The 71,518-nt window shown below is 47.7% G+C and overlaps 1 protein-coding gene across 1 annotated transcript; it reads right to left on the reverse strand.

Annotated features, from left to right (window-relative positions):
* Positions 1–35,607: 35,607 nt before the first annotated feature.
* EN1 (engrailed homeobox 1) lies at positions 35,608–39,823 on the reverse strand. Its single transcript, XM_059852320.1, has 2 exons — positions 39,127–39,823; positions 35,608–36,480 (listed from the first exon to the last, which is right to left on the reverse strand). Exons 1-2 carry the CDS (start codon positions 39,800–39,802, stop codon positions 36,164–36,166), a joined length of 993 nt encoding a protein of 330 aa, XP_059708303.1. The 5' UTR covers positions 39,803–39,823; the 3' UTR covers positions 35,608–36,163.
* Between the last annotated feature and the right edge of the window lie 31,695 nt (positions 39,824–71,518).

Here is a 71,518-nt window from a genome sequence, read left to right on the forward strand (position 1 = left end):
TATTTCACTGGCTGTTCTTCTGTTTATTTGCATCCACAGATCTCACCACGATGGTGAATGGGGCATGAGAGGAGTCATAGCTGTGCACTAAGGGTTAGTTTAGTCTGAAACCTGGTCTTGCATGTGGGACAAAGGTGAAGCTGTGCTTGTGAAATGGTCTAGAACTTTTTGATTTTCAGTCTCCATGTCTTGAACTGATGTTGTCCAAACCTTAATTCATATTGTTCTTATCAAAATAAAAGCTGCTAAATATTAGATAACAGAGATACATGCTATTCTTAGTATTTAAAACATAATAGAGTAAAAAATGTTTGCCCTCCAGAAATTATTAGCTGTACTTGATATCCTCTTGCATATTTTTCCCCATGTTTCTCTTCATTCCCATGTGTCCCAATGAAAGTTTTCAGCCTGTGGGACTCAAGTCCCACACACCTTTTGCCTCTCCAGATCAGGTGGCCAGTCCCAGATGGACTCCCACGGGACACCCAGAGGACTGGCACATTCTTTCCTCCCAGGTCAGCAAATATTCCTGGAGACCTCCTGCATCTGCAACTCCTGCTTCTGCCAGGGACCAGGGCAGGCTGGACATGACCAGGGAGTTGATGCTTCAGCAGGTTCTCCTGCCCTGCCATGCCCTACCAGACAGAAACCACAGACAGCAGCAGCCCAAGGAGCAGCCCTTGGCCAGACATCACTCACAAAACTCTGACTGCAGCACGGCCACTTCAGCCAGCCCTCTCAATGTGATATGCCATAAAAGTGTCTGAGGGCTTTGTAAGGTGAGGTCTGTCTGCTGCTGATTAGTTGGAATATTTTTTATCCCAGCATGATTTCCTGGTAGCATCATGTTTGAGATGGCTCCTGCTTCTGCAAAGGTGAAGATGATATTCCTAGCTGATTCTAACCAAAATAATTCAACAGCAGATGTGAAGTATTCATCAAACTTTTGCTTTCCCTCTGGCCATTGAGCTTTATGGTGGCTTAACAGCAACCTCAGAGATCCCACCACAGGTTTCATCTTCCTTTTTGCAAAGCACATCTTGGGGCAAGTGAATAAGCTTAGGGAGAGACTGCAAACTGCCTCCATTGTGGCCCATAAATACAGATTAGGACTATTTCTTTGATCTGCTTTGTCTTCTAGCAACAACATGTAGGCTCCAAAATAGTAAAAAAATTAGCACCATCACATTTATTCACTTGGCCCTGCAGTGTTGATTTTGTGCAAATCTTTCAGTTGCCCACAGGTCCTGAGTCTGGCAAAAGGCTCCATTCTGGGAATAGGCTTTCTCTGTTTTCCCTTCACTCATCATCATCTGCAATTATGGTTTTGTTGTCTGCCAATTTTGAGGACTCAAAGTCTTTTTTTTCCAGTTGACATGGGTGTTTTCTTACACCTTTCTCTGCTAATTCTATGTAATGATATGACCTATTCTGGTATCCACTTAGATCTCAAGAAATTGTCTTAGACAATTAAATTAGTGACCTTAATTAGGCCATCTAGTTTGGAAGGCATCAGTGACATTGGAACAGGATGTTTCTGTCTGATTACATTAGTTAGACCAATTTAGAAAGCAAAAGCAATGTGAAATCAAACTCTCTGCTGGTGGGAGGGAACCAAGGAGTGGGGGAGCAGCTCCATTTGCCTGATAGCATTTCCATTGCTGGTCATGCTGGCACACCCTGCTGCATGTGTCGTGCACCAGCAGTGGTTCTGCTCTGTAGAGAAACAGCTGTGATGGCTCTGGAGATGCTCAGTTGATAAAGCACTTGGGGGAGTCTGTCAGCACATGGAAAGGCTCTGGTAATATCTCTTCCTTCAACTGGTTTGCTGCAAATGAACCAGTTGCTTTGTTCTTGCTTTCCACTGGCATTGCAAGATCAGATATACTGTACCTGGGCTGGCACCTTCCCCAGTGTATTATTTTGGATTTCTCAATAGCATTGTAATGTTTTTGATGTTTCTGATAGTGTTATAATTTTGCTGTAATTTATACACACAGGCTTCTCCCTCCATCTTATCACACACACACACATGCTCTTTTTCTGCATTTGTATTGTGTTTCTATGGCTTTTCATGGCAAGGAAACCCAACACTCTCTGCAGCAATGCCATGGACTCCAGATGATCTCTTTAAATATACTTCAACCACAGGCTCCTCTTTAAACCCTGATTTAGCCAAGCTTTTTCCTAATTTGAATAAACATTACATACTTTGTTCTAAAACAGCTCAGCTTCCTTATTTGTGAACTGTTCCCAATGCCATCAAATTTGTCCAAATATGTAGCTACAAATTACTCCATCCTCTCTGCTCACTATAAACTTTCTTAGCCAAGAGATCTCCCCTGAACAGATTTTCGGTGATTTCAGTCTGTATGGCACAGCACACATCTCCATGATGAGCTGCTCACAGCACAGCCATGCCCTGGGCTCACACCCCACCCAGCCCCGTGTGGCAAGGGATGGAGGGCTGGCCTCAGGGAAAGGTTCACCAGGAGGACTCAGGGACCCTCTGCTGTGGCATCAATGCATCCAGCACAGGTGAATTTCCTCACACAGCCTAAGGATGTGCAAAGAAAGAACAGAGCTTGGCAGACTTTGGGCTTCCCAGCTGCTGCTTCCCTACCTGCCCATCTCCTTGCTCACACCAGCCACGGCTGGACAAACCCAGGGGCAGCACAGCTGGTGGTCACTTTCCAGCCACTCACAGTGGTCACTTCCTGGTCACTCACAGTGTCAGGCACAGCAGCACATGTCTGGAGCCTGGTGCCCAAACCACCCAGAGGATCTGGGGAGGAGAAGTCGAGGTATTCTGCACTCTTGTACCACTTTTCTATGCCAAATGCAACAAGCTGGTACATTCTTGATGACAGAACATCTGCTGGGATCGTGTTTGTGTAAATAAGGCTAAAAACATATTTTCAGGTCACACTGTTGACAGGGAGGTAAAAAAATAAATTCAGGGACTTTTTTTTACTGTAAATACACCTAGAAGATAAAAGCCAGGCATCAGCTGCTTAAAGAGGGCAGAAGGACCACACTACATATTATTGTACTAGGAAGCTCACAATTGCTTTTAAATTCTCAAACAACCTGGCACCGTTTATTTTGAGAACTTAAAGCTCCACTACCCAGAGATCACTCTTCTCCCTTCTCTAAGAGGATTTCTGTTAAAAAAAAAAAAAAAAAAAGCCTTGCCAAAAGCAGCTGTCTGCTAATGTAACACACAGCACCACTGTAAGAATGGATCCATGAGCCCTGGCAAAACCTCAGTCCTTGTCAGGACCCATGAATGAAACTGTCCCAGGGAATCTGCAGAGCAAGGCTGCATACTTAGGAAGCTCAAAAGGGAGTCAAAACAAAACAGAGTGCAGCAGGAAAAGCAGCACAGACACGTCAAAGGGCTGCCCACATGGCTCAACCAGAGGCCGACCTAAAGCCACTGCCACACAATTCCTTGTGCAGCTCACAAAGGAGCCAGATGCTCCTGTCAAAATTATACCTTCCACAAATCTACATGGGAAACCTGCCACCATCCTGCCAAAAAGGAGGAGAATTGATACCATTTTCTTGACTAAAATAGTATCTTTTCAGTGAATTAGCTGGAGAAAGAGCAAGAGCTGTTTGCTTTGGACAAGTATATTTCCAAGCATGTCATCCCCACAAAAGATCTTTCTTTCACTTCACTTTCATGCGACCCTGAAAGCAAATATCTGATGGATATGATCTGGCTAGCTCCACATCTTCAAACAAGAACAGGGAGCTGGTGGCAAGTGGGATTCTCCCGTTGCTCTGAGCTAATAGATATTGGGAAGAAAAATGCAGTTCTTGTCTTGGCTGGCTTTGAGATGTACTTAACATTTCATTCACAACATGCTGCTTGTATCCACAAAGCTCGACAAGGCAGTGAATATCATTGGCCTGCTTCAGAGACAAGAGGAAAACGCCTTGCCCGAGGTCTCAGCGCCTGCCACAGCAACAGGGGCACGGAGGGTGAGCCTGAATCTCAGCCACTGGGCCTCATCACCCCAGTCCTTCCCATGGTGCTTTGAACATTGATCAAAATTTAAGTTAGTAGAGGGCGTGCCTGAATCAGCTCATGGTCTCACAGCTTGTTCTGGTTCTCAGATTAATTGTTCTAATTAGCTACTCCACAGGCAAATATATATTGACTCTTTCTTCATCTCAGACTTGGGGCCAAGCATGATTCAGAAAAACAGTCAGCTGTGGCTTCCTCCCAGAATTAACTACACATCTAAATTGTAAACATTGCAGCTCCACTCCCAGTCCAGAGCACAGGTAAGAAAACTCACCTAGTGTTACCAAGTGGTTTTCTTCTCCTTTTTTTTTTTTTTCATTTCAGAAGAGGGACATCTTAATGAAGTTTCCAAAGTCCCATGCAGCACAGCATGCCAAACTGCATTTCTGCAGCAACGTTGAGCCTGTTCAAATCTGGCTACTAGAACAGGAGGAGGCATTGCCAACGTTTCAGCCTCATCTTCTTGGAGACAGGAAAGCCAAATAAGCTCAAAACAAGTCTGGGAAACTTGGTGGGACAAAAGATTTGGAATCAAAACTCGATGATGTATACTCTAATTCATAACACAAGTGGGATTTTTGCCACAACCTCATCACAACTCTTCTTTATATTTTTAATAAATTTCCAAGTTGAAAATATTTAGTGTGGGGAACACACAGTACCTTTCACACTGAGTATGCTTGGTGTATGTATTTCCTATGGATAGGCCTGCATGGGCAGTGCACCTGCCCCATCTCTGTTAATAAAGTGAAGATAATTGAACAGGTAACTAATGACTGAGTCATGTTCCCAGCTTTGCTACGTGCCCTAACAATTCCAGCCACTCAGCTGTGCTCCTAACCTCTCCTGCTGCCACAGAGTTGCACTTCCAGCCGCTTTTGCCCTTGCCAGAGCCTCTGATAATTCTCCATATGGGAAAGAGACATTAGCTGCCAGGCCTGGAAATAACTACACAAAACATTAATCATCTTTCTTGACAAAATTATAAGTGCTTGATGAAGAAACAGATATTTTGATGATAAACACAGATGACGCAAAGAGTTACAAAAAATGCAAAAGAGCAAAACAAACCGCGCACGTCAATTCACCATTGCTGTAAACGTACAGCCCATGTTGGTCTGGTTTCTGGGGCTCCTTTGTGTTCTCTTGTGGTGGCAACAGAGATTCTGATATTCTAGGAGTCAAAAAATCAAAATAATAAATAAAAAATTTTGAACTTTAGTAGAAACATATTTTAGTAGTCGTATGACCTCAAATGGCCATTATCTTGTAAATTATGAGCACCTAAAAAAAAGAGTACACCTACATTTAGAATTAAATTAAGGGGGGAATCTCTTAAATATTTTCATGCAGTATTTCTGAACTAGGAATCTTTTAACAGTTTCAAAGGCTGTCACTGGAGCTCTTGTGGACTGAAACTGCCCAGTTTCAGTTGATTATTCAATTTTTTGAAGTTTTTATTTTTAAAAGAGTGATGGAGAAATTGGAAAGATAATGTGCAGCAAAAACACTGTATCAGGGTTTATACAAACAAAAAGTTTTCCATCAAGCTTCATATGTGTTGGGAAGGATCTCTGTTAATTAAAAACAAATCCAGAAAATTACAGCTGAACTGAAGAGAGTCATGCAAACGCTTTTCAGTTCAAAATTTGTTGATAATTAAAACACAACTGCAATTCAGTTAATCTTGTAAGGGAAGGACAGACAAACAATAAAAGTGGTGAATGGTGACTAGATAGGTAGATAAACACCTAAAAATGAGAACATTATTCCCAGCAGTGGTAAATAGGAGCAGATTAGAATTCAAATATTTCAGCAGACGCTAAGCCTGTTCCTGCCAAAAACATTTTGCTAATATTAACTCTGTACTGCCCAGCTATATTCTCTCAAATTCCTCACAGTTTCTTTGCTGGAATAAACCATTTGTACACAATCAACATAAAGGTTTCTGGACAAAGGTGCACCACTCCATTAGTTTAAATTTAGCCACAGTTCCCATCTATGCTACTTCTGTCTGATTTAGTGGTTGCAAATGATTTCTGTGGAGAAATCACTCACAAGTGGGCCTTCACTGATAATGCAGAGAGAGGATGTTGTAGACGGCTCTTTTTATTTGTATTTGCCTGCTTTGTCCTACTTTTCACCTGCTGTAACTGTGCACGTGTGTCTGTGCACATGGATGTTTGCACGTGTGGCCCTGCTTGTGTGTCACTCAACATTCCAAGGCTGGTTGGGAACAGAGCCACTGGCAGGGACAGCTCTGGTGCCACTGTCCCTTCCCCAAGTGGGGCACTGCTCTCTTCCTCTGCTCCCAGGGTCGTGATGTACCTACATCCCACATAGCAAGGCAAGTTTATGCACACTGGCAGACGCCTTTGCACGTTGTGTATTAACTTAGCATTTTATTGATCATTTGGGAGCAGAATGAATGCTAACCATTAAGTTTTATATGAATGTTTCTATTGCATGAAGCATTCTAGCACATGTGCCGAGTTAAGGGAGGTTGCCTATGTAAATGAAAGATAATTCCACATTAAAAAGATGTTTTCTGGAGCATCTTTATTCAGTTAGGTTTCAGCTGATCTGAAGGACTCCTATCAGCACTAACACAGAGGGGTAAGGCTTAGGAATGTAAGTGTAGATAATAAGTTTGCTAGGCCAGGATGTATTTCTCTGCCATGGATTTCAAAAGAACTTACTGGACATACTGGTTCTGGCATTTGAAATTCCAGGCTTCGCTGGGGGGTAGGGAGAGAAGGAGGAAAAAGAGGATTTGATATGAACAAAACACTTTTTTGTGAAAAGCAGGTTTCTTTTTGTTTCCCTGTGCCATACAGTCAGCATTTTTTGAGTCTTCACTGATGCTCTCACACAAGAAAAGTGACTCTTGAAAAATGCACCATTACAACTTAATATATCCAGTATGTCATTTGTACTTAACAGAAAGATATTTAGGACCATTTGCCTCAGCCATGAGACTTTCAGCTGCACAGTGGGAGGTAGTGCTTCAATGAAACCTTTGTTTTAAATCTTCTGATACAGTCACTAAGGCAGTTGGCTGGCTTTAAAACTACATCAGTCTTCTTTTTTAATCTGGGGTTTGCAAGCAATAGTTAGTTTGGGGCATCCACCAAAGCATATCATTTCACAGGCAGAACTACCACCCTTTTTTTCCTCCCTTGGCTAGTATGCACCGAGATTGGTGTCTAAAAAAGAAGGAAAATGCACAAGGAAGTTGCCCGGAGAGCAGGGATATTCCCGGGGACGCCGTCGCAGTCGGTGTGTACGGCGCAGGGCAGTTCAGTCACGTTTACTTTGTTTCCTCCTCTTCCTAAAATTAGATTACATTTCCCTGAGCGAGCACAATGATGCCAAAGCTGGACAACCCAGAGCCTGAATCACTTCAAAGCAAGCCCCTGTTTTCAGCCAACGTCACCCGTCTGCCGCAGCCCCGCGGAAAGCACATTGCTCTGCATCGCAAGTTGGGTGGCAGCGGGTCCATAATATAAAACTGTTGCCTTGTGTTCCTCTAAGCTCTGCCCTCCTCTGAAAAAAAAAAAAAAAAAAAAAAGCTCTCATAATTCAGGCAACAGCTGGAAAGCTTAGCTTAATGGTCTGTGCTTAAATGTGGAAGGTCACAGGGTGCTGATCTAAGGAGCGGAGAAGTCTTGCTCAGCCGACTGTTGACACTTAGTAAACGGAGGAGGAGGGGACTGTGTGTGCATCTGAGAAAGCCATACCCCGGCCGGCGAAGAATAGGAAGCAACTTCTATTCAAGATTTGCAGGGGTCCTGGACCCAGTAGGGAAAAGCAACAAGGCCCTTCACTGCCTCTAAGTTACCTTGTATTATAACAGGATTAAAGTACATTTAGCTTCTCTATTAGCATACTTTAGCCCCATTTAGGCTTACTTGATGTTTCCGATGGCCTTTGATCAGCCTTGCATGGTGCTGGTCAGCTTCAGGACACAGCAGTCAAAAAGCGAGACTGTGAAATTATCCTGATGTTGAATCTCACAGGAGATATTTCTGGCTGTTTTCATTCACTCACCCCCAATATTCGAGTTTCTTTCTCTCTCTCTCTCTTTCCCCCCCACCCCCCCCCCCCCCCGCTCAAGAAAATAATTTACTCATTGTTAAAAAAACAGGGGGGGAGTTGAAAGAAGAAAGAGAGATATTAAAAGAAAAAGGTAGCTTAGTGACCAGTAATAATTAGCTCCTTGTTTGAAATCACTGCTGGCTTGTGTGCCGGTGCTGAAGCATCTATGAAAAATACTATAATTTCTACAGTGTCTGGCTTTTTATTGCTTACATTTGCATATAAATTAAATCCATATTGTAGCTTTAAGGCAAGCTAGGCTTAGAATGCCGTACAGCTCAGGGTCCTATTGTTTTACATCTACTTTCTATACTGTGGTTAAATGAAAAGGGAGGAGAAAGTAAAGGAGGCAGAAAGTCAGCTTTGTAGCATTTCTAATTGCTTCTCTGCCAATTATGGACAAATTAATATTTAAACTTTGTAGCGCTTTGAGAGAAATTGTTTACGGAATCCACCTCTTGGTGTTCAGTTCCCCCTATGCCTACAGCAATATCTATATTGGAATCTTTCGTCAAAGAAAATGAAAAATAATTAAAGATAAATACTGTTCTGTTTTAAAATATTTTATGGAAACAAATGCTGTTAATTGAACTGTAAATATTTCAAATATAGGCGTGATCCTTATTCTCAACAGCAGCCTGAAAAGCCATTACCAGACAGCATTTTTTCCACCTGATACTGTTTATGTGCATGAAAAGATCTTGTATCATTTACTTCACTTGACCTTATTTTTGTCTCCCTCCTCTGCTTCACGCTGCCATCTCTTCTTGCCTGACTTAGGTTGGCCGCCCTGAGACCCCATTTCAGCTTGGCTCAGAAATCCACAGGCTGCTAACACTAGCACATCAGGGCAGAGCCTGGGAAGACAAGAGACATTTGCAAAGATGAGTAACAAGAAGCAAATGGCGCCTCAAAGTCTCCCTTTAAAAATTCTTTAATGAGATACAGCGCATTTTTTTTCATTCTTTTCTTGGGCTAATGCCTAGTATGTACCAACCACTGGGCCACATTTTTAGGAAACATCTAAATCAAAAGTCAGAAGATTACACAGGGACATAAGAAAATCTTAAGATGGCAGGAGGCCAGGAAGCCCAGCTAGGCCTATCCTTTCCTCCAGTTAACAGTTGTTCTCCATAATATACTGTTTTTCTCCCCCTCTCTCTCTCCATATGCTTCTTGCTCTATTTGAAATCTGGTCAGATTGGTTGCTTCTAGAGCAGCATCTGGTAGCTTATAATATATACCCTCTGGAAAAAAAAAATGTATTACATTTGTACAGTGCAAGACCTCGCTGGAGCCGTGTCCCTCGTCCTCATATTTGACATTAGCTCTAATAACTGCAGCACTGCTCCCTGCGGTGCCCCCCAGAGCCCTTGGCAGCTCCGCCAGGTCCCCTCTTAATCTTTTCTCCTTGCGAGGGATGCAGACCTAGTTTCACTAAGCATTTTGGAGTCTCCAGTCTCAAAGTCATTATGGGACTTTGTTGTACTATTTCCATTCCAGCAATATCCCTTCTGTAATTAGGTAATCAAGACTGTGCATCTTTCCCATGTGGCCTTTTGAGATCGATTTTATTTATCAGTTTATTTATCTCCTGTTAGACATTTTTAAAATTCTGGTTGCAGTACCATCAGCTGGGCACATTGCTAGTCTTCACAGCTGTCTGCTTGCCATCGTAATTTCCTTTTTCCTCTTGCCCATCACTCATTTGCTTCTTCTGTCTGAATTTTTCTGCTGTTCATATTAATAAAGGATGTTACAAGTGCTTGAATGCATGGTGAATTTCATTAATAGTCTCCTATAGACATCAACAACAGCATGGCAGGGACTGACATGTGGGTTAAGGAGTTGGTGGGACTGGTTTAATGTCATTGCTTTTGGACAGGGATAGTCCCTGGTTATGTGGTTAGATGATGCCTCATCCAGAGAAGTCCTGCCCCTGTTTTTGGATGTCAGCAAAACCAGGCTGGAGATGCAACATGCTGCTGTACAGCTGATTTCACAAGGACAGGGGCTGCCAAGATTGTATTTACACCATAAAGATCCCTCCCAAGGCAGTTGACTATAGCCTGGACTGTGGTGCAGCAGTAAAAATCTCACTTCTTTTTTTCCACTACAGTAAAATTATTGCCTTTGATTTATAAACACCTATCTATAGATCCAGGTCTTTCCTATCAACTATAAAACAACACTCTTAAACCCTTTCCTTCATTACTCCTTGGAGCAATACAACTGGTAGCTGAGTAAAAGTTCTATTTCTTTCCACACCTATTGTAATCTTATGCCTACCCTTGCCTTTTGCTTTTCTGCAGTCTCTGCCCATTGCAGGGTGACCCTTTCTACTCCAGACATTAGAGCCAAGCTCAAGCTCTGGTTTGATAACAAACTTCCTCTCTGTGCCTGTCCTTCCTGCTGCTCAAGCCTTTCACTGTGAAAACCACCAAGCTCTGGCCCACACGTGGCTGCACAGCTCCTGGGGACACCTGGGGAGATGACACTGCTGCACCAGGTCACTCTGGGCCACCCTCAGCCCTCATGGCACCCACCAGGCCATGGCACATAGCCTTGGGATAAAGGGAGATTGAAAATCTACAGGAGTACTTCTCCTGCAGGGCCTGATGCATTTTACTGATGAGGCACAAAAACTTGGGGGTCAGTAACAAAATACTGCTGGATATTGATGCCCTTTTTTAATGTTACCATTTGAAGCCTTTCTCTCCCTGTTTCCAAAGTGAGACAGTAAATAAGAGGAGTTTTGGCAACACCAACAAATGCTCCAAACATAACCAGCACAGATAGTTCTGAGCCTTTAAAAAAGTTTGATTTCTGGTTTGTTTCTATCATTGCTCCTTTGGTGTTTCATGCTCCTTCTCATGGTGGACTGAACCAGTGCACAGGTGCCCCATATACTGCAATACCCTTGAAAGAGGATCCACTCAAAAAATGCCCACTCTTATGAAATTTTCAGTCTTCACTTGTTGACCCATGGGATTTAAACAACTGCATTTTATAAGGACAAAATAAATTGAGTCCAGACTTCACAGCATTTTAAATCCCCCTATAGTGGCTTCAATGTTTGTTAGTTCTTCAGCTTTTAGCTTTCTGTGTGTTACAAACCCCATCTTCTGGCAGTTTATCAGGTGCCTCCAGTATTGGTTTCAAAATAGATATTAAATACTGCTCTCTCACCTTGTAGCTGCAGTCATTTCCAAATGTAGAGAACAGCTTTCCTGCTTTCCAGCCATCAAAGATTATACACTGAGAATAAATTACTCAGCTGGGTGCGTTGTTTGCAGGCAAACCCAGGCAGTGACAGTATCAGCAGTTCCTGTGTTTAAAAGCATGTAAAACACTTTCTCTTTTTCTGTACTTTACACTGGGACTCAGATACATTCCTGCACAAACAAGGATGCTGGTAAAGATGTCCTGAGGAATCACAGCTGTCAGCCCATTTCCACACCCTTCATGCTGTGGATGAAATTCCTGGCATGGGAGCAGTAGCCTTGTAGGGGTGGGGTGCTCCAGAGGACATGGGGGACATCTCACTGCCACCCCAGGCTGAGGAATTGTCCCCATTTCATTCTCCTGAGCTCTTTTTGAATGGAATTTCGCCGATCACAACATCTTGGATTCTTTTTTCTTCTTTTCCTTCCCCCAAGAAAACTATCATGCTTGCTAAGTATTAAATAATGTTTCCAGCATCAGACAGATTTCTGAGATTTCCCTTTATTTTTTATTTATTTTTATTTTCCCTTTTGTAATTTCTTGTCACAAGACCCACACTGCTCGCTGTCAACAGTGTATAGCACTGCTGTCCTTCAATGTCATCATATTTCCTCTGAATTGCCAAAGTCCACAAGATTATTCACAAACCCAGCACCAAACTAGAAACCAGGCCAGAGATCCTTTTATCTTTCCTTTCCACAACCCAGGCCTCCGAGGATGTTTCCATACAAATGCTCCCAAACTGTGAATTTTGACCTAAAGTTGAAAACAATTTTGTCAAGGTTGAAATTTGGCTTGGGCAGAAGCAGCACAGTTCATAAATACTACATCTGTTTGTTGAGACAAAAACTGTATCTGGATTAACATGACTAGCCACAAAATATCTCAGATATTTTTAATCATCATAATTTTAGGCTCCAAGTCTGCAAGAGTTTTTCCACTGGTAATAGACAGGTACACCCAAAGGAATTCACACCTTCTTCATCCTCAGAGGATGAAGCACCTTTTTTGAAACACTGATTTCTATCCTTTGGCAACACAAGGAGCTCAAAAGACAAGTTTAGGTATATCCATGACTTTTAGCTACAGCAAATATCTTGCTATGGACAACTTACAAATCATCCATAATTCAAATACATTTCCAGAAACAATTTGTCTAACCATTTTGACAGAATGAATTTGAAGGGGAAAAAAATCTGCTTGCAGGCAAACTGCAAGCATAAAAGATGACTACATTTCCTTAATTAAAAAATCAGTGTAAATAGTACTCTTGTTGATATTAAGTATGGTTGTGAAGCAGAAGTAGCTTAAATCAAAACTTACATATAATAAATACAGGAACAGGCTTCTCTCTGTGCATATGATGCCTTCATTATCTCTAAATATAAAACTGATTATTCATCTTTGAGAAGAAAGCATTGGAGAACAGTTGTTTTTATTTTAATGCATTCTAAAAATCAAGAAACAAGGTTTTTCTTCTACTGCTTTGTTTTACTTTCTAACTACTTCATGAGTCCTTTGGATATTCTTGATTCTGCCAATACCTGAGACAACCTCCCAGGGTCAGAGTGGGGCAGAGGTTGCATCCTCATTTACTCTAGTTCTGTCCTGTAATAGCTGTGATTCTCCATTGCTTTAACATCTGCAGCAGATCAGGAGGAGAACAGAGCTGACTGTCATGATGTGCTGCACATTCCTGATAGGTCAGGCATAGCAATAAAGAAACTCCCTCTCTCCAAAGTTTCCTATTTGTAAGTGTTCCCTGCATTTCTTGAGGACACAAACTCTCTTTCCACGTCTCTCATGTCAGCACTCACCAGAGGTAGCACACCTTCTAGAAGAAGGGTCAGAACATTTTCAGGGAGAGAAATGAAAGTATGGATGGATGGTCTGCCCTTTTTTAGTCCTTTCCTTTGCAGCTCAGCCTAAGCAGAAACCTGGTATTGCATTGTTGTTGTGTAAATGCTTTGACTTATCTTAAATTTAGAGCAAAGGCATCCATTAAAGGTGTCTGGCTTCAACATTCAGTATCAGTTTGTTCTCATTCACATGAATACTGGAGATGTGAGGAGAGAAATCCCTTGAAATAAAGAGTGTCCCAAGTGGTGTCTCAAAAATAGACACTGCCATTTTTATTAGCAAAGCACAGAAGAACAGGCAGTAAAAAAAAAAAAGTTTAGAAAAATCACTCAGCTCATCAAATACTATTGAGAAATCTACTAAGAGTGGTCTAAGCTTAAAATACAGATCTGAGTTTAAGATATTTTGAAATCTTGCATGGCAGAACAAATTCTCTTTCTCACACTAGTGGTTGTCTCTGTCTGTCTGTCAGCTCAGACTTCAATCACGTATTCACAATAAACTGTGGGTCAAGTCCTCAAATGTCTGTGTCTTATAGTCTTATTCTTGGCTGACAAGTGCTACATCTAAATCAGTGTATGGCATTAAGTTATAGCCTGAAAGCTGGAGTGGTAAGACCAGTTCAGATGATAAATGCTTCTTGCTCTCCCCCAACCTTCCACCTCGCTCTGGCCACTGTTACTCAAAGACACAACTTCCAGCACCACTTATCTAATTGTAATTCTACAAGTGAAAGCACAGCTCAATAGTAATGCTGTGAGGGACTGACTTGGGCAAGGTCCTATCATCTGGCCTGAGTCAAAAGATTACACTCCAGTAATAGAAATTTATTCAGAGCAGAGATATCCTGGCATAATAAGACCATCTTGCTTCATGTAATTATAATTCATGCATCCAGAGACAGCTGTCCATCAGCTATATTGTATTAGCTAGCTTTGATTTCTATAATGAGTTTTATTAGTATATTTATGAGGAGGAACAGTGGCATATAAAGAAGTTATGAATAAGTTATTATGTGTGCACAACCAACATTTGGGATCTTCTAAGTCTTGCAGAGAAGCTAAAGTCTGAATGGATACAGACACTGAAATACTCCCAAAACATTATCCATGAAGACCTATTTCACAATATATAGCATCAACACTACCCACTGTTTTGTTTCACAGCCATAAAATCATTCCATTTATGCAAACAAGAAATCTAAAGGGGTCTGGAAAAAAAAAAAGTTGTAAACAAGAATGTCAAGTTTTAATTTATCTTTAATATTAAAATTATGTGATATAAAAGGAATTTTTTTTGAATATGTGAAGTGATACTGTTAGCCCTGGTTTCTCATATGCAGAAGCATTCAGGCTGTACTAGATGAGATACATTGAATTCAGACAGCTTCAAGAGATGACTGTTGATTCCTCTAGCAAAAATCGTGGAAAAGGATGGAAATGTGGGACAAAAAAAAAAAAAAAAAAAAAAAAAAACAGTGAAAGCCACTGTTTATGGAGATGAACAGAAAGTATCAACAGAAAGTGATGCAATCAAACAGTGCAGAGCAAGTGAAAGGGAGCAAGCGCTGTCTCAGCAGCTCTGGAGACATACCAGTGGAGACAATGTTCTCCAGGTCCAACACATTAACACAGAATCATTACAAAATCTACTAGATTTGAAGCCTGAAGTGAGACAGCTCATTTTGAAAACGTTTTTCCTGTAACTGGACAAGCACAGGATTATACCTGCTGGTATCTGTAAGCCTCTACCTGTTCCTCCTCAAGAGTTTCAAAGTGCTGCCTCCTGCAAAGATAAATTGCCCACCCCCTTGTCCCCCAGGTCCTCAAGCCATGCCCACACCTTCCTTGTCACACTGGTAGATCTGGGAGACTTCAGACAACTGAAAACAGACGTTTCAAGATATAGAGGAATATTAACTCCCATGCCAGCACTTCCTGGTAAGGAGGGTCCCATTACCCAATTGTACCTTTGTATCATCAAAGCATTTTGACCAAATCCATCAGGTTTCCTCAGCTACCAGACAAAAGATCAGATCTCTTGTGTAGCTGAAGACTGCACCACACACTACCAAAATTCAGCTTTTTAAATTGCACAGTCAAGGCCAGTGCAGTACTTTCTGCATGAAATGTTATCAGCTAGGCCACCACATCACAAACCCTGGTGAGATAAAAAGATTGATCCTCATAAAAATTCTCTTTTTAAGGTGACAAATATATAGGCAATCAAAGCAAAGTGCTTGCCATGCACAAGTAACAAGAACAGATGGGCACTTCAAAAGCCCAAAACCTCTTCTGTGTCCCCTAAATAGTCTCACCTATACGAACAGAGGCCAGGTAAAAGTCTTCAGCTGAACTGCAAAATTAGCCATCCTCCCCTGGGTCTACCCACCCTGACAAGTCCACCTACCACCCCTTCTACCTGTGTCTGTGTATCCAGCACCATATTTTGCTACCATGAGCTGATCATGTTCACTGTGGTGATAGCTGAGGGTGACATGTCCAGTCGTGTTTAGATCTTAGAACCGATTTCTGCCTTGCTGGCCAAAAAATGCCATATAGACTGAAGAAGAATTTAGCATGCAAGAGCAGCTCTGTGTCACCACTACAGTTCAGGTTAGCCTGTCAGTGTCAGGGAGAAACGAAGCAGAGTCAAAAGCTATCCAATTATTTTGCTACAATCGTCTCAAAAGTCTTCCTTAAAGCTGAGACTTTTCAAGGAGGCAGGAAAAGTTGGTTAGAAAGACTTTAACAACTGCTTCTTCCAAAGAAAATCTCAAGTTGCTGCAACTGTTGGGTCCTGCATGATACCTGCACAGAGCTCAGAGGAGTCTCAGTGCCCCAAGTATTGCCTGACCTCCTGCAGGACCTACAGTCTGAAAAGGCAGCAAAGACTGCATTTGATCTTCATGAACATACTGCACTTCCAGAAAGAAAGTAAAAGCCAGTGTGGTGCTGAATGATCCTGTCAGGACAGTAATTGGAAAACTCCCCACAGTAAGAGAAGCTCAACTGTCACAGTTTGTGAAGAGCCTTGATGAGCCAGGTTGTTTACTGCTCACAAGCCTTGTGCTGTTCACGACTTGGCTGACACTGCTGAGGGGCATGGCAGCCCTTCTTGGCCTCATTCCTAAGCACAAAGTATTGTTTCCAGAGCCCTTTGTGCTACTATCACTCCAATTAGGAGCTAGAGTGCCTTCACAAATGTTCTGTCTTCCCACTTTGTCAGACAGAGATGATCTGAATGCCACAAACAGTTTTGAGAAGGGGAAAATCACAGAAGAGGGCATTTAGGGATCATAATGGCCATGAGTAGCAAGAAGAGATGATTACAGAACTTCATAAATTTTAATCAAAATATCAAAAGAAGGTTCTGTCAGTGCAAAGATACCCTTCTCCTAATGGGACAACAAACTAAAGCAGTAGCTTTATAACATCCTTTGATGCCCTAGGATAGCAGGACCCCCGGAGTTGACTGTTGTGTCCCACAATAGTTCATTAGTATTGAAATTCCTAATTCCCTTTATTGGATCTGAGTTTTGGATTCTAAGGTCTGACCCCTGAAGAGCCAGAAACTTCAGACTGCTTTTTGCTACACACTTCCTCATTTTGGGCATTTAACTCCACACTTTTGCAAATACCACGTGCCTTTGCTACAGTGAAGAGAAAAGAGTAACCTGCTATCTTTTAGCAAGATATTCTTAGTATCACTCAGGCAAAGACCTCTTCCACCAAATCATCCCTCACATTGCTTCTCTTGTAACTGTGGGAAAATATGTCTATATTAGAGCTGAAAACTGAAGACAGGAGGATGGAGTTTACATCTTCTCCTTCTGGCCATGCATTTGATTCAAAATTTTGTGACATACTCTTCAAGTACCTGCCTAGAAACAAATATCAACACAAGCCCACCAGTCCTACCAGCCACTCAGTCCTTGCATGCTGTTTACTTTTGTCTGATATTTCTCAATCCACAATCTAATGGAAACTCACAAAGAAAGCCACTGAATTCAAAAAAGGTGAAAAAGTTATTAATTTACCTTCCTCTTTTCTTTTTTTTTTTTTTTACACACAAGCCCTCAATCCCAGACAAAAAAAGAATAAAGAACCCTACCCATATGTGCCTTAAAACCAGGACAATGTAGTGCACTTAGAAGAGAAGATGAGAAAGGGAAGAGTTAACTGGGTTTATAATTGTTTCCAGAGAGCAATTATTCAGTCCCTAAAAATGCTGGTAGAAGAAGAAAATGGAAAATGAACATGGTCCCAAAAGACAAATGATTAATATTTAGGGAAGGACTATAGCAGGGTTTCATCCAAAAGAAATGGAAAAGAGCATTTTAATGAGATCGGTATTCATACTGTACAAACTCATTAGATTTGGGTTGTGCCATCTCATAAAGAAAATGAAGGATGTTTTGAAGGCAGGTTTCATGTTTGCATTCCCTTTCCCACCACGGGTGTCTCTGAGGAGGTGCCCACCAAGCATCGGCAGCCCTGGCAGCCACGCAATGCCAAGGCAGAAACACAACCTGGAGCAAGAGCCAGGCAAATAACTGGGAACCAAACATGCAGCTGATTAATGCTGCCAGAGAATTTTTATAGAGAATGTTGTTTTTCTTTCATTTTCCTCTCCCTGAGCAGCTTCCCTCAGAGCAATATCTGTGAGTAATCTCCCCTCTCCAGCTGATCGGGGTGCAGCTCCCTGCGTGCAGCTAATATTGGCACAGTGACATTTCGGCTCTTCTCGGTGGACACGAGCAGGTGCAAAGCAGGACCTGTGGGAGCAGCACAGCCTGGCCCTGCAAGGAGGATGTGGAGGTGCTGGGGAGAGTTCCTGGGCACACCCCTGCCTGCCTTCGGCCGGGACTGACGGCTCCTGCCCGTGCCGTGTACATCGGCTTCCATGTTTAATAAAGTTGTGGACTATTATGTTCACCACAGCACGGCTCCCAGTTTTATTTCCCAAGGGTTCATAGCAACAGTAACACACAGTAGTTATAATGTGTCATAAAATAAATATTAGTAAAAGCACATGTGAGTCTCCCCCAGTTTGGAATTTGCTTGGCATCACGCGTCCCCTAAAGCACGCCTCCAAAAGCCAACGTTGTCTGCTGTTGGAGGAGGTTTGTTTGTTTGCCTCAGTTTTGCTTTTTCCCTCAGCTGGCTGGACTTACGCCACTGTCACAGCTAATAAAGGTAAGCACTGGTACAGCACTACCTTGTGCCTTGCCCTAATCACATTGCTCTTGAAATTAAGTCTGTCAGCGCTTCGGCTGTAAACCCGTACTGCGAGAGCTTAATAACTCCACTGTGAACAAAAGAAAATTACTTCTAGACTCAGACCCAGTGTGCAAGACTTCTGCCTATGGGGCGACATTTTATTTGTTGCTGGGAATATAAAGAGTGTGCCCAAAATTGTTAAATGGATCAAAAAAATAATGGTTAAATGGATCAAATAAATAATGGTTAAATAGATCAAATACATGAACAGAAACACAACACCCACGTGCAGCACACACACACTGGCAAACGTGTTTGCCAAACACATTACACACATGTAAATAACCTCATGAGATATATTTTACAAATTCTGCTTGCACAGGGAAGAAATAAAACAATCTTCTAACTCCTTCCCATCAATTTCCTCAGTTTTAGACAAATCTCAGCCTCTACTTCTTCTTGGAGCCCTTTTTTCCTTTCCTCAAGAATGACAAATTTACACTCAACCACCACACAACACACTGGCCTGAAGCTGAGGCAGCCAAGGTAAAACTCAATGCTAGAGCAGTAGCCAGATTTTTATGTATCAAAATGTCCCACCTTTGAAGTTGAGTCTTAACAATGTCTTGCAGGAAAGCCCCAGGGCAGAGCCTTTCTCTGCCACAGGTTTCTTGTACTACTTTGAGGAAATAATTTATCTCTCCTGCTCCTCAGCTCTACTGCTGAAACATGGGAATAATTAAATTGCTCTACATCATCAAACACCTGTAATGATAAATACACTGCTAAATGCACTGAAGTACCTATGATGATCACCTGCTGGACAGAGAGATACAGAGCTAGAAAGAGGAGACTTGTACCCCTCTAAATTCCCGGTGCTTTGAAGTCCAGAAGTTCTGTTCTAAACCAGTTTTAAAGTTTGTTTTCTTAAAAATATGGTGATCAAATAGATTTTTCTATACAAACAATACATTTTTCTTTTCTATTTTCTCTTTTCTTATTCATTTTCTGTTAAATAATAATATAGACTGCCTGTGTGGTACAGCACACAGCTTTGACCACACAGTTTGGGATGGCCATGCTGGAGCTGATGGGGCTCCTGCAGTGGCTTTGTACAGCACAACTGGAGATGTTTTGCTCTGTCAGGTCAAGATTACCCTTCCTTAAGGCCAGCACTCCTAATTCATACACTAAGTCACACAAAACTAGTCCACCCCCATAAGGAGTGGCAGGAAATAGCTTACTGTGGCTCATGACACCCCAGGACCAGGATCCTCATCCTCACATCACCAGGGAGGCTCTGGTCCCAGAGCATGGGGAAGGAAAGGGGAGGCACCATGCAACAGGGTACAGGCCTGGAAGTTCTCCCCGTCCCTTAGATGGCTCCTGCACCAGGAGATGACCCCCTCAGTGACCACAGCTGTGGGAGTGAAGCTTTAGGTGCAAGGGAGCCTGGGGAACTGGGCACTGCCAGGGGCAAAGGATCTCTCTGTGGAAAGTGCGGGAGAAGCTGGGTAATGCTACAGCAGATGCCAAGGACAAAGGGAAGGAAAATGGCCAGTGCTGGATTAAAAAGAAATTAAACACAGCATCAGCATATGGTGTAGTTGAGCTCACAGGAGTGACCACCACAAAGGGATGAGCTGTCCCAGCAGTAAACAATCACCAGTTCAGATTTGACCACCAAACCTTCTGCTCTCTCATGCTCCCTTCTGCCTCACCTCCTTTCCTGTGTGGCCTCTACTCAAACTCTGAGCCTAGGGAGAACTCATTGCATGTATCTACCACTGCTGTGTACAAATCCTCCCTCCCTCCATCACCAGCTCCCTTTGGGACCCCACACAAAAAGCAATATTGTTGGGATCAGCCAGAAAGGGTCCCTCAGCTCCATTTTGGTTGAGGACAGCCACAGCAGAGCTGTGTGGTCCGATGGTGCCCGTGGACTGACACGCCTGAGTTTGCCATGTATGGGGCAGCAGCTGGGGAAGCCTGGGGTGCCAGGGCAGGGGCTCCCAGGAGCTGGCTCCTATGAGTCCTCCACCCATCAATCTTACAGCAGTATGCCGTCATGGATAAACAGCAGCTGTTGCAGTAAGCTCATCAGATAACAGGCACATATATTAAAGTACCTTTAGCACACTTACTAAAACATATATTTAGCTAGGGAAAATAATCTCGCCCTGCCTATAAAAGTCAAAGTTTGCCTTTATAAATAACTCCTGGAACCCTGCATGTGTCTCAGGAAATGGCAACGGTGTGCATGCTCAGCCTCCTGCCCTGAAAAGATCTCTGAATAAAATATAAACACACTGAAATATAAAGAACAGTTTGGTGAAGATAATGAAATCTAGTGAAGCCAGTAATTTACTCTGTAAATCATATAGCTACTTCTTCCTTGCTGTTGCCTGCCCTGATTTACATCATGAACTTTATATCCGAGCTTCTCCCCGCCTTATTGCAAGCATGGGAGCACAGAGCAGAGCATCTGTGTGTCTTTGTGGCTGGTAGAAAGCATTTATTTATCCTTGTGAAATGTCCCGCTCTAAATATGCCACGTTGGCTTGGCACACTTGTTGTTTCTCCAGTCTTCTCTCAGAACCCAGGTCTTCCTGAGAAGGGAAAGAAAAGCAGGCAACCTAAAAGGCCTGTTTTGCACCCATTCTGGTCACAGCAGCTGGGGATGGGGGCGATCTGAGTGCTGTGCTGGTACTGGTTATGGGGAGCTGCACGTGGCACTCCAAATCTCCCCCCTCTCCCCGCCGACAGTCTCCAGCATCAGGTGGCCCTTTCTCATTTTATTCATGGCATAAACCCTCTTCCCATTAGCATGCAAAGGCTTTGAACTTTGTAGTTTTCCAATACTGCACAGAATATGTTGGAAAGGGGCTGGAAATAATTGGGTGCTATGGCTGCCCTAACAGCACCGCGTGCTCGTGTGCGCACGGAAATCCAGAGTGGCACTGAGCACCCAGGGGCAAGCAGCGAGCCCCCAGTGCCACAGAGCTGCTCCACAGGGCTTGGCCCCAGCCTCATTCCTTATTCACAGCTCTCCTTTAAGTCTAACCACTCCGAGGTGAGGCTGAATCTCTGTGAATTCGAGTGGATTTCTCTCCCTGTGTGTGCCTGCACGTTAGGGAGGCGTGTTGTGCTTAGGCATCGCTCTGCCTGGCTCTGTGCAGGAATAGAGACTGCAGGGAAAAAATTATATCTAGATGAGTCTTTATGATGTGTGTTCCTTCAGTATTAAGATCTCTTCAGGCCTTGTGTATCCGGTAATATTGCTCTCATTTTAAATTCTTCTAGCAATAATTTTAAGAGAAAATTCTTTGTGACAACTGCTGTTGATTTAAAACTAATGTTTAGCCAGTAATGGGTAATTGTATTAGACTAAAAAAAGCTGCTGTAAAGTCGACCCCGGTCTGATTTTTAATTTACTGCATCATCAGCTACTTTTATGATACTATTTAATCTGCTGAAATAAAACTATTGCTCGATGAATATCTCTAACATTCAAGAAAAATTGTATTTAGCTATTCTGCTCTTGGGGCTGAGGACTTGTTAATTATTATATTAATAACTCCTGTGAATACATTTATTTATATTTGTTTTAATTGTCACAATACTCAGAGAAGCAGCATGTTCTATTTCACTATGAGCTCCCTTTTAACCCGTAAACAAGGAAAGGGAGAATGCCCATCACGACTTTGCAGATGTTGGGAGTTCACAAAATGCATTCTGCATTGCCATGGGGCGGGAAGAGGGCAGGGGAGAAGCAAAAAAACTTCCCTGTATTTTTTTTCCGTAAGAACCTGCATCTCCCTCCGCCGGGATGGTGCTCGCAGCTGCCGGCACAGCAACTGCAGAAGCAGGCAGGGCTGCTCTCACCACGAGCCTGGTTTGCATTTCCAGGACCCTTTCCCAGCCCGTGGCAGCCCAGGGGCCTGATCCTTCTCCCTCCTCCCCAGAGCTGTGCCCCTGGTGTGGCAGCTGTGGCACAGCCATAGGTTTGCCTCTTCCAGAGTTAAGAATTCAGCCCACAGGGCTTGTTCCAGCTCCCCAGCACCAACAGACCCCCACTGAATCCAGAGGGTTTGGATGGGTCCCCACAGCCTCTGCATGGGTACAAAAGAGGCTCATGAGCTACCTTTACACATATAATAAAAACTAACCTTACAAAAAGGCATTTTTATGTTTTTCTTGCTTACTAACGTCCTGCCAAAGTAGCGTGCATCAGGGTCATGCAAAACAGCTTTCTGTCTATGCTCAGCACCAGCAACCTTCTCAAAACAATACACCACCAGATTAAAACAGCATCAAAAATACTCTGACCCCCCCCTTTTCAGATGGGAAAGAAACCTTCACTATGAGAAAAAATGTCTATCACAACAAATAACCTGCACTAGTAAAAAAGGGATTTTTTTTTTTTTATTTGCTACTCTTTTCAATAAATGGCAGGCTCTCGTAAAGATTACCTAGAAGATTAATTGGCCTTCTGGAAGAAAAAAGACTTGGGGTGTAACCAAAAATGTGTATCTGTGGCACATGAGCTGCCGATTTTTAACATTACCAGTACATTTACTTTGTAGCTTTAGGTTTATTTACCCTGATAAATACTTGATTACCTGCCTGCAACAACTGCGGGAGAAGGCTGTTGTCAAATCCATTATAATATGATCAAGTAATGGTTACAAGATAAAGTAAGGTAAAACAAATAATTCTTAATGCTGTGCAACCACCTATTATTTCATCCAAACAACTTCTGTTATCTCCTTATGGTCGAATGCCTATTCCCTAGAAAGAGAGAATAAGTCTCTTTTTACCTCGGTAATTAGCTTGTTTGAAAGCTCCCACAAATTCTTCCTATCATAAATTTTGCATTGCTTCATGCACAATAATGCACATAAAATTAAATAAACAATTTAATTAATTTAATTAAAATTAAATATTAAACATATTGTGTATAAGAAGCCCATGTCTGTGATTTAATTGGGCAGGAGTACCCAAAGCAGTTTGGGTAACAGTGAAAAATAATTAAAAACAACAAGTACGGTAGCCTCTGGGTACGAAGAGTAGTTGGGAGCTTTCTCCTGAGAAAGGTTTATTTAATTAAAACCAAACTAATCTTTGCAAAACACTTGATAAGCATTTCATAATACAAATCATAATCCAAAAATGAAGCTTATACTTCGTCTACATGATACTGGAAAATAATATTAAATAATTCAATTCTGCCATCAGCTACTTCCCCGGCACATGCAGAATAATTCAGCAGACAGCATGTTTACCACCTTAAAATTTTCAGTAACATTTAGTTCATCGAGATAAATATTAGTAAATTATATGAAGGCATAATGGATCCGTAAGTGATAAGGCTGAGAATTAATGCTTTATTTAGACTGTTTATTGCTTCTTGTAGATATTCTGCCAGACAAGGAAAGCACAGCTAACTTGAGAGGGCGAGCTGTGCCTGTATTGGCAGGTAAGCCATTTGGCTGTGTTCACGTTTTCTAGCCTATTCTTTGACACCTTTCCTTCATAATAGAGAATATTATTTCCAGGATCCCATATAACTGAAGGAGGAATAGATTATTTATAGGATGGTGTCTCTATCTATACTTCATGTTGCCAAATGCTTGTATTTCTATACTGTTCGGTGATCATTTCAGCTCCCTGAAAAACTTGGATCCTGCCCAAGGTCGCAAACTATCCGCCTGGACATCAAACAGTCTGCCTTGCACAAGCACTCGCAACCTGGATTGCAAATGCTGACAGGCTTTATAGGTCATTTCAAAAACAAATGCTTCATTTTAGCACCTTAGACTGCAGCAGCTCCTACTACAAGCCGCTGATGCCAACTGGCTTTTTCAAAAGTGAATGTATCCAAAGAGATCCTAATTGACACTTTCAGGCAAGTGCCCAGCATAACTGAATATTACTCAGGTTTCTGGAGAGCAGTTTTAAAGTGACCATATAATTTAAGTGACCTTTGAATATAATTTAAAGTGCTACTGTAAAGCCCAGTTCCTCTCCCACTGAATGGGCTCCATCAATGGGGAAACTCCCATTGATGTTAATGAGGGCAGGAGCGGGTACTTCCCCACTGGCTCCCATTGAATTATCCAGGTTCTTTTTTTTTGTGGAAGCTTTTTTTTGATACATTCCTGGGAAGATCCTGTTAACTGACTTGGAGTTACTTTGGTTCATATCATACCCACAGCTTTTTAGCAGAGAATCCAGTGATTTAACAGAGATTTCTGTCGAGCAGAGGTACAATAGAGCCCTTTACAGGGTGTGGGAATTTCCCGCATGTTGATTAACTTCATACTGTAAAAGACCGTAGGCCAAATCCCTCAGTCCTCACGCAGACAAAAGTCCACATTGACTTATCTGAAATCTGCCTGCAAACGCTCATTAAAGTCAATGGCGTTTTGCTTTGGTGAGGGCCGGGGATTTGGCCCTCTGGTTGTCTGTGCGATTGGGCATCGCCAGGAGAAGGGGATTACCCCAGCACCGAGCCTGCAGCAGGGTCTGCCTCGCCCCAGACCTCGGGCACTGCCGTCCCCTCAGCCCCAAAAGCTCCTGGCAAAACCCCACTCTCGGGGCCAGCCCCATGCTACAGTGTGGGGTGCTGAGGGATGCCCAGCATCACCCCTCGGGCCACCACCCTGATGTCTCCATGAAGCCACCCCCAGGACCCTGCTGTTTGCCCCACGGGGCAGGCAGAGAGCTGGCATGGTGTTAGCCACTGACCCACAAGGCTCCTGTCCTCCCCACTGCAGCTACTGCCCAAAAACAGACTGCCCTACATCCCTTCTGGGACAAGGTAGCCAATATGTTAGAACTACCCTGGAGTAGGGTACATCTATCCAGATAATAATAGAAATATAGCCCCAAAAAAGTGGGCTGCTTTCTATTTGTTTGTTTTAGCTGCATCATAGCTCAGACCTTCCTTGCCATTGTGGTTCAATATTTACTGATCGAAAATATAGACTAGCTGCAAGTCACAGCATTTGCCAGAAAGAACTATTATCATCAGAAAGAAATGGGCATTAAAAGAACAGCTCTTCTATTTCCAGAATATAAAACAGACATTCAGAAGAACAAACAGAGCAGAGAAGAAATGACGGTCATTTGCAAGTAAAATATTACTAAACAATATAACATTGGATTAACTGTTTCATGTATTTATTGTGAAAGAATATATAGAACTTTACATGAGAAACTATCAGTACAAGCAAGAAACAATGCAGCCTTTTACACCGCTTGCTTTTAAGTTTAATGCTTCTGCACGTAGAGCACACGAGCTTGCTCCCACTGAAGCCCACGCAACAGCTCCTGTTCAGCTCAAAAGGGTCAGGATCAGGCCCTGAGGTTTTCAACTTTTCTCCTGTAATATCCCTTTCACCAATATTGCAGCCCCCTGCTCTGCTCCTGATGTGCTGGGGATGTATTTATGGTGGGGAATGTGCAGTACAGCCAAGAGGCACCGTAAGATGCAATTCGGGAGGGGCTGATCCTGAAAACTGTGGAGGGACTTTTTCTTTCTACATACATTTAGAAAGAAAAGGAGGGGACAGAGGGGCAGGATAAAGGAAAAAAAAAAAAAAAAAAAAAAAAAAAAGAAGAAAGCAGGCACATATTGAGTCCAGTCCTGCATTCGACTGAAGCAAACCATTGAGTGCAGTAGCGAGGGCTGACTGGACCGGACAAAACCTGACTCCGTTTATTGTCTTTTGTTGTGGTGTGCCAGGAATGCAGGAGCTGTAGTTATTCTGAGCTAGGGCTGGCTCTGGGGATGGCTTTGTACTCTCAGGACCTGAGCGCTGCTGAAAATTGGTGCAGCTCTGATCTCTGGCTTTAGAGACTTTTCTTCCTTCCAGGACTATTTGAAATAGTCATGTAACAATTCCAGTAACTCTGTGGCAATTAATTTTGTGAATTTGTAATTAGTTTGCTACTCTTACATAAACTTAAATTGGATTAATTTTATACTCTCTTACCCAAAATACAGTTCAAAAGAAGGATTTATAATAAATTTGATATGCAAGTCTGTTCCAGTACTTGTCTTAGTTTACCCAGAAATCATTCTAAATCATTTACCATTCAGTGCATGCTTTAGCACTGACAAAAATTAGAACCAAGTTAATTCTATTATTTAACTAAATATTAAAGAGCTACTGGAATTCCTACACCGCCATATTATTTTTATAAATCTATCTGACCAGAAAATCCATTTAACACACAAACATTTTCCTGTGACTTCTTCTAAATGAAAGAATCTTTGCAGAAACAGAAACATAAAAATTATTGCAGTGGTACAGTTGATGACAGCTTTCCTGGCCAACACAATAACTGCCTATTGAGATAATTAAGGCACCAGTAGAGATGCATGAGACAAAAATGAAGTTTAGGGCTGGCTTAGTACAACCTTTACTGTGTGTGATGCAAAGGGTTGGGTCAGATGTCTCATGAAGTTTTCTCCCAGTCCATCTTCTTTAATTCAGTGCATAGGAAAGAGCCATATTTATTTTTACTGATTGAACTTTCCCTTCAAGTTCACTCCATCCAAATTTAATAAAAACCCTAAGACTCCTTTGAATTGCTGGAATTGCTTCCCTTCAAGCCCTGATATACTTTTAGTTTCATACACACAAAATTCCTGGTGATTTCAAGGATGACTTTGCCAGACATAAAAAAATGGTAAGTTCAATTCTCAGAGTCACTACTGCTCTAAGTGTGGATTTAGGAAGAATCCAAAATAAAGGAAGCCTTAAAAAATAAATAAAACCAAAACTGAATTGGGCCCCTGATATGAATTAATAACAAGAGTGATGTCACTCACGTTCAATCATTTACGTGTTCTCATAAATCATTTTTAATAATTTATTAGATATAAAGAGGAGCTTGAAGGGTGACAAGCTGCTGTAATTTTAAATAAAGCTTACAAGTAACTTTTCAAGCTTTGCAGGCTCAGGGTAGTAAAACCCACTGACTGAGCAATGTGTACCCAAGTACAAAAACCCTCAGCAGATGTATAAGCCTGCCTGAAAGGCAGAGCTGGGTGCTCTTCACTCAGCATTAGCACTGCAGGGACTAATGTGGAGCTGGTGTAAGCCAGCACGCAAGGGAAGGGAACCCCTGCAGTGTGCATGCACCTTGTCACACAGCAGTGGCACCAGCAGGGCTCAACCACCTTCAACCAGCTCTCCAGGCAGGACACTGCCCCCAAAGCAATTCTGTGATGGATTTGGAGAGCAGCAAGGGAAGCACTCGGGGATTTCAGGGCAGTGGTCAAGAGTTAGAGGATTAAAGAGGCTCTGCAGGACCCTGAAGCTTTCTACAGCACCTTGGGTTTCACTCTTTTGGGGAAAAATCTTCCGTCTTTGCTTCTGAACTCCCTGGGTAGTTAGAGCTTGTTGCTGACTCGTGACTGACCACACTGCACAACCAGTTTACAAGGGCTCAGCAATCCTGCTGGAATCAGCGCTCAGGAATGTCCTCAGGTGGGAGGAGTAGGTGCTTTGCACTATGAACAGTAATTGTATCATCTCCTGGATATTCAGAAAGCTACAATATGCAAGGCAAAGAGGAATGCTCTACTTTCCTCTGGCATTGCTAGGCGCCTGTTATTTTTGCCAAGATTTATCCCACCTACAGCAATATTCAGGGCACTAGCCTATTGTTGTAGCTCGGGCTGAGCTGATGCTCATTTTTAAATTAAAGCTCAGGTGAAAGCAGTGAATCCACACGTGCAGATGGTTTGTCTGTGCTTGCAATCCTGCACGCGTGCAACTTAGCACAGCGCAGCTCCCCTGACCTCTGGCTGCTGGGATTTTATTCCTGACAGGCTAGATGTGAATAAAATCATATGGAATTGTGTTTTTACAGTTCAGCCTTCTGAGTCCCATCCTGCTGCCATTGAAATCAATGGCAAAACTCCCAACTTCCCTAGTCATATCAGATTAGCTTTGTTCCACGGGCTGAAACAATCTAATAGATACCAGGTGTCCTCCACAGAGCTTGTGTGGTCTACAAGTAAGTGGAACATATTTTAAAAAGTCAAATATGAAACAGCAACATCACAGAACCTGTAATAACCTCCAACTGATATTATTATCTATGGAGGACATGACCAGTATCTAAAATGTGACTCATTATATATTTATATGATGCATCCTATAACAGACATTCTGGGGTAAATTCAGCTGCATGTTAAATCACTGCAGAAATGGATCCATATTTATGTTCATTTCCACAAGAAATCAAGGGTGTAGTGTGTTTTTACTTAAGGGAGGGAGCCTCAAACAACCTTACATTAATCCAGAAATCCACTTTAAATATATGACCCTGCATGTAAAAAGACCTATAGAAGTTAAAGGCTGCAAGTGAAACTAGTAGATGGTTACTCTAACATCCCTTCTTGCTCATAGCTATGAACCTCCACTATGAAATTCCCTACCTGCTTTTCTGGAGTTATGGACCTTCACCAGTTCCTCCAGTAGCATGGAGATCACACAGTGCTATGAATGTCCAGACCTGGGCTGCACCAAGACATCCATCACTGCACAAAGGGTGTAGCTGGAAAACACACAAGGAATTTCCTTGGGCTATCTCCTGCTGTGTAGGTGGCCCAGGAGCTTTGCCTGGCCCAGGTGAAATTCTCAGTGCCCTGCTCTGCACCAAAAGGGACAGAAAGAAATCACTCCGCCCACTCCACGGCCTGACCCTGATTCACAGCAGAGAGGAACCTCAGTGCAGCTTCTCCTTGTTTTGCTCAAGGGAAGAGCAGCACTTCCATCCAAGGACCCATCACACTGATACAGCCAGGTTAATCACTTAGAAACACACAGTTGGGCAATCCCAAGCAAAAGATCTGACCTTTCTTGGGAGCAACAAAAAAAAATATTGGTCATTTTTCTAATCCAATTAAAGGTCCTCAGATGTACCAAGGTCTGCCCTGGTTCCTCAGCCAGAAGGATACACCTGGGGCCAGTTCTTGGTGCTGTTTGTGTGCAGGTGCTCAAATCTGCTGCTCTGCTCTTGCCTTCCAATTCCATGTCTTAGGGGCAGATTCCCTGCATGTCCCTGATTACAAAGTTGGACTGGGGCTCCTGTGGGTATCTGGGACCTGAATCAGAAGGCTTCAAAACAATTTCCACTCCCTTTCTGCTAGGGAAGCTGGGGAAGCATCACATCTTGCAAGCCTCCCTCTTCTATCCAAACCACTGACTGCTGTCTCCTAAGGGTTGACAGACAGCATGGGCTTGCCCCAGCTTGGCCTCATGGGAAGCACCTTCTCACCTGGGGTCCAGGTACTGCTGCAGCAGCCCTGCAGGATAAGAGCACTGCAATAACTGAGGTGTGATTCTCCCACGCAATATTCTAGGCAGCTGAACCTGCCTGTGGAAAGGGCCAAGCTGGCAATGCTCTCCAGCAAAACTGCTGCTGGAGTTAGTGCTTGGCTCCTGAAGGAAAATGAGTACACCTTTAATTTTTAAAGCAGCACCAGGAATCAAACCCCATTAAAAAGGCATGATCCAATCAGTATTTCATTTGTATCTGAATATCTAGTGCTATCTCTAGTCTTATCTTTCACCACTCACCCTATTTCATTATGGTCTCCTTAAGAGGCTTACATACTTGTACTTTTCCAATAAAGATCTTGGAAAGTACGTTCAAGGGTAGCTTATTTTAGCATTCATCACATTTAACAAGATTTTTACCAGAGCAGAGAGAACGCGTAACTAATTTTTGGAAGATCTGGTCAAGCTTATTGTGACGGGTAACTGTCGGGCAATTATGATTTATTTATTCAGAGGGAGATAAGGCACGCATTGTTCTCTCAAAGGAAAAAAAATGGGCATGATCCTAAAGTTAATATTATTTCTCATGCCTTCTTCAATCTTTTCATAACTGAAGGCACCCACCAGAGTACAGTCCTCATTGGCTTCATTTGCTCCAAATTTGGGGTTTAAACTCAACTTCTCCCCCAGCCTCTCCTGGGCCCGACGAGGCCATGCAGGTGCAGTTCCTCCTCCACCTATTTCTTAAAAGATCTGTTGGCGTTAGGGGACTCCTGAGAGAGCCGATGTCCCCCAGGGTCCCCGAGCCTATGGTGGACGGGGGTAGGGTAAACAAGTGGGGTGTCCTTTTCATCTGGCAATCAAAGGAAGGAAGAGGAGATAAAAATGCCCCGTTACTGCCCCCGTTTCTCGGGTCCCTGGGGTATTTTCTCGAGCGGCAGCATGTCCTCGCAAACAGAGGCGTCGGGGAGCGGGCGGGGAGCGTCTCCGTCGGCACTGGGAGGCACGACGGACAGGAACCGGCCCCGCTGCCAGCACAGCCCTTTCCCACACCCCACCCGCGCCGAGGAAGAGCAGCTCCCGTGGTACCCCAGCAGCACCCGAGGGGTCGGGGAGGCGTCGGGGCTGCCTTTACCTCTGGTGTGACCCCGATGAGAAGAAAAAAGGGGAAAAAAAAAAAAAAAAGAAAGAAAAAGAAAATAAACCAAAGGGGGGAAAAAAAATTCACCGAAAAGTGCCCTGGCCCGCTTGTACCCCCGCATCTCCCTGGAGCAGCGGCTCCTTCCCGGACTCGAGCCGAGCGCTGCAGCAGAGCGAGGGGGCAAAGCGGGGCTGCTCCCAGTGTTCGTCCCCGCGACTCCGCGGAGCCCCCACGTCTGCACCGCCAGTATCGCTACCGGCACCGGCACCGGCCCGGCCGAGCCCGCAGCGCCCCGGGTTCCGCAGCCCTTGCCTCCTCAACCCCCCCGACGGTTCTGCTGCTGCCGCAGCCACCAAAGTTTTTATTCTCATCTTCGTTATCTCCAAACTGATAAAGTGGCCAAAAACAAACAAGAAAAGTCTTTTTAATGTAAGGGTTGCTCACCTGATGCAGTAAAGATCAGTTCTCAGAGCAAAGGACTTCTACTTCCAGCAAAATCTGGCTCCCCGACTTACTCAGCCGGAAGAGCGAGCACCATTAGCTGCTTTACATAGACTTTTTAAAGTCTGTGTCAAAGGCATTTCATGTAGAGCATAAAGATGCACCTTGCGCGCTTCTGTCAACAGCCAGCCCGAGGCTGGGGCTAGGGTGCTACGTGTCCAACTCCCCAACAGAAGAAAAGTTAATATTTTTCTTTTTACTCAACATTTATTACCTTTTCTTAAACTTTCAGCCCTTGGCCATTCGACAAATCTTTTTCAAAACGGCTTTATATTTAAAAGGAAACAGTTTGAGTTGTGTTTTGATCCGATCGCCGCTCTGCGTTTATTTCTTGTAAGACAAAATAAAAGTTACATCGAACCGGTTCGCCGACAAGAAGTCGGAGCCCTGGCGTTGAGAGGTTCTCCGGGCCGTGCTCCCCGCTGCCAGGACCTTCTCCGGGCGCGGAGGGAGCTCCCCGCAGGGACCGCCCGCCGCCACCCCCTGGGACTCCGCCGGCGGCTTCGGACGGGAGGGTGAGCGGCTCAGGAGCGGGAGGGTGATCGGGGTAAGGCCGGTCCCTACAGCCCCCACAGCCGCGACCGACTCCGGACAAATGATCGACGGGCAGAGCTCCTACCTCTGCTCAGTCACTTGCTAGCGCTACCTCGGACCTTACCCGATGGGGAGGGAGAGGTGGGTGCTTGGCAATATTCACTGTAAACCACTGTGGTATTCACTCGCGTAATTCCGGCGTGGCCTCGACCACCGCAGGGAAGCACGGAGGGAGCCCGGGGCCGGGGCCGGACCCCTGACCTCCTAGCCCCGGCACCGCCGTCTGGCTCCCAGCGCCCTTCGGCGGGGTGGACACGGCGCTCCGTGCCCGAGGGAAGCGCATCTGCCCCCGGCCGGAGCCGAGGCGAGAGCCCCCCGTACCCACGGCCCTCCAAGCAGAGGGGAGGGGAGTGAAGCTCTCTTGTAAAGCTCCCAGCCGTCGGAACCCGCAAGATAAACATCATTAGAAATCATTGTAATTGGGATTGTGAAATCTGACCTCTGACCCTCCGGGCTACGTGTCACAACCGTGTCTGCTTTGATTCCTCGAAAGGCGGCACAAAGGAACAAGTTCCGTGACAGGAGGCAGCGGGATCTGCGCCCCGGCCGGAGGGGACCGACGGGGGGGACCACGCGTGGCCTTCCCCTCCTCCCCCATGTCTCATTTGCATATGCAAATTAGCAGACCGCCGGGCCGCGCCCTCCCGGGGGGTGGTCGCTGGGCCAGGGCTGGGGGCCTGGAATGATTGTGACCGATTCAAGGGGTGCCTTGGACGGAGAAATAAGCGTCGGTGCGTCCTTCCGCCAGCGGAGAGAGGACAGGGGTGCTGGGGGGTGTCTGTTGGGTGTTGACTGATATTCACATCCCACAAAGGCGCGGCTGCCTCCCGAGAGCCAGGCTGTGGGGGAACAGACCCCTGAGGCACGAAGGAAGGAGGGGGAGGGTAGAGCTTTGCCTCCAGGCTTTTCTGCCTGGCCTAGCGGGTGCTCTTCCTGGCACTTGGGCTCCCCAGTCCCACCCGTTCGTCCAGCCCTCAGCATTCCTCCCCGGCCGGGGGCCCGGTGCGTGTCCCTCGCCTCCCTCCGCCGCTCCGCGCGCACCTGGTCCCTTCCCTTCCGGAAGGATGTTGTGCCTCCTGCTTTTATTTCTCAGCTCGGGCTGGTGCTGAGCTCCGGGTGAAGGTCTTTCCCCCTGTTACCCGCGGGCCTGTTTGCCCTCGACACCCACAGGGGACCAAGGTCACTTGTGGAGCCAGAGAGGACAGACCTGGACCTCGCCGGCCTGCACCGATTCACCAATATGCCCCGCTCAGCTGCTCTCCATGAGAAATCCTAAAAGCGTAATTACATTAAAAAGACTGATTTGTTTAAATAATCCTCTTTAGGATTCCTTTAATCTGCCCTATATTTCCCTCATCGGCTTTATTCCTGACTTGTCCATCTCCAGCTCAACTGAGTCTGGTTGGACAACCCGCGGTTGAGGAAATTCTTCTTCATCTTCCTCCTCCTCTGGATCCCCCAAGCCTTCGGGCAACCCCAGCGCCCCGGAGCCGGCTCCCGGCTGCAGGTAGGCAGCAGGTCCCGGGGTCTGGCGGCGGAGGGAACGACAGGAGGGGCCGGCAGCCCTGCTCGACCCACGCCGAAAGCCAGCCTGAGCATCACCCATGTCCCGCGGACGGGGGAAGCTAAGCTGGTCGATGCCCTCTACCCTCGGCAGGTCCGGGCCAGATCCGCCCGGGGAATGCTCTTGGGGAGGATGGTTATTCGATTTTTAAGGAGAAATGCCATTTTTCGCCTGTACAGCTCTAGGGGAGTGCGAGATGGCGTGTATAGCAAAGGCAGAGGATTGAACTGAGACTGGAGTGGGCGGGAGTAGGGGAGCAATCTCCCTGTGTCCCCCCGACAGCGGCAAGTGAAGGGGGGCCTCGGGGGGAGTCTGAATGCGGCCCCCGAACTCTGCAGCTGCCCGCCGGTCCGGGCTCTCGCCGACCACTTTCCCCGCGAGCGGTGGAACTCGCACTTTGAAGGACGGCTTTATTTTCCTCAGTGCAGAAGATTTGAGTTCACGTTCCAATCCCATCGGAAAAAAAAAAAAAGAAAAAAAGAAAAAAAAGAGAGAGAGAGAGAGAGAGAGAGAGAAAGAAATACACAACTTTAGATGGCGCTGTACAACATTTATTTAAGCCCTCCGAGTATTCCCGGCTCCTCGGCCTGCAGAGAGAAGAGCCCTCGGCGGGCAGAGGCGGGCGGGCGGGGATGGGGTGGGATACGCTGGGGTAGGTTGGAGTGGGATGAGGTGTAGGAGGGGTCCTGCCCCACCGACAATGGGCACAGAGGGCAGGGGGCTCTCTCCCCATCCTGCGCCTCCATCCCCGGACGGTGATAGCAAACTGCAGCTCTAAGCAGGAAAAGTTAAAAAGCACGAAAATGGCAGAAGCCATCATCCCCACTGCTACCCTTCTCAAACACACGGAAAACCCCTAATGCCTCCAACGGGACGACGAGGGGGGGGGAGCTGCAGGCTGCGCCGACCGAGTGCTGCTTGCCCTCTTCCTCCCCCGCGGTCCCACTGACCTGGGCATGGCCTCGGCATCGCCCCATCCTCCGGGGAGATGCAGGAGAAAGGGTCCATCACCCCGGCTCCAGCTCTGCTCGCTTGTCCTCTTCGCCCTCCCGGCCGCGGGCCTAGGGCAGGGATAAAGAGGAGCAGAAAGAGGAGAAGGAAAGCCGACAGACAGCCTCGTGGAGGGGGACGGGCGGCTCTCCACCCACCTTGGTGCCCGGTTCCATCAGGGTCAGTGAGGAGGGGAATCCCGTCGCCTGGCCTCGGCTCGGCCCCACGCAAGGCCCGCGTGGGCTCAGGCCCGACGGTCCTCGACGGCTCGAGGACAAGGCCGTGGGCACGGCCCGGTCCCGGCCCGTCCGTGTCCCCCGGCCGGCGGCCAAGAGAGCCGAGCCGGGACTGGGCACGGCCGGCTTTAAACCGGGGCGGGTGGGAAAGCGGAGCGGGTCCGCAGCCGGGAGCTCCGCAGTGCCGCCGGCCCTCCGCCACCCCGCGCGTCCCACGGCAAATGTGAGACCGAGCCCTGCAAGAGGGAGCGGAGGGCAGGGACCGGAGCCGGGAGCGCTCCCGGAGCGGCGGCGCAGCGCCCGGCGCCGAGCGCCGATCGCTCCGGTGCGAGCCTCGGGAGAGGTCCTCGCTGGAAACAGCGTGGGAGCAGATCCTCTCGGAGAGAGGCAAGGAGCTGTCAGACAAATACCTTTCCAACACATCCCGGAGCCCTAAGTATCCAGACAATTTCAGGCAATTTTTCAGTGGGAACTTGTATTACCATTACTATGAGGTGGTTTTAATTTCTGGTTAAAAAGGGAGATGCAGGAGGTGAAGCACGACCGCAATTGCCAAAGAGAATTAATTAATTTTAAAGGGTAAAAAAATTTAAAATAATTTTTTAAAAATCGAAGGGTTTTGAACAAGGGATGAGTTCAAAAATTGCGGCACCTATCGCAAGCAAAATCTAAATATGCCACCAAAATGGCACTATGTACACAGTGTATGGTGTATGTATATATACATTTATTTATTACATTTTTATGTAGATTATATATATATATATATATATATATATATATATATATATATGCAAACATCCATACACCAAAATAAAGAATTACAGCCAGCCTGGATCCTGAACACAGTCTACACTTTATTTCAGACTACAGATTTCTGAACATAATAAAATCTTTGGCTTGTAGCGGCGGGTTCAGTCTCGCAGTCTGTGGATCAGAATTTTTTTTCCTCGGGGAAAAAAAAAGAGAGAGAGACAGAAATTCACACACACAAAAAAAAAAATAAAATAAGATCAAACGACAGATGAGAAAAGTTCGACATTTACTGTAAAACAGGAGCAACGGACATTGGGGGGGGGGGAAGAAAAAAAAGGAAAGCAAACAAAACGAACAAACGAACAAAAGAAAGGAGAAACAGAGAGAAAGGAAGGGAGAAACTGTCCAGCAAATAGAGATCGCTACACATATTTCTTACCTGAAATTAAATATATACAAGGTCATATGCTGTTTGGCTATATAGAGATAATTTTTCTTAAGTGTTCATATTTATTTTTTTCTTAATCGGAGTCCTTATACTATGGATAGACAATAGATCTGCTTTTAAATCGCACCTGTCCGCCTCCCGGCCGGCGGGCCGGCGCCGCGGCGCAGGGCTGGGCTGGGGCCGCCCGCCTCACTCGCTCTCCTCTTTGTCCTGCACCGTGGTGGTGGAGTGGTTGTAGAGTCCCTGGGCCATGAGGTGCAGCGCCAGCCCGTTCTTAATGCCCGTCGCCTTCTTGATTTTGGCCCGTTTGTTCTGGAACCAGATCTTGATCTGGGACTCGTTGAGGCTGAGCTCCTGGGCCAGGCTCTGCCGCCGCTGCTCCGTGATGTACCGGTTCGCCTGGAACTCCGCCTTCAGCCGCTGCAGCTGCTCGGCCGTGAACGCCGTCCGCGGCCGCTTGTCCTCCTTCTCCGTCTTCTTCTTCTTCAGCTTCCTGGTGCGGGGGCCTGCGGGCAGGGCACACATACGCCGCTGGGCAGGGCCGCGCCGCCGACCGACCGACCGACCGCCCGCCCGCCCGCCCGACAGACCGACCGCCGCCCCCGCCCCGCCGGCCGAGGAAAAATGGCCGACGGGTGAATTTGTGCTGGTTCCGTGTGCCCCCCCCCGCCCCCAGCCCCCCAACCCCGGCACCGCCACCCCGGCACGGCGGAGGGAAGGATGGGGAAGGAACGGGGAGGCCGGGCCGAGCGCGCCCGCGCATCACTCGCCGCCCCGGCCCGGCCGAGCCGGCCCTGCGGGCGAGGGGAGCGGAGTCCCGCTCGCCCTCCGTCCTGGCACACGTCGGGGCACCGCTCCGCCCGTCCTGCAGGGCCGAGCCGCCCTCGGCTGCATGGTCCGGGACCGGGGTCGGCCGGCCGGGCAGCGACTCCGCCGGGCAGCGCGGGGACCGAAGGTTCCCGCTGCCAGGCACCGGGGAGCCGCTGCCAGCAGCAGCCTGGCAGAAGGCTGCCCTGGTCTCCTTTTGGGAAACAACGACCCTCTCCGCAAAGGTAGCCCAGTCCTGGGGGGTCCTTCTCTGCCACCACCCCGGAGCCCCGCCGCCACCGCCCGGGTCGCCTGGGCTCTCCAGCGGCCGATCCCTGCCGGGGACCTACGGCCCCGCTTGCAGCTCCCTCCGCGAAGCCCAGCCAAAAGCAGAGCCCCGCTGCTCCACATCCAGGCCGCGAAGGGGCCAGCTGAAGTGCAACACAGCTCGCCGGGGAAGCCACCGGGTCCCAGGGCGCATCCTGAGGGCAGCGCCTAGCCGAGGAGGGGTACCCCCGGTCCTCTGCCCGCCGGCCTGGCCCGGCCATGGGGAAGAGGAGCGGGGAGGGAACCGTGAAGAATGGGATCTACGAAAATTCCCCGACAGCTGCCGGGCTCGGCGGGCGGTCCCAGGCCCGCAGCCCCCCGCCAGCAGCAGCCAGAGCCGAAGCCGGCGAGGCCTCCCTGCCGCCGAGTAGGCCGAAAGCTCCTCTCCCGGCGCAGCTTTCCCCCGGAACGGGGCAATTCCCCACGGCTCGGCAGCGGCTGTCGGCGGGGAGAGAGACGAGGCCCGGTGGGGAGAGGGACGGGGCCGAGTGGGATTCTCCCGGCTGGAGCGGCGGGGGGTGGAGGGCGCGGGGAGTGAATTGCTGAGTCCCGGCACCTTGCAGCGGGGTGCCGGCGCCTCCGACCGCCGCAGCCCTCTCGTCCCCGGAGCCGAGAGAAGCAGTCGGGGCCGGCGGGCAGCTACGAGCACAACAAAGAGAGCGGCCGAGCCCAGCCAGCCTCCCCTCGCCCTTCTCCCCTCCGGATCGCAGCGAGCAGGGAGCGTCGGGGAGGAGGACATGCAGAAATGATCCTCTGCCCGAAGAAAGGGGAGGAAAGGAAATGAAGGCGCAAGTGCAGAACGCCGGGCGCTCGGTGGCCCTGGGAATCGGCAACACAACACCCGCGGCCGGGCCGGCCGGGAGCGAGACCGTGCCGTCTGACAGCTCTATCACCCCATCAATCAGCCCAGTCAATCAAAGAGGCTTTTCTGAGTTTCAAGTCGCTGGACGTGTCAATAACGGGGGATGGAGACGGCTCGGCCGCACTGACGGCCGGCGAGGAGCACCAGGCCGGGCAGTGCGGAGCGGGGCCGGGGCCAGGCAGCGCCGCCTTCCCCGCGCACTGCAGCGGGCCCGGGCCGGCACAGGGGAGCCCAGCCCGGCCCCGCGCCGCGCTGGCCGATCCCTGGCTGCCGGCTGGAGGTGCATGGGGGAACCCCATCTCCTCATCCTCGGTTTCTTTCAAAACAAAAAAAAAAAAAAAAAAAAGGCAATTAAAACCAAAAAGTAACGGTGATAAATAAAGGGGTGCCTGAGGGCACCTGGGGAATGTAAAGTCGTAGAAGGGGCGGCAAAACAGGGCCGGGAGGGCCGAGGCGGCGGCTCTCACGGGGACGACTTCGGGCAGAGGCACAACCCCACCCCAGAGCTGGGCCCGAACGCAGCACGGAGCACCGGCTCCGGCGGCAATGCGCGGCCTAAGGGCCTGCCTGGCTCGCTGCAGAGGCCCGGCTAAACAGCCCCTCCGCCACCTTCGATAAAGCCCTTTTTCCTTCGCCTCCAAGAAAACACTACCTCCTCCCCCCGCACCGCCAGCAGCCCCTCAACATGTGCCTCGGGTATTCGCCCCATCGCTACTCCAGCAGCACCCAGGAAAAAAAATAATTAAAATAAAGTAAGGGGAGAAAAAACCTCAGAACAAGGGAGCGGCCGACCCCGCTGCCTTTTTCTCGCAACGCTCTCACCCCGCGCGGCCGCGCCGCGGAACACCCGGGACTGCGGCAGGCGGGGCGGGCGGGGGCGCGGGAAGGGGTCGCTCCCGCCGGCTCTCCGCATCGAACCGCTGCCGAATCGGGGCCCGGCGTCACATTCAAATTTGGGAGACTCGGAGGAGGAAGGAGGGGTGGTGGCGGTGGGGAGGACGCGTTTCCTCTCGCCCCGGGTGACCCAGGCCGCCCTCCCCCCCACGCGAGGTCCTCAACAAGCCGGGAGCCAAAGCCAAGGGGGGAAGAGGGAAAGGAGGGGGGGGGGCGACCTTGTCACGATTTAACAGCTCCCAGATGCGCCGCGGTTCCTTACCCGAGGACGGTCTGTCTGAATACCTAGTGCAGTAGACCCAGGCAGGCCACACCAGCGGCTGTTGCGAGTCGGGCTTTATAACAGGTCCTCCATTATTAGAGCCCATGAGGAGGATGGCGGGGCTGCCGTGCTCCCCGTACTTCGCCGGGTGAGTCTCGCCCCCGTCGGCGGGGGGCTTGGCCGCCCCCGACGCCGCCGCCGCCGCTGCTGCCGCGGCGGGACCGGCTTTGGCGGCGGCGGCGGGCGGCGGCGGCGGCGCGGAGCCGTCGGGACGACAGTTCGAGTCCGGGCAGAGGAGGGCGGGCGGGTTGGGCGGCCGGGCCAGCAGCGGGTTGACGTTTTCTCTACCTGAGCTCTGCCCCCGATCTCCGTCCCGCTCCCGGCTGCCTCCTCCTCCGCCGCCGGCCGGCGCGGGCGGCTCCTTCTTGCAGCCGAAGTCCGGCCTCAGGATGTTGTCGATGAAAAAGTTGGTGGTGCGGTGGGGCGGCGGCGGCGGGGGCGGCGGCGGCGGCGGCGGGTGGCGGCGGCGGGGCAGGGGCAGGGGGCAGGGCGCGGCGGGGGAGGCGGGCGCGGGGCTGGGGGACACGGGCACGCTCTCGCCATCGCTGCCGCTGCTGCTGCTCGCCGGGCCGGTTGCCGCGTCTCGGTGGCCGTGCCCCTCCGGCGGCTCTTCCATGCTCAGTCCCCGCCACGGAGATCGCTGCCTCTTTTCCCCCCCACCCACCCACTTTACGCCCACCCCACTTTGACGGTGGGTGGCGGGGTGGAAAAGGGGGAGAAAAAATTAAAAAAAAAAAAAAAAGAAAGAAAAAAAAAAAAGAAAAATATTAAAATCCACTTGTTGGGCTGGAGCTATTTTTTTTCTCTCCCTCTCACGGATGGATCCAAAACCTGGGAGATACTGGAGGGCTTCTCTCCCCCTTCTCCCGATCAGCTTATATTCCACCACCAAAAGAAAAAAAAAAAAAAAAAAAAAAAAGACCACACCAAAAAAAAAAGCCCAAAAGGTGTGCGGCTGCACCACGGCCCCCCCAAAAAACCCGCCCCCCGAAAACCCGTCACGATCTGCCCATTTCCCTGCCGCCGCCGCCGCGGCGGCTCCGCGCTGCCCCGCTGTCACGCTCCGCTCTGCCCACGCCGCGGGCTGCCGGAGCCCGTCCCCGCCAGCCCGGTGCTGCGCCGCCCGCGCTCGCTTAGGGTTCTTTTTTTAATTCTTTTTTTTTTTTTCCCTTCTCCTTTAAATAAAAACAAAAAAAAAAAAAAAAAAGCCAAATCTCTGACAGCGCCGGTCCGTGCACCAAACTCTCCCTAAAAAAATCCCTCAGCCACACTTTTTTCACTCGCACCGGAAGCACGTGAGGTGGCCCCGCACGTGGGGGCGACCAATGGCGCGGCGCCGCCGCCGCTGACACCCCGCGCCGCGCCCAATGGGCGCCCGCCGGGCCGCCGCCATAAATACCGCGTGGGGACCGGACGGGGCGGACGGCACCGGGCGGGACGGGGCGGACGGCACCGGGCGGGACGGGGCGGGCGGCGGCGCGCCGCGCCCACGCGCGGGAACCGGGACTCCCCCTCCTCCCCGGCCCCCTACCAGCCCCGTAAACAACAACTTCCAGCCACGCCGCGGGTGGCGGGGATTCGGTCATCGGCCGCTTTGCTGTTGTCCCAGCGATAATAAACCCCCCCTCTTGCGAATCTGTGCGCTTTTCCCCTCTTTTTTTTTTTTTTTTTTTTTTTTTTTTTTTTTTTTTTTTTTTTTTCTGTTCTCCCGCGGCGGCGTTTGGCAGCGCGGGGAGATGGTGAGCCGGGTGGAGGCTCCCTGGAATCGAACCTTTTTTGTTTGGAGGAATAAAAATTACAGTAGTAGTGATAATAACAACAATAAATGGCAATAAAGGCAGCAGGCAGTGCCGGGACGAGCTGGTCTTACGGCCGAAGCCTCTCTCTCTGGTTTGTTCCTTTACTGGGTTTGGGGATTTTTTCCGAATATGAAGCAGATCAGCTCCGGCTCATAGCTGAACTCGTATAATGTTTCCTCATCTGTTTTTTGATGTTTGCTTGTTTGGTTGGTTGGTTTTGGTTTGTTGTTTTCTTTTTCCCCTGCTATTCTTGTTTGGTTTTGTTTTGGTTTTTTCTTCCCGGCAGCGAATGAGCACTTCGGGACGTGTGTTGAGGCAGATGGAAAATTTAAGGATTTTAAGGGATGGGAAGAATAAGCCTCTTTTTCAGGATTGATGCAGCTGTCTAAAAATGAATTTACAGAAAATAATTTAAAATGCCATGGTCCCAGTTCTGGCTTTTCTGGACTGCTGGGGCCGCGGCCAAGCGCCACTGAGGGCGGCTCTGCCGCAGCCGGTGTCTCCTGCCCGGCCCCAGGCGCTCCCGGCCGCGGGAGCCGAGTCGCTGCGGTAAGGGCAGTGTTGGCCCTCACACGGAGAAGCATTGCAGATGGGGATCCCGCGACACCCCACATTTTACACGGCGGAGGATCTCCGGGCGGGCTGCGTGCCCGGAGCAGCGGTGCTTCCCGGCCGGCCGCAGGCACCTGCTCCGGCTGGAGCCGCTCTCCTGCCCGCGGCCGAGCCCCGGAGCTGCGGGAAGGGCAATTCCAAGCTTTTTCTCATTCTGACGTAACCGAAACCCCCCCGTTTACCCCCTCCCCAAAGCGGCGGCCGGGTGGCGCTGGGTCCGAGGGGCCGCGGGGCCCCGCGCACCGCTCCGCGCCTCTCCGCGCCTCTCCGCGGGGCCGGGCCGCGTCACGTGCCGCCGCCTATGTATCCTATATGTGTACGGGTGCGGGCTCAAAATACACCTATAGCTCTGTCTCTGTGCGTGTCCGCGCCTCGGCCGACCGAGCTGCGGTGCCGGCAGCAGCGAGGCTCCTCCGCCTCGCCCCGCCGAGCTGCACCGACTGGGTGCTCTTCCCTCCCCGGGAGCAGCCCCGGGGAAGCGGCCCGGCCCGTGGCTTCGCTTTCATGAGGCGACCGGCACCGGGAATCGAAGGAGACATCTCTGGGTGTCCGTCAGCTGCTCCCCGGGTGCCCGGGAGGCGTGTGTGTGCCCGCACCTCCGAGGCACGTTCGGTTATTTTCTGTACCGGAGAAACATTACCGAATTGTTACCTCCAGCCACACAATAATCCCCTAAAATAATAGCTGGCAGAACACAATCAGCCCTGGAATCAAGAGCTTCATCCGCAATTAAATGAATGTTAAACCCCCCCTGCATTCACAATATCATATCATTTACTCGCACCGAAATTGGGTTTATTTATATTTAAGTTAGCAAAATTGAAATCTTTATCCCAAAAGCGAGCGTGGGTACTTAATTAAATTCTAATTAGGACACTATCAATATCCCATTTAGCCACGTAGCCTTTGTGAGCCGCGGTCCCTTTCAGAGCTGTAAATGGGGGCTCGCTGCCTTATCTCTCCTGCAAGAGACGCCTTGAGAAGGGCTGCAAAAGATAATTTATAGGTTTTAATTACTCTTCATTCCGCCTGATCAGCTTGGCGTTCATCACAGGACGGCGAATAAAACCTGGTCAAAAGCACTGTCACTATTCCCTGGCAAGACGCTTAATCAAAGTAAGCAGGGCCATATTACACGCTGCGAGCTTCTTCACGTAATTTCCCAGCTGCTGATAAAGCTAGTTGAATAATGCTGCAGTCCTTCGGAGACACCATTTACAGAAATGACTTTATTGACGGCTTAACGTCGGTAATTCATTTTACCTTTCATGTATTGGGAGCCCGGATTTGTTACAGTAATAGGATGATAAATGTCCTGGCGGCCCTATAGCTTTTATTATTGAATACAATACACACACCCATCCTTAAATGTTCCAAAATTGGGTAACAAAAGGGAGAGAGAGAGAAATCGAAGCCTTTAACTATTTAATTTGCCTTCCTGAGCACGCCCGGGGGGGAAGTGTGTCTATGTGCATGTGTGTGTGTGTGTGTGCGTGTGTGTGTGTGTGTGTGTGTGTATGTACATGTGTGTGTAGGGAGGGGGATTATTTCATCTGGAGTCCTCCCTTCTTCTCGAAACTGTTCTGGATAGTAAAGGCTTCTCTATAAATTGAGTAGGTTTGTGTACGGAGGGGGTGGGGGATCGGCTGGATGAATGAGGAGGGGTTAAAGGAAAAGACGATGTATATTTCCAGACTGGATATTTTTTCCATCGCGACCCTTACTATCTAAATAGATAAATATTACTCCCCGGCTCTCAGGTAGTTAGAGTAATCGGGGTAATATGTCTACACACGGTGGCTTAAGGACGGAAGCTTTTAAAAATCCCTTTTTAGGAAAAAGTTCCGTCTGTAACTTGTGGGTGCCGCTGGGTTTCGGGGCGCCCGTCGGGGGCCCGGTCCCGCGGAGCCCCGTTCACCCCCGAGCTGCCGTCGCGGGGGGGCCGCTCCCGCGTAGCCGTCGGCTCGTCCAGAGGGGCCGGGGCACCGAGGGCTCCCCGAAGGCGCTGCGGGCCCGGGGCCGTGCTCTGCTGCCCCGCGGAAGTGCCGCGGTGCCGTCTGAGTCTCTTGCAGGTTGGTGTCCCCAGCGGCTCTCGGCGCTGGGGCTGGGGTCAGCCATCCCGGCTTGGGGCGGGAGAAGATCCGTTCCGGGAGGCGGAGTGCAGCCGAGGGTGGCGGAGCCGGGGAGCGGGGCCGGGACGCCCGGTGCCCGCCGTCGGGCTGTGCGGAGGGGGCCGCGCTGCTCCGCGCACGATACCAGCCCGCGGCGCCCGCAGTCTCTTCGGAAACCGGGCGGAATAATTTCACCGATTTCGTTGTATTTGCTTTTATTTTGTTGTTGGCTTTTTTTTTTTTTCCTTTTCTTCTCTTCTTCTCTTTTTCTTCTTTTTGAGAAAGGCCGCCAAAGGAAGGAAGTTTTAAAATTGAAAATAAAAACAAAGTTAAAATTAGATCAAAAATCCTTTGCATTTTTGTTTTCTCGGCGCCCTTATAGAAAGGAGGAAGTATAGAAACGTGGTTAATATACGCTGTGGTAATCCTATTTCTACGTCTAGATCAGATCTCATTGGGGCCTTTGCTGAAGGACATAAATGAGTTGTTCTAATACAATAGATTTCATCCTTCCTACAGGGACTGGCTGACCAGAGGTTTTGTTAAAAGTGAATACGAATAGATTTCTGCTACAAGTGCAGCATTATTATTATGAGCTGTAAGGTCAGACTATACATTCCGGGTCCCCAAAGCCTATAGACCCTGGGAAAGGCGCGGGATATACCACGTCATTGTACCTGACAGTCTCTTCAATAGACTAATTCAATTATCGCTTGGGGATTCAGTCTTCATTGAAAGCAATAATAGCGATGTAATTCGTTGGTAAATAGGTATTGGAGGCAGCTCCGCTCGAAACTTTTTTCGGGGCACAGGTTTATGTCTCTGAGAGTCAAAATCTCTCCTGGTAGCAACGCGGGGAGTGGGGAGAGAGGAAGGGATGTTTTTAATGAAAAGGAGGGCCGGGCTGCGGGGAGAGCTCGGCGCGGCCGGCCGGAGCTGCAGCCCCGCACCCCGGCCCGGGCGGGCAGCGCGGCCGCCCCGCTCCCCCGAGATGTTCCCGGGGAGCCGGGGATGTTGTGCCCTGGTGTCCTGGTGTAGAGTTATGAATCAATTACCATCCAGGACCACCCCCACCCCAGCAATGCAGCCCCGCTCTCGAGTCACGGGGAACTGCAGTAAAGATTTAATTTTATTTACTTCATTGTCTGTCCTCCCTTCCCAAGTGGGATGGAGGCGAAAACACCCAGCAGAAGTTTCTGAGGGGAGAAGAGAAAACTATCTTTCTTATTCTTAGCGATATTATTGGTTTTGTTTCTTTTCCTACAAGAAAAAAAAAAAGGAAAAAAAGAAAAGAACGAAAAGATAAGACAAAAGAGGAAAGGAAAAGGGGAAGTGAAAGTGAAAAGAAAAAGGAAAATAAACAAAAATTATCAGGAAAAGGGAAAAAATCAAACAAAAATACAGAAAAATAAAAGAAAAAAGAAAAGAAAAAGAAAAGAAAAAAAAGAAAAGAAAAGAGAAAAGAAAAGAAAAGAAAAGAAAAGAAAAGAAAAGAAAAGAAAAGAAAAGAAAAGAAAAGAAAAGAAAAGAAAAGAAAAGAAAAGAAAAGAAAAGAAAAGAAAAGAAAAGAAAAGAAAAGAAAAGAAAAAAGAAAAAAGAAAAGAAAAGAAAAGAAAAGAAAAGAAAAGAAAAGAAAAGAAAAGAAAAGAAAAGAAAAGAAAAGAAGTCAAGAAACCTGAAAAGGTAGAAAAAATAAGAAGGTACATAAAAAAGGAGAAAAATAGAAGAAAATTAAGAAAATAAGCAAGAGAGTTGAAAAGGAAAGAAAACAAAAGGAAAAAAAGGATAAAATAAGAGGGAAAAGAAAGAAAGCAAGAGAAGAGAAAAAGAGAAAATAAGAGAAAGGGAGAAAAGACGAGAAAAGGGAAGAGAAAAGAAAATACCAGGAAAGAATAGGAAAGGAACAAAAAGGAAAAGGAAAGGAAAAGAAGAAAGGAAAAAGAAAAGAAAAGAAAAGAAAAGAAAAGAAAAGAAAAGAAAAGAAAAGAAAAGAAAAGAAAAGAAAAGAAAAGAAAAGAAAAGAAAAGAAAAGAAAAGAAAAGAAAAGAAAAGAAAAGAAAAGAAAAGAAAAGAAAAGAAAAGAAAAGAAAAGAAAAGAAAAGAAAAGAAAAAGAACACGATGCTTTCCAGTGGCCTGGCTGCAAACCCCTTCCCATTTGCTTCCCAAGCCCCCTCCCGCCTCCCACCCACATCTGCAGCCCACCCTACCTCGCTGCGAGCTGCACAAGTCACCTGGATCGGCTGTCTTTAAAAGTCCCAGCTCCCGGAGATGTTCCTCGCTAGCTGGCCGGGGGAGGATCCGCGGAGCGCAGCGGCATCCTCTCGCCCGGCGAGCAGCTCCGGCGGCTGCCTCCGGCCCCGGCTGCTCCCTGACAATCTGGTTTAAGTTACTGTGGATGTTTCTGAGCGCTGCTTTACTCCAATTCGGGATAGATAGCCCTGTCCCTTCGCTAAAGACGTTACCAATAGGGGCTGAAAGTTCCGTGGAGGGTTTGGGGTCCGCACGCCTCTGCTGTGCCGGGCCGGTCCCGGTCCCGCCGTGCTCTTAGTCACCAGCACACCCGGTCGGGCTGGCTCGGACCCGTTCACATTTTAAAATATGTTTTCAATTTGCTCCAGCTCTTCCCACCTATGTCTCGCCCTGCTTCCCTCTCGGCTCCGGGAGCCGTAGAGCCCAGGGAAGAGACCGGAAAACTTTCGCCGCCCGACCCTGCGGGCGGCGGCGGGGCCGGGCCCGGGGCGGCTCCGCGGGGCTCTGCCGGGCGGAGGGGGAGTCCTCGCTCGGGTCTGGGGGGGGCTCCCTGTCCGATCAGGGTACCGAATCCCCACCCTGGGAACGACACCCCCGAGACCTTTCCCAGCTCTAGTGGGTGCAGGGCTGCCTCTTCGTGGGAGTAAAGCTTTTCCCTTCACCGAATTCGGGATATTTGGGTGACAAAGGGGCACACGCGGGACTGGCGCCCACGCCGCCCACTCGCTGCCTGCCATGGCTGTAGGGGCAGGGGCTGTCTGCGTCCAGCTCCACGCAGACCCCCCGTGTCTCCCAGCCCTTCTGCACTCTCTGCATTTGCCTGAAATGGGTTTGCGGGTGCATTTGTGCAGCTGAACGCGTGTGCAGCGGGCGTGTGGGGGAATATTGCCTCGCACACACGCGTGTGCAAATGGCTGTAGCTGTTAGCTCAGAGATCGCACACGGGCACCTCCTCCCTCCGCCACTACTCCCCGGCTTCCCCTTCTGCCCGAGGGCCGCCTCGAGGGGATCCTCCTGCCAGCCCCGCGCCCGTCCCCTGCCCGGGAGCAAAGGGTTCGCCGCCGTGGAAAGTTTGTTCAACTCTTGGCGTGGAGGAATGGTCCCGCACGGAGTCCTCTCCTCGGCTCTCAGGTGCACACCCCTCCCCAAGCGCCTGCCTGCAGGGATAGCTGGGGTTCTCCTACAAGGATCTGGGGTTCTTTAGGTTTTCTACCCCGAAGTCCAAACGACAGCACTGGTGTCGGGGGACTTGAATGTCACCAATTCTCCCCTTCCGGTCTGCAGGCAGCTCAGGGCTCTCTCCCCGTCAGTGCTTTGGAGAGGAACCGAGCCCCATGCCCCTCTCCACAACATTTCGCTCCCTGTTCTGTCACTTCGCACCCCCAGGGCCGGGCCGTGGCTGCGAGACGGGCTCCGGACCCTGGAGGCAGCACGGGTGGGAGGGTCCCGGCCTGCCTCGGGCCGGTGTGCAGGCACCGGCGAAGTTGAGAAGGGGAGAAAGCGGGGGGAGGGGGGTGGGGGGGGGGGGGGGAAGAGAATCCTTTGTGTTTTTGTCATCCTTTGTTCCGGAACTAACTTGACCAGTGTGGCTGGGAAGCAGCACCATTTCGATTGGAAAAAGCAGGGGAGAGGGGGGCTCTTTTGATCCTCATCGAGGAAATGATGTTCGAGGAGGTGGTTGGAGGCGCTCACACCGGCGCTGGGCTGTCTCTGCGGCGGCTCACAGCAAAATTTCGTTGAAGGCACTCTTTCTGCCTTGCCTGGGAACTTTCGGCTTTAATTATCCGTGTGGCTCCTACGAGCTGGGCTTGCTCGTCTCTGCTCATCCGTTCCCAGGGAGAGAAAACAGTGTGTGTAGTGCTAAAATGCAGCGAGACAAAATAATCAGCTTTAAAAGTACGTGTTGGCTTGGGGGTGGGGGACAGGGAAAGGGGCAGAGAGTAAAGCAGAATAAGTCTATTGCCTGGAGAAATGATGTTACTGCTGCCCAGTGGCAGTAACCGGAATTGGGTCATTTTAGGGACAAACGCAGGCAAAATTCAAGTCACGTCCACTTTTGATATAAGGATGTGTCCTCTTTAAAAATTGTTATGCAAAAGACTCTCGTACGTGATCTTCTGGCGATAAAAAGAAGCAAGCCAAATATTGGAGCCCGAGTCAATAATGTATGAACAGATTAAGCAACCTTTCTCCCAAGCAATTATTTCAGCAATTGAAAACCCCGCTCGCTCCAAATTTCAATAATAATAATAATAACAATAATAGCAAAAGTAAATAAACTCCAGCTCAAGTGAGATGGTCTCCTGCTCCTTGGCCCTTGTTCGGGAAGAGTGGGTGGATTTATTTTTTTTTTTCCCGGCCAGGAAGAGTAACCGAGAAGGTATTTAAACCACCAGCAGCTTGAAAATCACAACAATTCATAATAATCTACGGATCGCGCGAGTAAACAGGCATATCGCTGGGCCACCGGCCTGCGGGGTTTATTTGTCTTTAAAGCTCGGGGTAAATTAAGTTTCCGGCTGTGTAATTCTAACAAAAGGTGATAGAAAACGCACTGGGGGAGTAATAGATGGTGGCACCGGGGATCAGAGGGGGGAATGGGTTTAATGCTGATTTATGTGCCGAGGGCCGGGGCGCGCCGCCGCCACCTCGGGAGTAACGCGAGCAGCTCCGCGGGTGCGGGGGCTCCGCGGGGGTGGCGGGGCTCAGGGGGGCCCCGGGCACGGCCCGGAGCGGCGGCCAGTCCCGGCACTCCCCGGGAGGGAGACTGCTGCCCTGCGTGAGGATCGCCAGGAGATCGCGAGGGGAAAATAAATTCAGCTGCAGGAGAAGGGCCGCGGGTGCGGCCAGGGGGTCTGGCAGCAGGGAGACGGGGCAGAAAGAAGAGATCTGGGATGGGTTTCCCCGGGCATCCTTGTGGCTAAAGTCGCCGCAAAACTTCGAGAGAGAAATTCCCCCACTTTTACACTTTGCGTCCCCTGCCCGCGCTGCCGGGCACGGAGCGGGATTGCCTTTGCCAGCCTCCCTCTGGCTCCACCACAAAAACCTGCCCTCGTCTTCACCGCTTCTGAGCTTGGTCTTGAATTTGACCGATGGTGCAGTGGCAATAAGTAGCCATTCGTTTTGGTTGCAAGAGCAGAGAGCAAGTCAAAAGCAAGGAAAGTGAACTTTATGGAGACAGCCTGGTGTAGGCTGGGGTTTCCACCCTCTAGGAGAAACCGTGACCAGATTTCAAGTGAGGGATGGGACTTTGGACCCCTTTGGGGGCTGTGTGAGAGGAAGGAAATATAATTTAGGAACGATTCCTTACAGTGCATCGGAGTGAAGAGGTTGAGTGGGAGCATGGAGCTGTTGGAGCACCCAGCTCCGCCGACCTGCTGCAGCTAAGAGCCTTTTCCAAGATGTGCCAGAGTACAATAGAAATACTCGCTAGCATGGCACTTCACCTGCACACCCAGCCCTGCAGTCAAATCCCACATCCCTCTCCAGACAGCAGCCTTACATTCCTGAGCTAGACAAATGATGAAAAAGTTCCAGTTACTGTCTAATGAAAGGCCTCCATCTCCCTTCCCCCAGAGGTTTCCGATGCACATATAATTAGCTCTCAATATTTCATGAATATGGGGTTTTACTAATTCCTTTTCACTCAGGAGATTTCTCGTTCGCCGTTTTACCCTCTCTGTCATTTTGCACAAAGCCGTGGCTGTGGGAAGGGTGGTTGTGGGCTGGGGTGGGTTCTTTCAGCTGGATGCACAACATCCTTCAGTCGCCTGAGGCCTCAGCCCAGACATCATGGGAGACACAGATCTCAAATGAAGGACCACAGCTTTTTTTTAATGCAGGAAATTAAATGTGCTGTGGGATTTTGGTCCTTTGGGGCAAGCATTTTTTTGCATGGGTAGCAATTCAGGAGCAGGTCTTCTGCTTCTGAGTTACAGCATGCTTTGGAGGGAAATTGGTACTTTCTGACCAAAAAAAGCACTCATCTCAGACAAACCAGGAGGTCGAAGGAAAGCTAAATGTCATCAAGAAATGTCCCATTAAACCTTAGTGATCTTCCACAACAACAGCTTCAAATTGTCTAAATACTACACAAGTGTATCAGCAAGGACAATTCCAAGTTCCTACTCTGTACAGTGAAGGGGAAGGCTTTGTCAGCATCATCTTTAATTTTCTTTCTTCTTCATCTAATCATGCCAGAGATATTGACTATATCTTTTTTTTTTTTCTCATTCCATTCTGTCCAAATGTGTGTGCCTCGAATAAAGTGATATAATGATAGTACAGTCCTGGGGGAGTTTTTCTAAACACACTGCAAGAGCAAAGTTTGGTCCTCCAGTTCAAGCAGATTTAGACTAATGGACTTTTCACCACATCCCTCAGTGCTAAACACTGGCATTTGCAATGCAGTGGATGAGTTTCTGCAAAGGCAACCCCCAACCAGAAACAGCTCATTAAAAATCCCATTATCCCTATAACTCACTTGTTATTAGTTTAAATGACTGTCTTATGATTTGTAAGAGGGAAAACAAATCCTAAAACAAATGATACTTATAATCACTGAGCCTGGTGGGCAATGGATTTTATTTGCCACACATTTTTAGCTGGATGTTAAAAAGGTTTTCCAGTTTACAATAATTGCTGTCTCTCTATGTGGTCCATTGAAGGATAGCTTTGTTTTCTCACATTAAACTTAGTGAGTCACTGGTTACTGTGCTTTGCCTATTTCTTAATAACAACTTTACACTTATATAGAATTGCAGGGCATTTTCCACCCTGCAATTCTATAGCTGTTTACTAGGAAGCCAAGAGGAGCTGGTGAAAGGGAGAGGAGCTCCCTGAGTGACTGACACGGATGCAGGATCAGAACCTGCAGGCATTCTGCTGAGCTCTGAGTCACGTTCAACAGGATTTTTCCCTGTGTCAGAGACGGGGAGTTCATTCCCATAATGTCTGTCTGTGGGTGTGCCACAGTGGGATTTTGTCTGTGCTCATCAATCCCTGGGGCTGACAGTGCAGGTAGTGAAACCCCACAGGAGCTGGCAAGTTTGGAGGTTGTAAACCCAGGCCAATGCTGCCTACAGGAAACATCTCAGAAGCTGAAAGTACCTCCTTTAGCTCTGTGGGGAGTGACCTGCAGCAGAAGCAGGACCCTGTGGGAGAAAGGGATTCTTCATCACTGCTCTGGGCTGAGGCAGCCAGTGCTGAGATCCCATTAGCTGCAGGCTGTGCTACAAGGGATCCAAAGCTGTACAGACACTGCTCTGGTGTGCAAGAAACAGGTGGTAGAAGGGCTCCCAGAGAGGACTGCCTCCAGTTTTTCTGTTTTCTGCTGCACTGTGATAATTCTTTAATCTGGTTTCCAATGTTCACTCTTTGCTGTTTGTCCCACGACTTCAAAAGTCAATACATTTTTTGATTCAACAGTGATTTACAGATCCACAGTTCTCATCCATGCATTAAAGTGCCACGTGTGCAACCTCATGGGCCAAATTGTCACCTGGAGTAAACTGTTGTGGAGAGGGACCTTTAGCAAACAGGTCTGTCCCTGCCCTGCTGCTCCCAGAACAGGCTCAGAGCAGCACATATGCCAGGGCTCAGGGCTCGCTGCAGATGGAAACAGCCCGGCCCCTTTTCTGGGGTTATTAATGCCTTTTTTTTGTCCAAATGCTGGTTTCCAGAGACATCTTGTGGCTCTCACCAGCTATCACAGCTGAGCTGCTCCACATCCCAGCACGCTGCTCTTCCTGCAGGGCTGGACAGCTGAAAGCTGCTTCCCAGGCTGCTTGCTGTTTGCACCCTGAGTGAGGTTTGTTTTTTTAGCCCTCAATGTGTATTTTCAACATTGTGTGACTGCCTCTGACATAGAGCTCAGGCTAGGTTATGGGTGTAAGCACCAGAGCTGCAGGAGAGAAGGTCTCTGCAGAGGTGCCACTGGTGTGAGAGTCCTCCCAGCCTGGTGTTGCCACAGGAGATCAGTGTTTGCTCCCAGGGCAGCACCCAGAACTGGCACCTCAGCAGCTAATGAAGCCCGGGCTGCTGGGTTTAGGGTTTTTTTTTCTTATTTCATTTGATGACAATGCTACAAAGAGAAACATAAAGCAAAAGCACTTTTGTGAGAAGCAGAGGAAGGACAGCGCTGGCACATGGCTGGGGGTTGCTTTGAATCCCTGTGTACTGCAGGCAGGAGGGCCCTCTCCAGCCCCTGCAGCAAAGATTTCCAGGAGCAGTTTCTCAGCTGAAGTAGGAGAGATGAACCCTACTGGGGTGCGAAAGACAATCTTTTTTGGAAAAGGGAAGAAGGAAACAAATATGAGGATTGAGCCCCATGACTGTGTAGGTCCCATCCATCCACAGGCTGACTGCACAGATGGTGATGTGAAAGCACAGTCCTCTCAGACTGCAGTGAGCAAGGACTGTTGGCTTTTAAAATATTTTCAAAAGTAATGAATTAGCAGTAATTATTCAGAAGATAAAGGAAGCCACCCAGTGTCAGCAGATCTCTTCTTGTAAACCTCTTGTTTAGACAACAAGCCCATCATTTTGTCTACCAGAGTGGCTTGTTCCAGCAAGCATGGGCAGCCCTGTGCCCCGAGCACATGCAGGGCTGCCAGCCAACTCCTCACTCATGGCCACAGAGCACAGGAGGGAGCAGCCAGGTTCAGGCAAGGAGATGAAGGCTGTTCCTCAGCCTCAGGCACTCAGGGATTGTTGTGGTGCCACGCTAAATGGGATCTGTCTGTCCAACACCCAGCTAATCCTCTCCCCTTTCTATGGGGAGATAGCAGCTACAGCTATGGTGTCTGAGCCAGCAGATTGCTTGTCTCTATCCAGCCAGGGATTCCCTTCCTATTGCACAAAGAAAGCTTCAGAAATGAGGGTGATTTCAAATGTGCATCCCATAGTCACACTGACTCTTGTTGGGTCCAAGCCATCTATGCTATCTATACTTTCCCACTGGTGTATAATTTTCTTGGCACTTTCCATGCAACAGGTGGACTGCAAAATAAGGAAACATAATGTGACTGCTTCACTCTTTACTAAGAAGAAAGATTTACTGCAGAAGACACATTGCTTACAGTTTTATGGAGATTTCTTATCTAAAGCCATGTAACACCCTATGGCGGGGGGCCACAATGTTGAGAAAGTCTCAGAACATCCAAACAAATGTTTTCAAGCAGGAAAGGAGCCAAGTTACCACGTCTGTGCACAACACCAGGACACTGGGCTGGGAACTGCAGCTGAGATCACACGGTGCTCTAACCCCACTTTGCCTGTCTGGTGTCCAAGGAACCTTGTGTAATTCACCCAGCCCTGGAGGAGAGAAGATACTACAGATGAAAAATTACTTCCCAAGTGCCCAGGACAATGTGTCGGCTGTGCTGACTCAGACAGCTTGCTGTGCTCTGTCCCTGAGCTAATCATCAGTGTCTCCATCCAAGAGGTGGCCAAGCCCATAACACAGCTTGTCACACCCACGAGAGGCCAGGACACAGATCCCTTCACCCACGGCTGTGAGCAGGTCCACACCAGATATGATAATGTCTCCTGGCCTCTCACAGATGTAAGAAAAGGACACAGAGAGAGAGCTGCTGTTCCTGCTTTGCTGCTTCAGGTGGTTTTCCTGCATGTGTTTGTAGTTTGTTGCAATGTCCACAGTGACAACCAGCCCCTCTGTCACAGACACTGATAAGCACCCTGCTTGTCATGAGTTACAACTACTGAACAGCAAGGCAACACTAATAAATCTTAATCTGAAGGCTGATAAAGGGTAAAACACAACATAAAATATGATGCATGGGTTGGTGTTGAGAGTCCAAGCCTCTGATCTCTTCCCACGGGTACAAATTCTGGCTGATTTTTACTGATGGAGCTCCAAGTGGGCCAGCTGCTGTCACCCAGGCTAAAGCCAGCCTCATGACTCTTATCTATGTAATTCCTGGTTATTAATAACTTTTATAGCTGATACGTGGGACTGAATGGTGTGTGCTTTTGCAGTGAGGATAAACCATTCAATCACAGAGAGCATGGCCTCAGACATGTTGCTAGATGAATCATTTAGGTTGATTGAGGGCTGTGTAAGTGATATATTAAAGATGTGCCAAGCAACATTCCTTGATGGGGAAAATTATGTGTTTTCTGGCAGATTCATAAGCTAAGGAATTCATCTGTGGGTTGTTAAGGAGATTATTGTCTGGTATGTGTGTATATACATGGGAGCAGGAATACCAGTCAGTCCATTTTAATAGATATCCAAAATAATCTTGGCTTGCTGAAATGAAACTGTCAGCCTGGTGTGATGCTGGGTAAACTTTTGACTCATCAAATCAAAGCGATTTTTTCTGTAACTCTTATGCCAAGGAAGAATCTGGCCCATGGGTTTCAGAGATAGATCTGTGTGGGACATGACCAGCAGAGTAGACTCAGTGAAAATAGTTCCCTTTTAATGTCAATAGAATTGTTTTCTAGGACCACTGAAAGGATGACTAAACATTTCTGTAACTCTAGAGGACTTTAGGATGATGTGAAAAGTGCAGTAGTTATCAAAGCCAGTTCAATTCCTCCATACATTAAAATTAATCCTAGCAACTACCCTCTTTCCTTTAAGGTGGTCCACGCTGTGACCTAAAAGATTAACTCTAACTCCACAAGAAACTTTTGGTGTCTATGATGCCATCCCTGGGCAAACCATAATGCCTCCAGTTCCCCAACCAGTCTTTCAGGAAGATGTCCCTCTGGGTTGGCAGGGCTGGGCACAGGGTCTGGCTGGGGGCCGTGCCCAGCCCTACACTGCCACCAAAACAGCAACTTCCCTGAACTGGCGGCTGTTTGCCATCCACCAACACTCACATCAAGGAGAAATGAGAAAAAGCAGGATCAGAGAATATATTTTGCAATACCTACAAGTTTAAAGCATTTTTTTTTTACTTTTAGTTTTGCTGAAAATCAAGTGTGTGTCCCTGCTCCTTGAACTCCCATAATCTCTCCTTTAAGTTTCACTCTCTCTACTCATCTGGAGTTCAGTATGGTCTTAGTTTGGGTTGCCATTCAGTTCTTCAGGCTATCTTCAGTTTGCTTCAGTTTATATAGTTTATGCAGTTTATATAGTTAATCGGTTTATATAGTTATGCAGTTTATATAGTTTATGCAAATCTCAGAACCTGAATACCATGTTAGAAACATGAAGGCAGCACTGCAATTTGCAGTGTGCTGTACAATCTGCACTTTGCATCATCACTTTCAAAGCAGAGTTATTTATTGTCTCATGATCCGTTTTGTAGGATTTCCTAGTTTATAGTTGGTACTTTTCCACCCCTTCATTACATACTGTAATTTTATCATCCTCCAGTGAAGGATTTTAAATCACGGCTTGGTTTCTGCCCTGAATCCTCCATCCAAGGGCACACAGCACTTTTCTGCAAGCCTCTTCCTATCAGTTGAAAAAGTATGGGAAACCCCATTTTGGCACATTTCTCCCTAATACTTCTCTTCCCTGCTTTACTCTGTTTCTGCCCATGAGCTGCCAGGGCTCTCCTTGGCTGTGACTCGGAGAGCGCTGCTCTCCACGGAGAGAGAGAGACAACAATTAATAATATTAACTGTATGTCATGGACAGAACCAGCTTGTGAAGAGCCCAGAGAGCTTGCAGATGGGGAGCTTATGGTGGCATCAATCAGCTGAACAAGCAAATGAGAGAGGCAGGCCCTTAAGTCCATTTACTCAGCAGCTTGGTGCTCCACAGAGTTCGAGTGCTTTGGCTGTCTCTCTGTGAGCTTTATAAGGTTATTGTGGCCATTATATACCTCACCTTCACATTACCCATTATGGCTTTGAGAGATGTTTAAAGTGAACTTCAAAGAAAGCTTAGAGTTGCTTAATGCTGTTGAGGGAACTTTAATATCCAGTAGCTTGGGCAAGGTTTAATCCACAGGGAAGCGTGTTAGGGTACAAATCCCAGAGTGGGCTGCAGACCATTTGCCTTGACCTGCAAGGGTGAGCATGGCTGGATACTGCTCTGATGGGAAAACCAACCCTGGTATGGATGCAGCCTTGGCCACTGGAGGAATATTTTTCTGGCTTATACTATTGGAAGGATGCAAAGTAGCATTAGGTCAGGCTGGGTAGAGGCTCTGCCAGCTGCAGGTGGACAAGAGTTAGGTGGTGGCTATTTCTTTATGGTAGTATAAGTATAAACATAATGATTAAAGGCTGCATGTTTGAAAAGCTATGACTACCTGAATAGCTTCCCAAGCAATACTTGGTGCTTTTCCGCCATTCAGAGTGTGATGATGCTGAGACCCTCTCCCTAAACTCTCTTCTCAGCAGAATATAGACCAAAGAACACTCACATTCAATTAAACATATCAACTGTCCAATAAAGAAATTTGTTGGACATTCTCAGCTAGTCTCCAAGGAGCCTGAGCTCCTCAGCTGGCTGAACCAGATAATATCTTTCAGCTACTTGTTGGGAGCGCGCATTCCTTGGGAAAGCTATGATAAACCCGGCACTTAACAAGGCTCACAAACCAACTAAACAGCTGTGGGAGACATTTGGTGCGTTCGACAGTAAAGACAGGAATGCTTTGAAGAGCGGGCTTGTAAGGCAGAGCTCTGTCAGGCAGCTCCGGAGCAGCCCGGCGAGCGGCCGGGGCGCATGGAGCGGGCTCAGCCTTGATGGCTCGGCAGCCCGGCACTGCCCTCCCGGCCGGCGGGGCCGTGATTTATCCACCCCACACCCCCGGGATGCTTTGCTGCTCTCGCTCCCGGCATTTTCCAGGGCTCTGTTTCACATTAACTCATCAGCAGGTTGCAAAGTTAGCGAGCCTGGAGAAAAGCTTTTTAAGAGAGACCCTGCGGATCATCATCTCTTTGCCACAGAAGGGAGCGGGATGGGAGGAGGTCGCCTCCTGCTCAGTACAGCCATCAGCTCCTCCGTTCAGCAGATGTGGATAGTCTTCACTCCTTGGCACACGAGAAAGTGCAGAAGCAAAAGAGACTCTGAGATGGTCAAAGTCACCCATGGGTTTATACTTTTATAAATTGTTCCTCCTGCTTGGAGAGTGCTGCAGAGCGCTGTAGAAAATGCAGCCCTGGGGGTACCAGACATCTGCCTGGGTCTGTTATAGACAGTGTGCAGAAATATTTTTTTTCTACAAGATACAATGTTGTGTCACCTTTCCTCAAAGGAAAAAGGACTGAAGTTGCTTCACCACAACACAGGGCAGGAGGATGCTGAGTTCTCACCCATGTTTCCACCTTGCCCCATTGGGTTCAAGTCATCCTCGTGCAGATGCTCTCAGAGACTGAAGAATATCCAGGTCTTTGACAAAAAAGTCAAGTTTACTCTGCGTTGTTCCCATAAAAAAGGGATCATAGAATCACAGAACCATTTGAGTTGGAAAGGACCTTTTAAAGGTCATCTAGTCCAACACCACTGCAAAGAGCAGGGACATCTTCAACTAGATCAGGTTGCTCAGAGCCCAATCCAACTTGACCTCAAATGTTTCCAGGCAAGGGACATCCACCACCTCTCCAGGAGCACTTTCACCTCGCTACAGGTGATGGATTATTTCACAGAGCCAATTGGTAATCACTACTATTTAGAAATATCTTTTTTTTTCCCCTGAAGACCAATATCTGCTCACAGCACTAACTGAGGATTCACAAATGGCTACATTTCTTTTGCTTGCAAAATATGCTCTCAGTAAAGCCCATATCACCTCTGAGACCCTTACTTGCATAAGTAGCTAAGGAGAAGGTACTAGCTAGCTGTGTAACACTCCTGTGAAATCTGTAGTGATATTTTGAATTTTCATGGTAGATATTTAGGTATCTGAAGCAAAGGTTTCATCTTTCCAAAAGGAAAGATTTAAGCAACAACACACACACAAGCCAAAAAAAAAAAAAAAAAGAAAAAAAAGAAACAAACAAAAAACATCTCGAAGAAACCTTTCCCCATCTATCCAGGAATTTACCATACCTTTTAGCTCCTGCCTAGGAGAGGAGGCAGAGCACAGGCTTGTGCATCTCTCGCAGTGGATGCTCGCAGTGGAGCCGCTGGCCGGGTGTCCCCGCAGCCCTGGAGAGGCTCCGGCGCGCACCACAAGGTGGGGATGCTGCAATGCTGAATGGCAGCGACTCCGGGCCGGGCAAATCACATCCATCTCTGTCTAAGATGAAGTTTCCAATAGCCAAAAGCCAATATTAGGCAAGGTAAGGTACACTAAGCGAGGTATACCTAGCCCTGCAGAGCTTGCTTCATGTCCCAGCAAGTTACCTCCCATTGTACCTGCTACATCATCAGCATTAAATGCTTTAGAAAACTTTGGTGCAAGTGTGGTTTGGTCATGGGATCCCCAGAGTCTTTTCTATCACCTGAAGAGCCAGCAGCAAGGCTGTCCCTGAGGCTGGGGTGACACAGCAAGACACAGCAGTGCTGTGGAGAGAGGGGAAATCTGATGTGCCTCGTGTGGTTTTTTTCATGGAAGAGCAAGGTGACACCACTGTCAAAGAACGGTGATGGATTTCAAGTAATTAAGGGAGCCTCTTTCTCTAGAGGCTGAGCTGGGCTGGAAAACTCTGTGCTCCCACTCAGCATTACTTGTTTTCCTGAGGCAGATGCCACAGTGAGAGCAATTCCTGCACAGAGGCAGTGGATGATGGCTCCTGAAAAACTTTAAAAGACAAGTTTCAGAGTGCAGTCAGAGGGCAGCATGGAGGCATTTCCCTCCTGCACATTGATCACCTCTCCTGCCCTGAAACTCCCACTGCCAGGGGTGCCAGCAAAAGTGTGGCAGGCTCAGGGCTGTGCCTGTGAGTTCTGCTGACAGCACATGCCATCCTGCTCTGCCTGCATCCCACAGGCTCCTGAAGATTCCAGGCTGGGTAAGAGGGATCCTTCCCACCAGCTGGGAATGGGGCATCTGGCATAATGAATATGGGCAAACAAGAGCTGTGATCCTTCTTGGAGCTAACAAAGTATTTGACTGACTAGAAAAGAGAACTGGGATCTTGATTATGGTCTTCAAGTATGCAAGAGGTTACTATGAAGAGGGCAGCTCTCAGTGGCTCTCCACAGCTACCAAGGGGAGGACAAAAAGGAATGAGCTGAACATTTAGCAACAGAGCTTCTGAACATTTAGCAATAGACCTTCTCAGGAGGCATTTGGGAGAAAAATAATCCTCTCTGACTGTGAAGGTAATTACACATTAGGACAGGTTATCCATGGAGGGCTGGAAATCTCTAAGAGTTAGTAGCATAAAGATACACCAGGAATAATCTTCAGACCCTCCCAGACCAATACCTTTTGCCTTTGTGCTTTCAACATTTCCCTCCTGCAGGTCTTGTTTTATATCCCCAGGGATGAAGCTTGGCAGAGACATTCCCTGTGTCTGGGGAGAGTTTTCCCCAGTCCCCACCCATCTAGATGTGGTTCTTGGAGCTTTTCTGACACCATTAGAGGTGTCTCAGCCTCTTCATTCAGCTCTGTTGGTTCCTACATTGCCCTAACCCTCCCTTTCCCATTTTGATTCCCAGGAGCCCCCCTGCTCTGAACCCCCCAGCTCCTGGTCCCTCTGCCTGCAGGAGAAGTCTCAGGTTTTGTCTGAAGTGTTTCATCTCTGTACAGAGCTGCCTCTTGCTGGACTAGGAGTGGGTGGGGGAAAGCCCTAAGTCTTGCTCATGTCTTAGTGAGGCTTGCAGGGACTTTGCACACCATGGGGCATGGCCTTTCCTAAAGCCCCAGTTCAGCAGCAACCTTGGACACCTCAGAAAAGATGTGTGGGTAAACATGAACCCACAGCTCTGTTTAACCAGCTGATTCAATTTCAGTATTAAAGCAAGGTCAGGAGCAGTGAAAGCAGCCCCTCAAATCAGGCTTTGTGGAGCAGCTGGGCACCCCAGAGTCATGGGGGCAGCAGCACTAGCAGGGGCAGCTAGCTGGGACCTCTTGGTCAGAGAAAGCAGATGGCAAATGCCAGCATGAGTTCATTGAAAAAAAGAAATACACCAAGAAACAGCAAATCCCTGGAAGTACTATCCAGTCATTTCAGGGAATCTCTGAGCTGAGAATGAATGTAGGCTGAGAAAATTGTTGGGAAACATCATAAATATGTTCTTACATCTCCTTTTCCCGCTCTTTGCTAGGCATTCGCTTTTTTGGCAATTCTCAAGCAGGGCAGTGGGCTCAGTAGGACTTTAGACCATTAAAGCTAATGTGTTCACTCACACACTGCTCCTCAAAGGAGGGGCTGAATTGGACTGAATAGGGCTTATTATAGGATTTGTTCTTCTATATAAGTGGGTTTTCTTCCCACAGCTCCTGGTGAGAGGTGGGTGTTTCTACCTTCTGACCACTCACTATCATTGTTTAGTTGTCTTTCAGGGACTCTAGGACATGGTCCACAGATTCACAGGCTGAAGCCCTCAAGAAAAGAAAGTGGAGGAGTTCTGCAATAATTTACTGCTGTCCCTGGCCATTTTTAACCCAAATGAAGAGCTGGCAGCTGATATTTGACAGAAGAGGAAGGCAGTGCTCTGCTTAGATGAAGCAAGTGGAGTTACAGCAAGGCCACAGCAAGAACAAGTGAATTGGATGAATGAGGAAAGGTCATGAATATTTTCACAGGGACAAAATGTCCGTAGATTTGGGGGTTTTATTTTTGGGACATAACAGAAAAGTTACATTCAAACAGCAAGGGAGAAATTCAGTGCTACATGCAATTTTATTTCCCCATAGCAGAGGAGATGGAGGTGCTCATCTGTGGCTGCTTTCTCTTTGGGGCTCTCCATCCCCAGATGAAGCATTGTGTGCTGCAGTTTATTCTTTACCTCTCTATTCTTTCTCTCCCTTGTGTGGTATGAAACCCTACAGACAGGGATGGAATGAATGCCATTGGCAGGAGCTGGAATTTCTTTGCTATGCTGCTGTAAAGCTATGGCAGGCGATTCGTATAGATCAGAAAAATCAAAGGTGCTTTTTCTGCTGCAATTTCTACTCAGGAGGGGATCCCATGAGCTCATCTAAAGAAAGGACACCCTCAATCCTGCTGGGTTCTGGCAGACCCAGCTCCACCTGCCTGAAAGGATTCCCATGCCTGGGAGGTCTCATCATTCCCAAGGCCAGGTATTGCCAGGAGTGGCCTCAGTGCTGCAGCTCACCACTCCCAGAGACCTGGGGCTTGTGCAGACCCAAACAGTCTGTTTTGCACCAGCCCTGGGGCTATCCCACTGTGAGCATATCTCTGAGGAAACCTGATAGGAGAGGCAGGACTTTGCCTCTGGCTTGATCAGATGCTGAGGGCAGAATAAATCTGCCTGTGCAGTGGCCACTGCAGTGACTTTATCATTATTATAGAAGCTCAGTTATTGCTCCCTTGCTTAGGGCTGCCATGTGGATGTTTTACTGTCAAATGTACAGAGAATTAATAATGGAAATGTGTCAGCACAGCCCACTGGCACAAAGCAGAACAGGAATTGGTGGAACTTCCTTGCAGCTGGGCTGACCAAGAAACCAGAGGTGGCTTTGCTGAGCTTCCTCTCTGTGTCCAGGCAGCACCAGCAGGTGGGCGAGTGCAAGCACCACCCCTGCAGCAAAAACACTGCTCAAAAAATGGTCATTTTCACTAAAATGTCCACCATACCCCTGTGTCAAACATGGGCAGGCCCGCCTTGTCTTCGTGGCTTCAAGCAGGGAAAATCCAAACCCCTGGATATTTCCATCCTCTATGTTGAGGTGTCCAACCCTGGGCTGGAGGTGCACCAGGAAAAAACCACAAACCCAGAGCAAACTGCAGCATAGCTGCTGTGTGTACATGAGCAGGCTGGGCATTTCATAGAAAAAGAGGTAAAAAGCGTGGTGAAAAACAACAGCAAATTCAGCTCTCCTCCAGCTCAGACAGAGTGGGACAGAGCTAAGCCACAGTTAGAGACTGCTCTTTGGAAAATGTCTGGTTGTAACATGTCTGAGTTTGACAAAAAGGATGCAAAATGGCAAGTCTGAAGACTTTGCATCAAAGCAAATATCTGAAAACAAGCCCAAGTTGTCACCTATGGCCAAAAGCTGTCACTGGTGTTTAGAGAGAGTCATTTGTAGGGGAGGAGTCATGCAATGAACTCACCTGGTTTTGGTTTTTGTTTATGAGACGGTTTCAAAAAGACAAAGATAATTGTTCAACAATCCTACTAGTTTATTTTAATTTCTTATCATCATAGCACTGCAAATTCATAGTAGGGGGGGTTCTTCATGTGCCCACAGATTCAGAACCCTGTGTGATGGCCTTCCCAGGGAAACGTCATTGCAGAGCAGCTACTGCTCTGGAGCCTGGCAGAGGTGCCCTGTGCTCCCAGCTCAGCCCTCAGATACCCACCAAAACTTCAGAAAACTTTCATCTCCAGCACTGCTGGGTGAGAAGGAGCCAAGGAGCACAGGAGGAATGCAAGGTTTAATTGCTCCCAGCAGCCAAGTGCTGCCAAGCAGCTCAGAGCCACTCAGCCGGAGGTAGCACACCCACCCCACACCTCAAAAAGAGAACTGACACTGGAAAAGAAACTGGGTTTTCTGGATTTTTCTTCTTCTTCTTACTTCCCAGTATCATTTTTCTGACAGATCCCAACACTTTAGTGAAGGCCACACCAATGGCCTCTGCTCATCTCAGCTCTTTTTTCTTCCTTACAAGGGGCTCAGGGGCCCAGGACAGTGATCACAGAGACTCTGTCCTCTAGCAAAGCCTTCAGCAGCTAAACAAGGAGAAAGCTAGCAATATAAACAAAATGGAATTTTTGCTGATTTGTTTTCATCCTAAATCCTTGTCCTTTCTGAAGCTCTAGTAGAAATGTTTTTCTCCCATTGCCTTATTATTATCCATGGAGGACTGAGTGATACCCAAACCTGAGCCCCACTTACCTGGTCAGCACCTGACACTTGTCACCAAAGATGGACAGAAATGCCCATGAGACAGATCTTGGTGTTAGAAATCCAACAGGACTTGCATTTTCCTTGCAGAAAATTGGGTCAGAAGCTCTATCCCTCCATAGGCAGAATTTTCAAGATGGCCTGTAAAGGTGAATTTTCATCCATGGCTTCTTTGTGCCCTTTGCACTGAACTGAAATGTATTTCAATGAGGTTTTCAATTCTCATGTAATTTTGAGACAAGAAGAGTGTCTTGGCAGGGCAGGCAGTATAAAAAAACAAGTGTCTTAATGAAGAGTGGGAGGGAAGGTCATTCTCCTGTTATTTGTAGCACAATACCTGATAAGAGGTCATTAGTCATTCAAAACCACCGAATGACTTTAATTAAAATTTGATCTTTGAGAGCTGGGAACAATCTGCTAAACAGACTTTCAGGGCAAAAAGACAGAGAGAGGGAGGGAAGGGGAGTGGGAGTTGACCAAAATGACAATAAGCTTAATCAAAACCAGGAGGAACACTGGCAAACTCTCATTTCTGGGATCCCCAGTTGGGTTTTTATCCAGATGCTCCAGACCTGCATCTTCCCTAGGTCTGCCTGGGTACCACAGCCTTGGCAGGCACATTCCTGGGCTCTTCCCTGCAGCACTGGGTGGTTCAGTAGTCTTTACAAGACACTTCTTTTTCTCCCCCAAATATTCTGCATTTTATAAAAATAATTGTATTTTTAAATATTATTTTGTATTTGGAGATGTTCTGCTCTGTCCTCAGCCCAGGACAGAGATGGGAGGTATAACTGGCCCTTTCACTGGGAAAGATAAATGCAGGAGAACAGGATTGTGTGCCTGGGATGCACAAGCCCAGACTTTTCAGAGGTGTTGACGTTTCCCAGCATTTTTCCCCTCAATGCCCACAGAGTCCTGCTGCTGGTATTACAGCAGCTGGTGCTCCCTGCACTGCTGCAGGATGGCTACAGGGAAGAGCTAGAGTGGAGAAAAAAGGGCAGCTGGTGCTTCTAGGGGAAACACCTAACAGAGAACTATAGCCAAACTTGGATTTAAAGAGAAGGAAATCAGCCTGTGAAGGGAAGAAGACAATTTTTGTACTGTTAAGTGTAAAATTAGATCCTCCCCACTGCAGCTTCTCTCTCCAGGGCTGCACCTCCAGCACCTCTGCTTGTGCTGGGATGCTGAGACGTGTTGATATATGTGCTCTGAACAGCTGCAAGGCAGACCCAGCCACACCAGACTGTGAGAATAAAGGAGGGGGCTTGTCCCCTGCTATTTGGTATATGCAACATATCATAATTAAGTAATGTGAGCTTGCTGCCAGCCTGGGGCACTGCCACAGGACAGGGATGTTTTTATTTCTTAGGACAGGAGATATCTCCACATGGGCTTTTTAAAATATTTCTCCTTCTAATTTTTTTTTTTTTTTTTTTTTTCCCCGTGTGACAAATGAATGTCAAAGGCCCTTATTGGCACACTGAGAACTTGAACTTTGAGTGGAGGCTACACAATACAACACTGGCCACAAGCTGCTGATTGTTGTCCCCTTCCCTTGATGGGTCACTTCTAGAGAGCTTTCCAGGGATATTATTCACATGCCACAAAGCATTAGGACTTATCCTTGCTGAGGGCTTTATCTATGACAAACCAGACAAAAGACCCCATCTCTTGCCCCACTGCCTGGGGTCAGAGCTGAGGGACAAGGACAGTGTGGGGTTTCCCTCCTCCTGCCTCCAGCTGCTCAGGCTGACTCCCAGCATCAGGGTCCCCATGCAGACCACCAAGGAAGAGCTTGTTGGCATGATAAATCCCCTCCTGGTAAGGCCATGCCACTGGAGACATCACACCAGGCCTGTGCATGGACCAGTTGATGGTTTTCTTGCCAGCAGAGCTGGATCATCTCTATCAACAACGTTGCTAGGCTAACAAAACACTACCTAAAACAAAAGTTTTCTTGGCTCAGCTTTCTGTGAGGAGGTGCAATGATTTTCTCTCCCCAGCCAGCTTGCCTCCACCAGAAACATGCTGCACTATAGACTAAGCCCTACTGCTATTGCAAAAGGCAGCCAACTTAGACCAGTGCCTAAGTTCCCATCTGCTTGTCATTAGTCTGGATCTATCACATGCTCAAGCTGGAGAATGAAATCTGTGACCTTGATCCACTTTCTTTTCATTTTGCTTTAGGATTTTGCTAGCCTTCTTTTTGGTCTGGGGAAATGTTTTGAGACAAACCCTCAAAGGCCGCTTCTGATCCCCAGCTCCAGGTAACCTATGGAGGGAAAGCAGTGGACAGTTAAAGAAAAATGCACACCCCAGAGTCTCTGTAGCTTTGAGATCCCCTCTGGATCTTACTCATCAAATATCCCTTGACTGCTTGAGGGAATGAACTCTGAAGGTGAGATGACAGTTGGAAATTGGAGCTCATTTTTGCTTTGATAATTTTTTTCTTAATGATGTAAGCTACCAGACTGTCTCTCTCCCTAAAATAACACCTTGCTTTAGCTTGTTCTGATGGACTAACATATAATGCATTTATGTCTGGCACACACATTTATTGGCATGTTGACATCTTTTTTAATATTATTCCCACCTCAGACCTCTCCATCAATCCACACTCCTTAGGCAGAGACTTTTCAATACACCACAGAAGAGAAGTCAGGGCAATTTTTTTTCATTACCTAAGCAGGGCCATCTCTCCCAGGCTACCTTAGCCCTGTACAAAGGCTCATGCCAAGTCAATCTGAATTCCCTTTCAATTCAAACTGCACTTAATGGGAAAGGTATGATTTCATAAGATCTGTGCAAGACTGATGTTGTGCAGACAAAACCCCATAATGATTAACATGTGTCACCCTGGTCCAATTCACTCAGCTATGCACTGACAGTGCAGGGAAAGCTGCTTGCCAGCTTGCTTGCTTGGTGCAACTTGATTAAAGAAATTAGGAAAGCCAGAAATCCACTGCAATTGTCACACAGTTTATTGACACCTGCAGCTCTAATTTCTTACCATGCCTTTCTAATATTTTTGGCAAGGAGAGAGTATTGAAGCCTCAATCACAAGCTCTGCAAAAGGCTTTCAGATGTGGCTGGGAGAGGAGCAGGGGCCAGCCTGCCTGGCTTAGCATCCCTCTGGTTGGGCTGACCTCTCTTATCCACCTTTGCCAGTCCAGTGCTGGCAAACACAGCAAGGCCCATGCACACTCATTGCTCCTGGATTTCAGCCCCAGAACTGGGTGGGAGTCAGCCAGGGCTTCTGGCAGAGGGTGATAGGGTGTCTGAGGTACCAGTCCTGTCCTTCTATGGCCCCAGCACTGTTGAGGAGGTGGCTTTGAGGGAGGCTTTGGGGACCATCACAGCTCCAGGGCTGTGTGAGCCAGTGATCTCCAGCTCCCCTGCCCCACCAAGCAGCAGCAGGCACAGAAATGCTCTGCTCATCACCATGACTGAAGGTCCTCTCAGGACTTTCCCTGGTCCCGCCTGACCTGAAGCCAGATGACATCCCAAAAGAAGCTGGTTTAAACCTACACCTTCTGAGTGAAGCCCTAAATCTGCACACACCTTGGAAGGTTAATCAGACTGTGGTGTGGACATTGTCACCAGCTCAGCTCATTTGAACACAACAGTGAATGTAAATCAGTGGCTACCACAAAGAATTTCTCAGTGCCATCAAGAATGCTCTACTGAACTAAAGATACCCAACTCATTAATAAAGTCAAATAACAGCAAGCCAATATTACTATTTTATTGAGCTAGAGTTAAATATTTGACCAAAATGAAAGCCTATTCCTAACTGATTTCTCCCTTTTCTCTCCTGTTTATTTTTAAGAACACATACATACGTGGTTTCAATGTCTGGTTAAATTGTGCCTGCTGCCAGATTGCCTGGTGGTTAGAGAAGAGGGAGTTTATTAAGAACCCTTTTTTTTTTTTTTTTTTTGTGATTACAATCTCTGTATTCAACCAGGGGACACGCAGGGGCTGTACCATGCAAAGCCCTTTTCACAGCTTCACAGAATGGGGCAGGTTGGAAGGCACCACAGCAACTCATCTGCTCCTGCCTCCTTTCTCAAGGAGGGTCATTCATCCCAGAGCACATGGCACAGGATTGCATCCAGATGGTTCTGGAATATCTCCATGAGGGAGATTCCACAGCTCCTCTAAACCTGTTCCAGTGCACACTCACCTGCACAGTTAAGAAGATTTTCCTCATGTTCAGGTGAAGCTTCCTGAGCATCAGTTTCTGCCCGCTGCTCTTGTCCTGTTGCTTGGCATCACTGAGAAGAGCCTGATTTCTGTCAGCTTTCTGTCAAAGCTCTGCTCAAACACTCAAGGGCAGGTGAGAATAGCAGTGCTCCTGAATTAATGGGGTTGAAGGCTCCAGCCTTACTCAAATGTGAGAATCCTAAAGGCCCACTGCTTCCAGTTATTTTGGTGAAGAAAAAGAAAGAAAAAAGAAAAAAAAAAAAAACCCAGTTCAATACAAGAGGTTGGAATGAGGCAAGAGTCAAGGCTGTGGGGCAAATTCGTTTTATTCATCAAAGCGATCAAAGCATTCAGCTGTGCTTGATCTGTCATTGCCAGTGCAGCAGAAAGAAGGGAATTCCCAGCTAGCTCCCAGAATAAGGTGTGTGTTGATTATGGAAAGAGGCAGAGAGCCTGAAGGTCAGTACAAAATTACTTTTTTCCCCTAGAAAACCTGCCCACACCTCAGGCAATTTAGCCACTGGCGAGATCTGAGCATCGTGTAGTTCTCCAGGCATTTGGACACTTGCACTCAGTTTCTCAAAAAGAAATAAAACATCTGAAAGCATGAAAACAAAAAGTAATTATTTTTGCTCTTTTTATACCATCTTAAGTCACTCCTGCTACTAGCACTATCCCACTTTGGGAGATGCTCTGAGGAGAGCACTGACCCAGGGCTCTGCTTTTGTTTCTGCAGGGGAGGAAGCAGCAATGACACTTGTCTTCCAAGCACAGGGTGAGTCCAAAGGCTCCACATACACTCCAGCCCTAACACATGGGTGATGTAGTAGGACTGGACAGGATTCATCCTTACACCTGGCCCCAGGTGGACCCAACCTGTTTCCAGCCCCTCACCACTTTGATGAGGGACTCTGCTCCACCCTGATGGGGGCTTCAACCCACTCCTGCCATTTTTCTCCAGTTTCTTGTTCCCTTTCCCTGAGACACCTCCTGACACAAACACCTTCAGGCTGAGAAATAGTGGAGAATGAAAAGAATAAATCAAGAATCAGTTATCATTGCTAAAGGCCATAATGGAGAAGCAGCAATCAGTTATTGGCTCTAGTTAAGGGGAAACAACCCCTGCTGGTCTAAAGGTGAGATCTGTGGGAGCAATGCAGTGATTGCAAACTGACTGTGGTTCTGGTGGGTGCTGTGCCTTGGAGGGTGGCAACAAAGCTCCCACCAAAGGCACCTTTTCCTTTTCTGTTGCTTTCCCCCCATGTGCTGATGCTGGAAGTTTCACACCCGAGCTTATCACTTCCTAGCAGGAGATTGAGCAAGCTCAGGCACACGTGGCTGTCACAGGCAAGCAGGAGTCACCAGAAGGGAATGGAGGTTTTTTGCAGAGCTGTACTGAGCAGACAGGAGCTATGCTGTCACGTCAGTACCCAGGGAAGTTGCACAAAAGGACAGCAAAGGGACGTCAGAACAGAGGGCAAGAGATGAGGGAAGGAAATTCAAGGGAAAAGTCATGACTTCAGGTCTCTGAAGCACCCAGTGTCACCACAGCAATTACAGGAGATTATTTGAACAGCAGAGATGGCTGCTGCTCTCTAGGGACAGCAGAAAACTGAGAGGAAAGGGAAGGAGCCTGGAGAGAGAGGAGGCTGGAGCATTTTCAGGGTCTGAGCTTTAATGCCTAGCACTGCACACATGTTTTACAGGACAGTTGCTTTGAGTTAATTCTGTATGGAAATATGCTGTCAGGGATGGTTTCAAGTCTGTGTATAAAGCTGCTCACACACATGTTTGCTCTCCACATTCATTGAATAAGGGGCATGGGGTGGTTACAGGTTAATGGATTTTCAAGCTGAAGTGTTTGACAGTAGCATTCAGGACATGGGAATTTGTGCCAGAAAGCTTATCAGAGACAAACCATCCCATGGCATCCTTTAGTGGAAGCCCAGGTATCAGCTCTTTAATATGTTTACCCTGAGATAAATCCAGAGTAACACATTGATGTGCAGACAATTAATTGGGATGGGCCCCAGAGCAAGGACAATACTCAATAATAAACCTCTTTAAGAATGTCCTTCTGAACAATGTGCTGACTACCTGACTAGTTTAATATCTAAAAATACCATGACCCTGAGCCTCACATAATCCCAGAGACTTTCCTGAAAAAAACACCAGGACAAGTTAACAACCTCCTTGCCTGGTTGGGTTGGTTGTGGGGCAGACAGGACCACAACACCACCTGCAGCATCATTTAATATGGTTAATAGCTGCTTAGCAAATTAAAAATGAACCTTGAATTTTAAAAGCCCAGGAGATGGAGGAAAGTGGGAATGTGGCTGCACTGTGAGCTATGCTTAGAGAAATCTCTTTGGCCTTGTGGAAAGCATGTGATGAACCAAAGCATTCCAGAAAAGAGGAGCCTTAGGGAGCAGCTGATCTCTCCCCACAGAACTGAGCTGCTAAATGCAGAGCAGCCCTGGGAGATGCCTCCCTTCGGGGTGACTGTGCTGCTTGCAGCTGACCATAACCAGACCTAACCCACCCTCTGTGTGACTGGTTTTGTGATGCCCCCCCTGTTTCTTAGCCTGTCTCATCCAGTCCTTGGGATCAGCTCTTACCTGACTAAGGGACAACTGCCTTTGAGGTGAGGAGGAAGATGTTGTACAAGGACCTTGAAAACAAACTTGCCTGTCAGGCACACTGGCCTTGCAGAACATATTTTTCAGCTTTGAGGGTGGCCCGCTTAGCCAAGCCTGACTATTTCACTGTGCTGCAGAGGCTGCCCTGGTATTAATTCACCTCAAAGAGCAGGTTGAAGTCATTAAAATATTTTGCAGGTGGTTCCTTGAATTCATGGTGCAGCTGGATCCAGCCTAAAGGAAAAAAAAAAGGAAAGGAGGAGAAGAGGCAAGTTCTGATGAAACACAAATTAACATAACTCATAGAAGGGAAAGAAAATCTGTTTTCAATCTCTACAACAAAGCCAAGCAACACATCAAGCTAGAAAGGAGAAATGTCAGCCAGGCAGTGCTGGGGGTTTTATTGCTTTAGCACAAGTGCTTCTCCACAGTCCCAGAAGAACCCAGGTGCTACTGCAGCAGCCAGACCCCCCGAGCACAGGTCTGGCCATGCAGGGATGTGGGGAGCTTCACAACAAGGCCTCTGCTTCCATATGGGTCCAGACTCAAGGTTTGTTTTAATGCCCTGGCATTGGAACTTGTGTGTTGGCCTCAGTCTCTCCTCCACAAAGAAAATCTCCATTTAATGCACCATTTCTTGCCCTTAGAGCTGGATACACTTTTTTTCAGGAGATGCTGACCAGGGCTGAGCTGGGCAGTCCGTGGGACGCTCACAAGGGAGATCCCAGATGTGGTACCTCCCTCCATGCTCTACAGGTGGGCAGATCACCCACAACCTGCCTTGGCAACCCCTGGATTCAGCAGCGCCTCCTGATGTCCATGGGCATCAGAGTCCTGGCTCCTTCCTCGGGGAGAACAAGGCATTTTAGGATAAACACTGTCACACTGAGAGCTCCGCTGGGTCTGACAGGCATGGAGGCATCATTCCCCACAGCAGCCCAACACAGTATGGTGCTGTGCCTCGGGTTTGGGGCTAAGCCAGTGTTGCTAACACAGATGTTTCGTTGCTATCATGGATGTTTTTTGGCTATTGGTGGGCAGAGCTTGTACAAAACTGAGCCTGGGAGCAGGCTGGGGTTGGGTAAGAGATTGGGAAGGGACTCAGCCAGGGTTGTGACCCAAACTGAGCCCAGGGATGTTCTGCACTGTATGATGTCAAACTCAGAGATTAGAAGTTCAGGGGGGAAGGAGGAAGGGGAGAGGTTTGTGGTTTGTGTGTTTTTCAGCCCAAAAAGCCATCATGCATGCTGAGGCCCCAATTCCCAAAAGCAGTTGCCGATCTGTCTGCTCATGGGAAACAGAGAATGAGTTCCTCTTTCTGCTTTGCTTGCAAGTGCATCTTTTGCTTTCCCTATTAAACTGTCATTATATCAACTCACAAGTCTTCTCACCTTCCATTTTCTCCCCATTCTTTGCAAAAGAGGACTGAGACAACATTTGCGTGGCTGTTTGGCTGATGGCTAGAGTAAATCCACCACAAGAACTGGTACGTCAAAATTCATCAAACTTGTTCTTTGCAAAAAGAAAAAAGACTGAAAAATCAGGTAAAATAGGGGGAAAAAAGAACCAAAGTAGTCTACTAGCAAGGTTGTGATGAGGCAGTTGTACAGCTCTTGTCATGGCTGTCTTTGGACATGCATGGGTGGACATGCATGGAATGTGTCACAGATCAAAACACAGTTCCTTGTTTTTTTCTGTGGGAGAGCAGTGTGGTCTGTGACAGGATTACTTTGTGATGTTTTGAAGCCCATCTGCAGAAACATGGGTGCAGATATCAGGATAAGGGGTAGACTGTCACCTT

Source organism: Haemorhous mexicanus, chromosome 8 (genome assembly GCF_027477595.1).
Source record: "Haemorhous mexicanus isolate bHaeMex1 chromosome 8, bHaeMex1.pri, whole genome shotgun sequence".
NCBI classification, from domain to species: Eukaryota; Metazoa; Chordata; class Aves; order Passeriformes; family Fringillidae; genus Haemorhous; species Haemorhous mexicanus.

Excerpts from the sequence above, each read along its gene's own strand:
- EN1 (XM_059852320.1), bottom strand. The coding sequence starts at position 39,802 with ATGGAAGAGCCGCCGGAGGGGCACGGCCACCGAGACGCGGCAACCGGC. Across the intron at positions 36,481-39,126 it reads TTCAGACAGACCGTCCTCGG|GCCCCCGCACCAGGAAGCTG; the intron begins GTAAGGAACCGC and ends CCCTGCCCGCAG.